This window comes from Copidosoma floridanum, unplaced genomic scaffold (assembly GCF_036245765.1).
Source record: "Copidosoma floridanum isolate Cflo_tuat_1 unplaced genomic scaffold, Cflo_Japanese_pri ptg000030l, whole genome shotgun sequence".
Lineage (NCBI taxonomy): Eukaryota > Metazoa > Arthropoda > Insecta > Hymenoptera > Encyrtidae > Copidosoma > Copidosoma floridanum.
Window position 1 is genome coordinate 28126591 of NW_028321907.1, and position 72089 is coordinate 28198679.

Below are 72089 nucleotides of genomic sequence, written 5' to 3' on the forward strand. Positions count from 1 at the left end.
ACCATATGGCATTACTTAGTAGTAATTTCTTTAATTACTACACATAACTTCACGTACATCTTACACCGTGCTCTCTTTACCAGAATGATAAAATCAGAGGCTGTAAAGTTACGTAGGTCGTGGTGGTAACGCCGCTTGGGGTGTTTGCCGCAATCGTCACCACCAAGTAATTTAAATTTGCACTCTAAGTTACTGTCAGGTCAGTTAGTCAACTACCTTGAATTAAACTGGGGCTATTTTTCGTAATCTGGCCAGTTAAAACAGCAAACGACGTGAAAGTCAAGAAAAAAGTGAAGATTTCATCGCTGTTGACTGTCGTCTGCTATTTTAACTGGCAAGATTACGGAACAGAGCGCCAGTTAATTCAAGGTAGTTGACTTACCGACCTGATGGTAGCGTAGAGCGCAGCCTTCAATTACTTGCTGGTGGCGATTGCGGAAAACACCCAACGTTGGATTAGACGGATTCAATATCGGAACTTTTTCCCTCGATCGTATATATAGCTGTACGATCCATGGAGAATGTTCCGTCGAGCAGACAGCACAGCAGTGAAGGGGCATTGCCAAAGTCGCGCGAAAATTAAAAATTGTAATATTATAACACAAGTGCCTATCACCCAATGACCTGGGGCGCTAACTGGTCTCTCTATTAAACAATAAAGTATTCATTATTAATACAAGCGCCTATCATCCAATGACCTGGGGCGCTAACTGACCTCTCTATTAAATAATAAAATATGAATTCACAGCACAAGCACCTATCACCTGATGACCGTTGTGCTATTAATTCAAAATATAAATCGTTTAATAAAGCGACCAGTAAGCGCCCTGGGTCACTAGGTGATAGGCGCTTGTGTAAATAATTAATACTTTATTATTTAACAGAGTGGCCAGTAAGCGCCCCGAGTCATTGGGTAATGGGCCCACATATTATTAATATTACAATTTTTAATTTCCGCGTGTCTTTGGCAATGCCCCTTCACTGCTGTGCTGTCTGCTCGACGGAACATTCTCCCTAGATTGTACAGCTATATATACGATCTAGGGAAAAAGTTCCGATATTGAATCTGCCTAACCCAACGCTGCGTACAAAGAACGCGCAGTCTATTCTTTTTATATCTATGCGCCGTACGGCGTACATGAGAACGAGCAGTCTAGTGCGTATATGTCTATGATTAAAACTTCTGAATCTGTGTTAGGGCCTATACAACATGCTGTAATTTGTAATGCACAACGCACCCGAATATCATGGGCTGATGTATCTATATACATGAGGCACCAATTAAGGTGCGTGCTTTCGTTTCAGGCGATATAGGTTTACCCACAGAGATATAAGGATATCTTTATATTCTTCCTCATATCTCTATGGATTTACCAGCCCCATGCTATTCTTGTACGCTGTGCGTTGCTGTGTAGGCCCTTACAGTGAAGTAATATAGTATGAAGTCGAAGGACTCTTGAGCTTTAAAGTAAATAAGTAATTTGAAAAGATTTTTTTTCTTTCAGAAAGATCGCGATCTTTATATACTATTCGAATGGCTTATTTATCGCAACCCGAACATGTACAGTACATGTGCAGCTGTGGATCTTTGAAGTCTATTGCAAAGATTTATTTTTGTAGACATTGTTTGAGTATTCGTTGTGGCGACTGTGTCTGTCATGAGGTAAGCCTGACTATTATTCATACTGCCTACCATACATGGAACTAGTAGAAGTCATGATACATGGTACATGGTGTACGTTTTTACAACGCTTCTTATCATTCTAAGAAGAAAAAAGGTTGCGTGTAACATTAAGATGTACGGAGCTCAAGGGTGGTAGTGTGTTCCTTTATTCCTACTTTGAATCTAAGTTGAGCATAATATAGGCAAAAATCAAAAAGAAGTTATGTCCATACCACAACTTCTGGGGTATGCTAATAAGTACAATTTTTATGTCGTACTTAATGCCATTTCTGACATCCTTTCGAGGGGCTACCCACATGATTTAAGCGATTTAAATCACTGTTCCGATGCTTTAAATCGCAGTTAAATCTTTAAATCATCTTTAAATCACGATGAAAAAAAAAATTTTTTTTAAACATAATTAAACGACCTAGATACTCTATATACATGAAATGTATAATTTTAAAGATAATCCAACCACAGTCCGTAATTCAAAGATAATCGGTAATGATTAGGCATGAATGTACGCACAGCACACAGTCATGTTAGCATGCGATTCACCCATACAAAACGCCTTATAATTCAAAATACTGTATGACTCCTTTCAAATGACACTATAATTTTTAGTTGCACTTTTGCCTAAATTGCAAATTATTCAACAATAAAACGGTGATTCATCACTAATGTAGATCACACTTTACTTGGTTACTTTACTATTTGAAAAAAATCAATATCTGCGAATTAAGTGTGGCTTTTTTCCACCATATTTGGCTGTTGATACCTAAAAAAATAGTAATGTATGTAATTTACGTTTTAAATCACACCTCACAGTCAGACTCCTTTTTAAGTAATACCAAATGGTAAGCCTTGACTCTTCCCAACACTAGTAAGCTTTAAAAGAAATACGAAATAATAAATTATATTCATTACGTCAAAAGTTGTAACAATTAAGAAAAAAATTCATTCCCACTTTCATGAAACTTGGCGAAAATTTATTTCGTTTACATTGTTCTTACTGCGATTTAAGGATGAGATACTGCGATCATTACAATTTAAGCGTAATAGGGACTAAAATTTTTGATTGATTATAATATTTTTAACTTATTTTTTCAAATAAAATAAACTTAAAAATTAATGGTAATTCCTAATTGTTCCTAACGTTAGGTAGTTTCGAGACACGTACTAAATGAGAAATTTTATTCATCGTGTCATAGAAATCAAATATTAAAAATGACATTTTTTTTCCTTTTACAACGCATAGCGAATTTTTTTTTGTGATTTATATGGTTTTACTGTGATTTAAGTGCGATTTAATGCGATTTAAACGTAATTAACGTTTTAAATCACGCCTCATCATCAGACTCCCTTATAAGTAATATCAATGGTAAGTCTTGATTCTTTCCAACACTAGAAATCTTCAAGAGATATACAAAATAATAAATTATATTAGAGTAAGAAAAAAATTTATTTCCACATACATAATACTTGGCTGAAATATTAGACAACCGTAACCATTTTTAATTGAAAATTTTAAGTTACCTCCAGTTTCACCATCCTTACAAAGTTGACACCCGGCGCTTGTTTTTGTAACATCATTCCCAGTTAGTCGAGAATTTTGTAATCCCAACAAATCATCTGTTGACAAGATTTTTTAATATACATGTATTATTCGTGCAACCGTTCTGCTACATACTAACTGTTATGAACGTAGGAAGTAGATAGTGTTTTAAATGAAAATACTTACAAAAATACATACCTTCATTTCGATTGATTGTGTGTGAATCTGTCTCATCTGTCAGTGAATTCGATTTATAACTTCCCTCTTTATTAGGTAGGTCTGATGTAAGAGCTTGTTTTCTTTTTCTTTTTTTGCCTGTTGAGTTTGACTCAAAGTCTGACTGGAGGTTTGACTCCTGAGAAGAGCTTTGATTTTGAAAGCAGTCATTTTCTAAATCCTTCAGTTGATTTTCATTTATTTTTTCACCTAGGTTTTTGCTGTCCCTTTTTTTACTTGCTTTTTTATTTGCCTTTTTGGTATCATTGGATTTTGGCAAATGGCTCCGAAAATGTCGAGTTACATTCCCTAACATCCAATAGCCCGCTGGCGTTTAAGCAACTAGGAGTTGTTTGTTGCAAGTAGGAGTTGTTTGTTGCAAGTAGGGCAATCAATATTTGCTTCGTAGTTGACGCTTTTGACATTGAATTCGATTTTCAACTTAAAAACGTTTGACAATTGATTTGCGTCATTACCCTGCGCTGTATTGATTGTATTGATGGCGTTCTTCAATTTTTCTTCGACTTCCTCGTAATTTTGTTTAATATTATCCATAATTGTCCCATTAGATATACTCGAACCCGCGCTTTCGTTAGCATTATCGGTGGTGCTAACGGTAATTTTTTTTTTTCGACGATTCAATAATTGATGATGCCTCAGTGCTTCTTTGGAAATTCTATCAACTATGACGCTGTATTCGGAAAAAAAATTTTTTTCGCTGATTATTTTTTGAATGGCGAGTTCAAGGGCATCTAGCTCGCCATCTTCGAAAGTAAAATTAGCTGGGTTCTGACAGTATTTTGGACCATAATATCGTATAATCTCCTCGGGACTCAAGCTCTGTACCAGCTCTGTTCTTACATACGTGATTATATATCCATCTTTCTCTAACATCTGTTTTGATACTTTTCGGATGGCTAATTGATTTGCTCTATACTTGTCCTTAAGTGCTCTTTTCAAAATTGCCATGGGAATATACCCACATTTTTTTTCGAAGTATTCCCAGAGAGCTTGGCTAATGGACTGTCTCCTGATGTCATCGGAATCCATATTGTAGACCTGCATTATACGGATAAAACAAATTCACATGACAAATTCTAAGCTTCTCTATTTTTAAATTAACATTAAAAAACATGCACTTCCACTTCTATAACATCAGCACACGGAATAAGCGTACACGAATTAAAGTTACATAGAAAAATTATATGAAAAGTACTTGTTCAATGTTCTAACATTAATGAAAATTGTATTCGCGGAAAATTTTTAGGGCCTGGCAGCCTTTCACAGCTTAAAAAACTAATAGAGATGATCAGTTGATATAACAGAGATATATTTCATTCGTTTTTTTGGTGGCACAAGAGCCTGAAAAAAAGTTATGATTTTTTTCCTGATATTTTTTCTATGCACTGATACGCGTATCCGCGGAAAACTCTCAATTTTTAAGGCCTGGCTGCTTTTCACGGCTTAAAAAATTCATTGAAGTCATCGATGCGAGAAGTACAACAAAATCTATAGTTTTCTGGCTGATGCAAGCTCATTAAAAAAATTTTAAACCCATGGAGCTGAAACTAGCCCCACGCCGGAGCAGCCTCACCAGGGACGAATCAGACCTAAGGGGCCCCGGGGCTAAAAATTTTTTTTTTGTCCTGATCCATTCAAAAAACGCTACATATAGTTGCGATTCTCCCATTCGCAATCCCTGCAACTTTTTAAAGCCGTCAAAAGTCGTCAGGCTGGGAAAACGAAAAGTTTTCCGTAGATACGTATATATGCGTATACGAAAAAATAGAATAAAAATTTATAACTTATTTTTCGGCTCTTGTGCCACCTTTCAAATTATTAAAATGTGTTTCTATCACTTCTATACACGATACCTACAAGTTTTCCAAGCCATGACAGGCCGCCAGGCTTGGAAAATAATGAGTTTTCCGCCGATACGCAAATACGCGTATACAAAAAAATTAGGAAAAAATTTATAACTTTTTTTTGGGCACTTTTGCCACCTTGGAAATTGATAGAATACGTTTCTATCACTACTATACACGATTACAATAAATTTGTCAAGCCTTGTAAGGCCACCAGGCTTGGAAAATGATGAGTTTTCCGCCGATACGCAAATACGCGTATACAAAAAAATGAGAAAAAAATTTATAACTTTTTGTTGGGCTCTTGTGCCACCTTGGAAATTAATAGAATGTGTTTCTTTTAGTTTTATACACGATACCTGCAAGTATAAGAAACTCGCACAAAAAAATAATATGAAAATAAATTAGATAGAAACTCATGGTAGACCAAACGTAAAAAATTCCATAATAATGTTATCATTTTTTCGCTGTACTCCTAGTGGTAGTGGCGAATGGCCCAAATAATCTGTGTTTCCCAAAGCAGAAAGGCGTAGGTGTATCTCGAAATTAATATAATTAGTTGACCATTCAATTCAAAATAAATAACACTCAAATTTTAAATGGTACAACGCTGTTGAAAAAAGGTGTAAGGAATTTTAATCGATTATCCGACGTATTCTTATTTGCGTTAAATGGAAAACTCTATATTTCCCAAGCCTAGCGGCCTTTCACGGCCCAAAAAATCCATAAAGATTTCGATGGGATATAATAGACCAGTTCTACTATTCATTTTTGTCGTGGCACAAGAGCCCCAAAAAAAGTTGTGATTTTTTTCTTAAATTTTTTATGTATACGCTAAAAACTCTTAATTTTCAAGGCCCGGCAGCCTTCCACAGCTTAAAAAACCCATAGAGACTATCAGTAGATATAAAAGCTAAGTATTTCATTTATTTTTATCGTAGCACAAGAGCTAAAAAAAAAATATCATTTTTTTCACGAATTTTTCCGTATACGCTAATGCGCGTATCAGCAGGAAACTTATAATTTTCAAGGCAGGGCGACCCTTCACGGCTTAAAAAACATATAGAGATAAGCAGTACGTATGATTGGAATGTACCTCATTTATTTCTATGGTGGCGCAAGAGCGCCGAAAAAAATTTGATTTTTTCCTTTATTTTTTACGTATACACTGATACGCGCATCCGCGGAAAGCTCATAATTTACTAAGCTTAGCGGTCTTGCACAGCTAAAAAAATCTTAAGAAATAATAAGTGTATATAATAGAAATATATTCTATTCATTTCCAAGGTGGCACAAAAGCCCCAACAAAGTTATGATTTTTTTCCTATTTTTTCTGTATATGCAGATACGCGTATCAGCGGAAAACACTAAACTTTTCATGACTGGCGGCCTTCTGTGGCTTTGAAAACCCATAGAAAGTGTATACCAGAGCAATGAAAACGTATTCTATTTATTTTTATCGTGAAAAGATAGCTCTAAAAAAAAGATATTAATTTTTTCCCCATTTTTTCCCTAAACGTGTACTTGCGTATTGGCGGAAAACTCTTAATTTTTCATGTTTGGCTACCTGTAAAGGCTCAGGAAACAAGTTAATATCGTGTATAAAGAAAAAAAAACATATTATATTAATTTTCTAGGTGGCACAAGAGCCCAAAAAAAAGTTATAAATTTTTTTCTGATTTTTTTGTATACGCGTATTGGCGTATCGGCAGAAAACTCACTGTTTTCCAAGCCTGGCGGCCTTTCACGGCTTAAAAAACTTGTAGGTATTGTGTATAAAAGTAATAGAATCATATTCTATCAATTTCCAAGGTGGCACAAGAGCTCAAAAATAAGTTATAAATTTTTTTCTGATTTTCTTGTGTACGCGTATTTGCGTATCGGCAGAAAACTTATCATTTTCCAAGCCTGGCGGCCTTACAAGGCTTGACAAATTTATTTTAATCGTTTGTAGTAGTAATAGAAACATATTCTATCAATTTCCAAGGAGGCACAAGTGCCCAACAAACAGTTATAAATTTTTTTCTGATTTTTTTGTTTAGGCGTATTTGCGTATCGGTGGAAAACTCATCATTTTCCAAGCCTGGCGGCCTTTTACTCGCTTTTACGGCTTAGAAAACTTGTAGGTATCGTGTATAGAAGTGATAGAAACATATTCTATCAATTTCCAAGGTGGCACAAGAGCTAAAAAATAAGTCATAAATTTTTTTTTGATTTTTTTGTATACGCGTATTTGCCTATGGGCGGAAAACTCACTGATTTCCAAGCCTGGTGGCCTTTCACGGTTTGAAAAACTTGTAGGTATCGTGTATAGAAGTGATAGAAACGTATTCTATCAATTTCGAAAGTGGCACAAGAGCCGAAAAATAAGTTATAAATTTTTCTCTGATTTATTGGTATACGCGTATTTGCACATCAGCGGAAAACTCACTGTTTTCCAAGCCTGGCGGCCTTTCACGGTTTGGAAAACTTGTAGGTATCGTGTATAGAAGTAATAGAAATACATTTTAATAATTTCAAAGGTGGCACAAGAGCCGAAAAATAAGTTATAAATTTTTATTTTATTTTTTCGTATACGCGTATATACGTATCTACGGAAAACTTTTCGTTTTCCCAGCCTGACGACTTTTGACAGCTTTAAAAAGTTGCAGTGATTGCGAATGGGAGAATTCTTCCTATCCAAATGCGCGAGTCCTAGCTAGCTTCCTTTTTCTTTGCCCCTTCCAGTGCTCGTGACCGAGTCGTGACGGGGCTAGGTAGTGTGGTGGGGATTAGCCGGTTCAAGCCGGACGAGTTTGTTTTGTGCTGTTTATTCCCTCTTTACGAAGTGAATCCCCGTATAACCTCGCGTGTAACCGAGCCTCAACCCCTAATTTTTAAACTACATTACTTAAAGCATAGTTAACAGTCATAAATTTTGTATTACGTACCTTGGAGTTGATGGAAATTTTTGACATTTCTTGGCAATCCTCTTTATAAGCTGTCACGAATATACAGAAACAAAGTCTCGAACAAAGCACACCTCGTTGAACACTCAGCACATGTAGTTCCGTGTAGCTCAGTACACAACACCCAGGTAGGACGGCCAGGTAGACAATTGCCTCACAAGTTTTCCCCGATATTAGGACGAACGAGTAGACGAGCGAATGACACAAAAAACGAATTAAAGAGCACTAGGCGCAAACAAATAATCGTATTATGCGACTGTGTTAACGGATAACACGGCGTCGGTGACGCTAATCTGGTTAACACTGACGTTAATGCAATTGCATTTTTGTCAAGTTTGAACCACGTTTCCAGAGTTATTCTGATCTCGATTCTGAGAAGCCGAGCATGCGCACTATTAGCCCACCGCACATTGGCCCGATCATTGGAGTCAACACCGTGGGGAATTTGAAAATTTTACGAAAGCAACGCGGCAACTTACTGCGCTGACATTCGATTATCGATGATGTATTACATCTGTAACGGTGCGTGAGGTTGAAGCCAATCATCACTTGCTACTACTGCGCGTAATCGGGTTTACAAGATCGAGTCTGAATAAATTTATTTACATTAAATTTGCGAGATTCCTGGAGGTAGAATGCAGAGTAAGCCATAATTTAAATGTAAATCACAATTGAACCGCATTAAAACACACTTACATACCAGGAGAAACCATGTAATCACAAAAAAAATTCGCCATGTATAAACAAATTTTTAAAAAATTTTATTTGGAATCGTTTAATTCTATGACGTAAAAAGCAAAATTTCTTATCAAGTACGTGTCTCAAAACTACCTAACGTTAGGAACAATTATGACTTACCATTAATTTTTGAGTTGATTTTATTTAAAAAAAAGTAAAAAATACTGTAAGTAATTAAAAATTATAGTCCCTATTACACTTAAACTATAATGATCGCAGTAGCTCATACTTTAAACACAGTGATAACAATTTTAAAAAAAGAAATTATTTTAGCCGGTTATTATGTGAGTGGAAATAAATTTTTTTCTTACTCTAATCCAATTTATTATTTTGTATATCTCTTAAAGCTTTCTAGTGTTGGAAAGAATCAAGAGTTACCATTGATATTACTTATAAGGGAGTCTGATGATGAGGCGTGATTTATAACGTAAATTACGTTTAGATCGCATTAAATCGCACTTAAATCACAGTAAAACCATGTAAATTACAAAAAAAATTTCGTTATGCGTTGTAAAAGGAAAAAAAATTGTCATTTCGAATATTTCAATTCTAAAACACAATGAATAAAATTTCTCATTTAGTACGTGTCTTGAAATTACCTGACGTTAGGAACAATTATGTCTTACCATTAATTTTTGATTTGATTTTATTTGAAAAATGAGATAAAAATGTTTTAAGTAATCAAATATTTTAGTCCCTTTTACGCTTAAATTGTAGTGATAGCAGTATCTCATCCTTAAATCGCAGTAAGAACAATATAAAAGAAATAAATTTACGCAAACTTTTATCAAAGTGGGATTGAATTTTTTTCTTACTCGTTCCAACTTTTGACGTAATGAATATAATTTATTACTTTGTATTTCTCTTAAAGCTTACTAGTGTTGGGAAGAGTCAAGGCTTACCATTTGGTATTACTTAAAAAGGAGTCTGATTGTGAGGTGTGATTTAAAACGTAAATTACGTTTAAATCGCATTAAATCGCACTTAAATCACAGTAAAACCATGTAAATTACAAAAAAAATTTCGTTATGCGTTGTAAAAGGAAAAAAAATTGTCATTTCGAATATTTCAATTTTAAAACACAATGAATAAAATTTCTCATTTAGTACGTGTCTTGAAATTACCTGACGTTAGGAACAATTATGTCTTACCATTAATTTTTGATTTGATTTTATTTGAGAAATAAGATAAAAATGTTTTAAGTAATCAAATATTTTAGTCCCTTTTACGCTTAAATTGTAATGATAGCAGTATCTCATCCTTAAATCGCAGTAAGAACAATATAAAAGAAATAAATTTACGCAAACTTTTATGAAAGTGGGATTGAATTTTTTTCATACTCGTTCCAATTTTTGACGTTATGAATTTTATTTATTATTTCGTATATCTCTTAAAGCTTACTAGTGTTAGGAAGAATCAAGGCTTACCATTTGGTATTACTTAAAAAGGAGTCTGATTGGAAAGTGTGATTTAAAACGTAAATTACGTTTAAATCGCATTAAATTGCACTTAAATCACAGTAAAACCATGTAAATCACAAAAAAAAAAATTTCGCTATGCGTTGTAAAAGGAAAAAAATTGTCTTATTTAATATTTCAATTTTATGACATAATGAATAAAATTTCTCACATAGTACGTGTCTCGAAACTACCTAACGTTAGGAACAATTATGACTTACCATTGAGTTTTGAGGTGATTTTATTTGAAAAATAAGTAAAAAATATTATAATTAATCAAAAATTTTAGTCCCTATTACGCTTAAATTGTAATGATCGCAGTATTTCATCCTTAAATCGCAGTAAGAACAATGTAAACGAAATAAATTTTCGCCAAGTTTTATAAAAGTGGGAATGAATTTTTTTCTTAATTGTTACAACTTTTGACGTAATGAATATAATTTATTATTTCGTATTTCTCTTAAAGCTTACTAGTGTTGGGAAGAGTCAAGGCTTACCATTTGGTATTACTTAAAAAGGAGTCTGATTGTGAGGTGTGATTTAAAACGTAAATTACGTTGAAATCGCATTAAATCGCACTTAAATCACAGTAAAATAATGTAAATTACAAAAAAAAATTCGTTATGCGTTGTAAAAGGAAAAAAAATTGTCATTTCGAATACTTCAATTCTAAAACACAATGAATAAAATTTCTCATTTAGTACGTGTCTTGAAATTACCTGACGTTAGGAACAATTATGTCTTACCATTAATTTTTGATTTGATTTTATTTGAAAAATAAGATAAAAATGTTTTAAGTAATCAAATATTTTAGTCCCTTTTACGCTTAAATTGTAATGATAGCAGTATCTCATCCTTAAATCGCAGTAAGAACAATATAAAAGAAATAAATTTACGCAAACTTTTATGAAAGTGGGATTGAATTTTTTTCATACTCGTTCCAATTTTTGACGTTATGAATTTTATTTATTATTTCGTATATCTCTTAAAGCTTACTAGTGTTAGGAAGAATCAAGGCTTACCATTTGGTATTACTTAAAAAGGAGTCTGATTGGAAAGTGTGATTTAAAACGTAAATTACGTTTAAATCGCATTAAATTGCACTTAAATCACAGTAAAACCATGTAAATCACAAAAAAAAAATTTCGCTATGCGTTGTAAAAGGAAAAAAATTGTCTTATTTAATATTTCAATTTTATGACATAATGAATAAAATTTCTCACATAGTACGTGTCTCGAAACTACCTAACGTTAGGAACAATTATGACTTACCATTGAGTTTTGAGTTGATTTTATTTGAAAAATAAGTAAAAAATATTATAATTAATCAAAAATTTTAGTCCCTATTACGCTTAAATTGTAATGATCGCAGTATTTCATCCTTAAATCGCAGTAAGAACAATGTAAACGAAATAAATTTTCGCCAAGTTTTATAAAAGTGGGAATGAATTTTTTCCTTATTGTTACAACTTTTGACGTAATGAATATAATTTATTATTTCGTATTTCTCTTAAAGCTTACTAGTGTTGGGAAGAGTCAAGGCTTACCATTTGGTATTACTTAAAAAGGAGTCTGATTGTGAGGTGTGATTTAAAACGTAAATTACGTTTAAATCGCATTAAATCGCACTTCAATCACAGTAAAACCATGTAAATCACAAAAAAAAATTCGCTATGCGTTGTAAAAGGGAAAAAAATTGTCATTTTTAATATTTCGATTCTATAACGCAATGAATAAAATTTCTCATTTAGTACGTGTCTTGAAACTACCTGACGTTAGGAACAATTATGACTTACCATTAATTTTTGAGTTGATTGTATTTGAAAAATAAGTTAAAAATACTGTGAGTAATTGAAAATTAGAGTCCCTGTTACACTTAAATTGTAATGATCGCAGTAGCTCATACTTCAAACGCAGTGATAACAATTTAAAAAAAAAAAAATAATTTAGCCAAGTATTATGTAAGTGGAAATAAATTCTTTTCTTACTCTAATATAATTTATTATTTGGTATATCTCTTGAAGCTTTCTAGTGTTGGAAAGAATCAAGACTTACCATTGATATTACTTACAAGGGAGTCTGATGATGAGGCGTGATTTAAAACGTAAATTACGTTTAAATCGCATTAAATCGCACTTAAATCACAGGAAAACCATGTAAATCACAAAAAAATTTTGCCAATGACAGGAAAAGTAATAGTTTTTCTTCTCAATATTTCGATCCTTAAACATAACGTGCCAAGTTTCTTGTTCAGTATGTTCGATTGAAGTCACTTATAATAACAAGAAGCAAGATAAACCATTCTGCATTCGAAAAGAGAGTTACGAAAAATGGACGTGTATACATTTTAGGGTATACCCAACTTTGAAAAATTAATGTTTGTCGAAAAGAATTCTTTTTTGAAACAATTTCGTTTTTTTTGGCACACTATTTGCCAATTTTTTTAGGTATCAACAGCAAAATATGGTGGAAAAAAGCCACACTTAATTCGCAGATATTGATTTTTTTCAAATAGTAAAGTAACCAAGTAAAGTGTGATCTACATTAGTAATGAATCACCGTTTTATTGTTGAATAATTTGCAATTTAGGTAAAAGTGCAACTAAAAATTATAGTTTCATTTGAAAGTAGTCATACAGTATTTTGAATTATAAGGCGTTTTGTATGGGTGAATCGCATGACTGTATGCTGTGCGTACATTCATGCCTAATCATTACCGATTATCTTTGAATTACGGACTGTGGTTGGATTTATCTTTAAAATTATATACATTTCGTGTATATAGAGTATCTAGGTCGTTTAATTATGTTTAAAAAAATTTTTTTCTTTCATCGTGATTTAAAGATGATTTAAAGATTTAACTGCGATTTAAAGCATCGGAACAGTGATTTAAATCGCTTAAATCACGTGGGTAGCCCCTCGCATCCTTTACACCACCTCTACATTCCTTATGCTTTTGATGACAGAGCACATTATGAACAGTCAAACATTGATTATACTTTGCGCATATTAAAAATATAATTCTATGTTACTGTACTCTGGGTGAAAAACCACATATGTTATTTTCAATATACATGAGTCTCTGGCATAACATGGGCTCCTTAATTAAAAAAAAGTTATCCAATACCATACTAACCCTACATCCTATGCCACGCATCTGAGTAAAAAATTAATAGCTTTAATTATACCTAAATAATAGCTATAATTATAGCTATAGTGCCCTACATCTATAGCTCTAATCAACTAGCGGATCTATAAATTATTATGAGTAGTAGCTGTAAAATGTAGGTGCTTGTTGCTAGTTAATTTTGCGCGAATTTTCAAGAAAAATTTTTTTCTATATCTGATTTTTTTTTTTTAGATACGACAGTCAGTTGTGGTGTTATCATCAACGTGATAACGACAACTGAAGGCTTCAACGACTGGAAAAAAAAAATGGTTATTAATGTAAATTTAAAAAAATAATGTTCGAAAATTCTCCAATCCCCCAGTTTTTAAGTTATCATCCACATTATAACATCTTTCATGTCTAATATAACTTTAAAAAAACATCAAATGTATAAACAATTTTTCTTACGAACTCGCTCAAAATGAATGGCTATGAACACCTAAATTGTACAGGTATTGTCCACAATAATTTATAGCTATTTCGTAGTTCATTACAGCGAGAAATGTAGGTCAGTATAGCTATTATTTATAGGTACTATTATAACTATAAATTTTTGTTTTTTTATTCATCATCGCCCGCAGACTCAGTCATGGCAATCTTCTACACAAGCATAGTGTTAATTAGCCATTGGTGCATGTGTGTAACGACCAGATTTAAATTTCTGACTTAAATGTACTGTGGGAACTGTGGCTTGTATCGCATAATCATAGAGATATAAGGATAGAGTGCGCTAACTATAATAATGTACGTAAGGGGGAGCGATACGGTAAAAGATAGAGATGGTCACCGAGTGTCCTCTCCATCTCTTTCTAGCTGAGCGCTGTGATTGGCTGAATGGCTGCTGCTCAAGGGGGTATTCTGGCCGTCAGCCGTCAGCGGCAGTTACTGACATAGGTTATTGCCTCTTGAGCATCAGCCAATCACAGTGCTCGGGTAGAAAGAGACAGAGAGGACACTCGGCAACCATCTCTTTCTTTTACCGTATCGCTGTATTCAGCCTCTAGCGCACTCTATCCTTATATCTCTATGCGCATAATAGACCAAGAGCTGAGGCCGGAGGGTGGTCAAAATTTTAATCGGCCGCCACTTTCACCAGAATTGAGGAACCTCATGATTCGTGGAGATCCGAAATATTTTTGTCATATTTCATTCTGGTGAAGAGTAATGTGGTAATTATGGTAGTGCTACATGATCTTTTTTATTAACTGGCTGCAACTTAGATCAATGAATAGAGAATGAAAAGTTGTCACTGCAAATGTCATTTGCGGTAAGATCGAAATGCATCTTGTACCCGAAAATCGACCTCCAAAAGAATAGATATTGTGTTCTGGTCTATAATGTTATCTACAATGCCTCATCTATTATCTTAGATGAGTGTTACGTCCACACTTCTATTAGGGAAGGGCGGAACTCGTAGATTCGTTCTACAAACAAATAAATTTTATTTTTGTTTGTTAGGAACCAGCCATCGGCTCCAAGGCCTCATTCGCTTTTACTTACAGTATACTTTTCTTTGAAATTGTTGACTCGGCGTTGTGGTATTAGGTTTCACCGAGCGATATGTATGGAGTGGTGTGCACTGAGCTGGCGTTGATTTACTATTAGAGTTTATGTCTTGTGTCTTACGGTAGTAGCGTATCTCATTCGTCTTTTTATTTCACGTCCTTGTAAACGTCTGAACCCAAGTCAACCCAAGTCCCTTCTATCTTCTTCCTCCTTAGTTCACTTTTTAGGCAAGTTTACAGTAGCCTGGTTTGCTCGAGCTTTTCTCACACAGCTTAGTCACCGAACACAGTCTTACATCCACTTAAAAAACGCAACAGAACTCACTCTCCAACCTTTATAATTACTTTGGAGCACTTGATGAAAGAGAAAAGGCGAATATTGTTACGTGCGAGGAGTTTTTTATACTCTTGCGTTTAAGGAGGATGTTTCAAGTTGGGGATCCGAATGACGAATCAGAGCTTAAGCTAATTACCCTCGACAGACACGAGCACAGTCGTGGTGCAATAATTTCACAGTAATTGATGGTTAAAGCTGCTGATCTCTGTCTGTGTTGACTACATTGCTAACTAATAAAACGTATTACGTATCACACAGTACACGGACTTGTGTTGAAGTAATACTTAAGCGCTTATAGTGCTTGTAGTACAAATTTTGTCTTTAGATATTCACATAGAATTGTACCACTTGAGACATTGTATTAATTCGTGATATAATAAACAAAGAACCTTTCGTGTATCTATAGAGGTGCTGTGTTCCTATAGGTATCAAGTACATGTCACGAATATTGCCTTCTGCTGTCAGTTGACAACTTTTTATTTTTTATCCATTGGTGTAAGTTGTGGCTGGTTAATTAAAAAGATTATGTGGCACTACTATAAGTACCATATATCGCTTCACCGTAATGAAATATGACTAAAATATTTCGGATTTCCACAACTCATGAAGTTTTTGAATGCTGATGAGAGTGGCGGCTGGTTAAGATTTTGACCCCTTCTGGTCTCAGCTCTTGGTCTCTGACTGAGGTAAAGGACCCAACACTCGACCACAGTATTTGTGTCCTCTGCACATGTGCAAAAGTAAAATTTTGAGAAGACTCAACTCGACCGACCCCAGCGCCGCCAAATAGTTCAACTTTCTTGACGGATATCGCCAGGCTCACTCGTCAGAAAAGCCGTTCCTAACTGGTTACAGAGCCGCAGACGGCCACCCAAGTAACCAGAATTTCAAGCAAACTTATGCTGATATTGACTGACCGACAGAAGGAATGAAAGCACGGGTATCAATAAAATATTAGAATAAATGCAATCTTTTATAACAGAAAATGCGAGAAAAATGTAAGAAGATGCACTATGATGCAACCACGCAAGTATGTAAACAACTAAGTTAACAAATGGATAAGTAATTTAGCTCAAGCTCTTGCCTATGCTCATAAACATATGGTAGATTAAGTTAGAACTAATATACTGGTGCGGTAGCACGATCGATAGCCGTTGTGCTTTTGGACTCGCAGGACTCTGGTTTAAACCAATTTTTTTTTTGTTTTCGTCCTATTGAATTGTTATAATACATAGTATTTTGTCAATATTTACGTAAATAAAAAAAAATTTTATAGGTCGAAACATGTTAAATCTTGATTTATCAATAAAACATCACAGCCATACAGTACGTATGTAACATATATATTTACATGTATTATTCTAAAGACAACTTTATGCACATTGGATAAAAGAAAAACGTATCTTTTTAATACAAACCTTAAAACTTGTATCCAACAGTTGTAACAATGTATCATAAAAAAAAGGAAAAAAAAAATTCTGGTATTTAAATAATTTTAGATATAAATATTCCAAATTAACATGCACACTTTACTTACACCTAGATTTTAATTTTGTCACAGCCTTTTTATGTTTAGAAGCAGTTTTTTTTTCGTTTTTATGTCATCACAATTCCGTTTTTCTTGAAAATTATTGTCTGGTGCGTAAAATAGCTTCGACAGTTTTCTCTTTTCTCTTGTTTTTTTCTTCTCTATATTATCATTCTTGTTTACCTGCTTTGTTATGAACAACATCCTCATTGAAATACAAAATGCGATGATGTTGTGCGTCATTGACAACTTGTGTTTTTCACAGCCAACAAAAGAAAGAGAACCTACACGGTCAATAGCTGATGTGATTTCAAGAATAGTATCGAAATGAATTTCACCATTGTTAACTACATCAAATATTGCATGTTCTAAGCTTGAAATAATGTTAAACAATGCAATTGATGGTTTAAATGAGTATCTTTTCGATTTCATCTCTATTAACTTATAAACATCAGATGTCGGTTGATCATCGCTTAAAATAAGTGAAGAAGAGCAGTCATGACACACATATTTTTTTGTTTGGTCTTTTATAACAGCAAATCTGGAACTTTTCCTGGCTACGTAAACAGCTACGTAAGCAAGCACGTATTCAGATGTAGAGCATTGAAAACAATTGTGCTCTTGTATTATTTTTGCAGCATCTGAAATTCGTTCTACGTACAGTCCTTTATCAAGGATTGTATCTAGTTGAGCGTTCCATTGTTTCAGTCTTTTATCGGTATCTTTGATATCTTTGATTTTTAGCAAAACATCTATGAAATCACTGCCTTGAACATTCGAGCCCTTTGGAGGTTTTATTAAAGAGTACGTGGACACTAATTTGTACAGTTGAATAAAAAGTGTTAAATCGGAGTGATCATTAGAGCCACAACAGTGTCGCATCATTCCAAAAAATCTCTGAAAAAAAATTTATTCAACTTAAAGTAAATCCCGTGATAGTTCAGTTTATTGTGACATACTTATTGTAACAAACAATTTCCAATTCAGTATTCATTTTTAAGTAAAAACAAAGCACAAATTTAGAGTACATTACGTCGCTAGGGCAGAAAATAATTTTGAGCATCCAAAGGGCGCGGTTGTGTTACTTTTGTACCCAAGTCTCGTATATTGTTTTTTTTACCGAGGACGCAAAGAGAAACTGTGGCTCTGAAGGATCGAAAAAACTTTTTTATCGGTGGGCGCAAAGTAATTTTAAGCGCCTAAATTGTAGCTCAAGGCTACAAAGGGCTTGTTGCACTTTGTGCCCAAGGTAAGAAAAATAATTTCAAATAGATTTCGTTGTATTATAATGAATTTTGTTACTACTGCTTTCGTTTGCTATAAATGTTATTATCGAAGGACCGCCATTTTTAAAAATATTTAATAGTAGTTTTCATCACAAATGTATATCTCTCCAAGGTGGTCCCTGGAAGATCTGCTCAACAACCATTAACATAGATAAGAACACATTTCTAACGCAGATCTTTGAGAGATTTTTAAACCATAACATGTTGAGTTAGTTATGAATTCAAAATTATTTGTCATAGCGTGATGCTCCCAATGTTCTAAATACTCAACGAAAGATTTTATTTCCTGCAGATGAAAAAATATATTTATAGAGTTTCAATGTACCCTAGCTATGTCGTCCCATTGTTAGAAAACAAATTGGTGCGTACGTTCAACTTGAAGCGTACGTCTGTTTAAGGATAATGTCTTAGACAGTTACATTCCGTCGATGAAAAGTATCCCTAAAAAGCAAAAAAATAATAGGCTTTCTATGTGCACGAAAGATTTGCTATATATATATATATATATATATGATTTCACGGAAACTTGAATATTTTTCAGTGCAAAATGTGATTTTAGAAATTTAACGATTATAATTTTTTCGTGATTTTTTGTACGTCATTAGAGGTCCAAGGTAGCTAAAAATTTGTGGTCCTACTCTAGTTGCATTGTTAAAAAACCATGATAATTTAAATGGGATTTTCAAAAAAACTTCAAAATAGAGTAAGGGTAATGATAGGTACACTGAGAAAAGTAGTGTTAGAAAAAGTGTTACAACTATAATAAAAATTACTATATTTTATAGGAAAGCTGAGACATACTCGCCATATTATAAAAATTTCTATGTTACATAGTAAAACCAGATCATATTAGAATTTTCTATTCAACATAGTAATTTTTGCTTTGTTCAGAAATAGTAAAAATATGTATATTTATTATATATATACTCAGGGACTGTACATGTAACTATCAGAAAATTGAAATATATATATATATATATATATATATATATGAAAGTTACATGTACATAGATATTTTTTCACAGAGTAAAAATTGATATTGATGTAATATAAAATTTTATTATTTTAAAGAAGATCTGCAGCGGCTAGGATTTGAACCTTCATCCTTTGAGCTCTCGAGTCAGGCTTCGCAACCACTAGACTACGGAACATGATGTCCACGCGCGTATGGATAAAGTACATGTGGGAACCTGTACTGTTTATCATACACACAATAAAGTTAAAAATCAAAGGGTTTCCTGTGGACCACAGTGTTGACAACGGATAATTAGTCGATTCAATATTGATTGTCTGCACGTATCAATTTTTTAACCTTATAAATCGAAAAATTTGATTTTCTTAATATTTTCATTCGTATAACCTCAAATTTGAACCATTCAATAGGTGTGTATACCTATAGACATCATACAACATTACTTTCGAACATAGTAATTTTTACTATACTGAATAGCAATTCAGTAGAATGAGAAATTTTACTATGTCACATAAAAAATTCTACTTCTGAATGTAGGACATTTTAAAACGATTCAAATAAAATTGACTATGTTTTATAGCAAAAATTATACTATCACAATTTTTACTATGTTAGACATAGTAATTTTTGTTATACTGTGGAATAATTTTTTGTAGAGCTACTACATAATAAAAATTGTTTAAAACATAATAAAAATTATTTTAAACGTAATAATTTGCGTCATCAGGTGAGCATGTCGAAGCTTTCCTGAAAAATATAGTAATTTTTAGTATACTCATAATACTTTTTTTTACACCTCTTTTCTCAGTGTATGTCATCGCCGCTATAGTACTGTTTTGACGGTTCTGAAGCCCCAAAAGGAAATGTTTTGAATGAAATTAATTTTTCTACATTCTCTTACCAGATGCCTGCAAACAATGTATTCAACTTATCAATAACTTATAATTTCTTCAAGATAATGTGCGTAACGGTAATGATCGCTTATTTTACTCAGCCAGATACTCCATATTCACAACGAAAAATTTTTTTTATTGTAAACCCCAAGAAACAATGCTTGAGAGCTCAAACTTTTGAGATGTGTCGCGAAAAAAAAATTGAAAATTCAACGCGTAAGCACCATGAGCCGCTAAAAATGAAATTTTTTAATTCTTTGCCTAACGGTAATGACATTTTGGCCCTTTTTTCATATTTTACAGCTACGAAAAATATTTTTTTTTTTTTTTTTTTACTCAAAATGAAAGCCGTGATTCTAATCGGCATATGAAGTATACAAGTTTTTGTAAAATCAGACACATTTATATGTATTTTTAAAATTTCTTATTTACCGTGTACATCCGATTCAGGAATTGCAGCAGTCTTTTTTTCAATAATCTAAAAATGTTATCGTCGAATCCATACGATCCTTTTATATGCTTCATGTATCGGCTCAAAGTGTTGATGGATGGAACTGACAGAATATTATGACTGCGCAAGTATTCGTAAGTTTTACGGCTTTTTATACGAAAAAGAATACATTCGTAAGTCCTCTGATTTGTAAACCTCATACCACGTTTATCTGTCACTCTTGATGCATTGAAACATGCTACTGTAACAGCTTCTCGTTGACTTTCCGGTTAAAAGAGCTTTCATTAAAACTTGTTTGTCGGAGTTAGCGCATTCTTTCAACAACCTTTCCATTTGTTGATTCATTATGTTGATCTGAGAGTTTAGTGCAATTGTAGATCAAAATTGACTCATTATCTTTGCCGGTAATAATATAATCGAGTATCAATTTGAAACTTTCCATCCTTGGTACGAAATAGTAGCTTTCGTCTCAAAAGGGCTATCGCCGACAGCTATCTTATGGCCCGAGGGACCGTAAGGTAGTCTAGGATGGATCGTACTCGTGTAACGAAGTGTGGTTTTTTACAGAGGGCATAGCAGCCTCTCATAAGCGCCCAATATAGGAAAACAAGTATTTTTGAACTGTGTATTGTATTACGTTACTTAGAAAAATTTATTAGTTACCTTACTTTTGAGTCGGTTACATCGTCGAACATTGTTGTGTTACGTCGGCGCAACGTATTATTTGAGCCTAAGCTTTCGCTCAATAGCTCGGGATTCACACTGGGCGCGTAGGTGGGACGCGGGGTTAAAAGAGTAATTCAGCTTAACGACGCGTTACTCAAAAAAGGGTTACTATTGCTTTCACGCGACTAAGACTGACTGCTGTGCAATATTCCGATGCACTTGCTCGCGGCTTTCTTTTGTCAAGAGCGGTGTATATCTCGTTCACGATCCGAAAACTGTTAACACCGTCACGAGTAAGGATATCGTACGTAATTTGACCTTGACACACTAATATCACGGTGGGTATTTGCCTTAATCCGATCGTTCATTGTTATTCTGATGGTATTATTACCGCGAAGAGCAACGGATTGTGCGTGGCTAATTTGCTATTACCGGTGACCAACGGGTGCCCATACTGTGGCGAGTAATGGCGTTCGCGAAAAACACTTTATACTTCCCTGGTGATCCACGGGTACCAATACTATAGCGAGTAATGGTGTTCGCGCAAACAAAACACTTTATAATTCCCGGTGATCCACGGGTCCTAATATGGCATTCGCGCAAACAAACACTTTATACTTCCTGGTGATCCACGGGTCCTAATACGGCGTTCGCGCAAACCAAAACACTTTATAATTCCCGGTGATCCACGGGTACGAATACGGCGTTCGCGCAAACAAAAACACTTTATGATTCCCGGTGATCCACGAGTCCTAATACGGCGTTCGCGCAAACAAGAACACTTTATACTTCCCGGTGATCCACGGGTACCAATACTATGGCGAGTAATGGTATTCGCGCAAACGGAAACACTTGATCAAAAGAAAGAATATGATATTTGGTCACTTACTTTTATTTAAACGTGAAAGTTGCTACAGGCGTTGAACCAGCGCGGATGTAAGCCGCGCTCGAAGAAGATCAAGTGGCAGTAGAGACGGACTCTGGTAACCAGTTGATCGTTCGAGGGTGGTAACGAAATTCGACTGTGTCCTCGCTTCGTAGTAGACTGGGTTGTAGCAGAGTCGGGCTCTCACTACTCAGTCTACTTTAAAGGGTATCGTCGAATTTCGCGTGCCGAACTGAATTGAATTTTTCTCTGGGCCTACGGGCCTTTTTATTGCGAGAAGCGGACCTCGGTCACGCGCTGGCTCGAAAAACGCAGGAAAACTTGCCGGGGGAAAATTTTGGAGGAAAGACAATAGCCGAAAATCTAATTGGCTAGAACTGCTCTAGTTTAGCCACTTAGAAATTGGCACATCCCACATCCGGCTTGTTCTCCTCTGTGCGTCAAGAGATGGGAAGGTGATTCACCTACTCATGCCCTTCCTTTCCCTTTTACATCAAAAGTTACAAGATTTTATCATAACTTAATATTAATGTTAAGACGTAGTATTAATAAGTATTAACTAATAGTAACCGTTGTTCACCCATTCAATCGAACCCAATGCAAAAAGAGCGGTGAAAATCGCTTAATATTCAGGTTTGATTGAATAAGTGTTCGGTACTTTATAATATTAATAATAGTCTTAGTAGTAGGAGATAATTGCATTAATTGCTAGCTTTTCTGCTGTACACGTGAGCATTGATCGGACTGATAAATTATCATGAATAATTATTTAACAGTAGCGGTTTCTTTGGTTAAAACACGGACATCTATAGAAACAGTAGTAGGGGCTGGTTGCGAACTATTATATTGTTAATTTACTTAAATTTACCAATAGTTTCCATTCATTAATAGTTGTAAATGTATTTCAAAATGTTAGTAGCATTTCATCAACTATGGGTTTTTCTGCTTGTCGTAGGAGAGGAAGTCGGGTCAGGGTGCCCTGGGGAATCGGGAATTCCGTTACCCGTGTTGGGGGCAAGAGTGCGGACTCTCTCTCGACATCTCTGCGTCAGGAAAAGGGGAAAGTGCCATGACTTTCCCGTTGTCCTTTACATTTGAAACAGTGACAGTTTTTAAGAAGATTACAATTTGGGCTATTGCAGTATGTTTATGAAATTGTTGACGTGATACAAAAGGGTTGTACAGTAAACCATGAGCCTGCGAACATGAATGGTAAAAATTGAATAATTCTTTGAAAGTCTATAAGATTGCTTTCGTAGGTTTATGTAATATTGTTGCTGGCTAATGGTGTGCAGGTTTAATGGAGCAGCGTGTACAGGTTGTATTAGCAATATGCAATAATTTTACCATTTGCTACTATCTTCGCTTAGCCTATGGGTTTTAACTCATATTATTCTAGTTTTTAACATTATATTAATATCTAATATTAAACTTCAGCGCAGCTGTTCCCAGTTGGATTATTGCATCAATTGATTTTCATAACTATTTCGTTTTTATTTTGCTCGTTGTTTCCGGTCAGCATAGGCCAGCGTGCATGTATGTGAGTCATGCATGGTCGTAGTACCTTAGCTAGGAGCATTCTTGCAAATGATTCATCTCTTTGCAGATGCACATTGGCCTCTGCATTTAGTATTCTAAAATCGGCGCGGAAAGTTTTGAAGCAAGAGGAAAAAAAAAATTAATGTGGATATACCGATGTTACAGTTGTAAAGCTTCAATCTAATAACGATTTTTCGATTTTGAAACATTATCGTTTTCCCGGTAAGAGTAGACTTTTTACTTTACTTCAATTTTTCCAATGAGCATCTCTCGCACCGAATGATTTTTCTACCTAGAGACGTAGTAACTGCGACGTAACCCAAACAATTCTGAGATCTACGAACGAAAAAAAAGTTATGCCTCACGCACGCTCATATCAAACACGATCATAATATATCGTAAATAATTTCAAATAATCGCAGGTTCGAACCCGAGGAGATTAATTTCGAATAATGTATTACGATAGTAAATGTTGAGTAATTTATGAAATAATATGTCAAAAGTATCTATTATAACAATTTTTTAATTGAAATAGTGAATTTGTAGTCAAATGATGTATGAACAATGCTATTTTTTGAGAAAAAACCAGTGAAGTCTGAGTAAACCATGCCTATAATTTTATAAAAAAAGTATAGTATATTGACATGTTAAAAGATTTAATACAAACATACAGATTTAATACAGATATACACATACAAGGCAGATATGACATGCCAAATCGAAATTACCGACTTCTAAATATTGTTACATCAAGAATTATTTCGTATGCATAAAGTATTGTGTTTATTGTGTTGTACTTACGTTTAGCGTTAGATCAGGGAATAAGACAATTCTTTTTAATATTCCTGTATAATTGTCTTTCCAACAAGTCCACATTATGCATTTTAAGTCGTTAAGTATAACTTGTGGTATCCAATTACTGGGCAACGTTATACTTTCTGGATTTTCTGATAATCCATTGCAAATGGTAACGAAATTTTCGTGCTTCGATGATTGATCAACACATGTGAAAGGTTCTTTCTCGATTTCAGTCAGAAATGCGTTCGGCGATTCTTCTCTACACTCATTATTTTTGTGCAGTGCTATCGTAGACTTTTCCTTTTTTTTGCAATTTGTTTGCATGTCAAGCATACTATTGTTTTCTTCCACTAATATATAAATTAATTGAAATTCTATACATATAAAATGTAATTACCTCGTTTCTTGTACAAATTCGATGATTTTTAAATAATATGTTTTATTTAAGTTTTTTTGTATACCCTCTTGTCGAAAATGCAATTCGCAAACAACACTTTTTTCAGTAAGAGATTCACCACCTGGAATTGTCGTCTTCCAAACGGCTTAAGTTTCATCCTAATTGGATGAAAAGTGTTACAATCATTATACACAAACACAGAAATAACTTATAATACTATTATACGCCCTAATATTACATTAGTTGCCCGGAAAAAGCTTCGTTTTGGTTCATCTTGATTTTTACTCTTTTTTTTTGTCGAATGACACCCAGAAACAAAACACGACATCTTATTTCAAGACAACTGTTACACTCCAACTGTCAAATACGTGACATTGCAATGCTTTGATGCGAACTACATGCATCCTTTGCACAGTACCAGTTGCAGACCTGTGCCGGTCTCGAAGTATTCTTGTTAAGACAGGAATTCGTTTATTGCAAGGATACGCGACAGAACCATTTTTTGTAATTTTCACTACTTATTTTCTCAATAAATATAATACTTACGCAATGTTTTTAACACATAGAATAATTTTAGTAAAAAACAATGATTCATTTTTTTTAAAGATAAAATTTTTTTAAAGACAAATAGATTTCATACCTATCTATACTACTCCCCGTGATTTCGATGTTATTAAAACATTAATACTATGTTATATAATGTTCATATAATGCTAATAAAATTCTTATTAATTATTAAGACTGATACATGTATGTTATATGTTATTATATATGTTACATACGTACTGTAAGGCTATGATGTTTTATTGATAAATCAAGATTTAACATGTTTCGACCTATTAAATTTTTCTTTATTTACGTAAATATTGACAAAATACTATGTATTATAACAATTCAATAGGACGAAAACAAAAACAAAATTGGTTCAAACCAGAGTCCTGCGAGTCCAAAAGCACAACAGCTATCGATCGTGCTACCGCACCAGTATATTAGTTCTAACTTAATCTACCATATGTTTATGAGCATAGGCAAGAGCTTGAGCTAAATTACTTATCCATTTGTTAACTTAGTTGTTTACATACTTGCGTGGTTGCATCATAGTGCATCTTCTTACATTTTTCTCGCATTTTCTGTTATAAAAGATTGCATTTATTCTAATATTTTTATTGATACCCGTGCTTTCATTCCTTCTGTCGGTCAGTCAATATCAGCATAAGTTTGCTTGAAATTCTGGTTACTTGGGTGGCCGTCTGCGGCTCTGTAACCAGTTAGGAACGGCTCTTCTGACGAGTGAGCCTGGCAATATCCGTCAAGAAAGTTGAATTATTCCCTGTATACGGAGTTAAGGGGGCTGCTACGACTACTGCTGAGGTCAAAGACAAACAAAAAATAAATTTTTGTTTTTCAATAAACAAATGTGTCTGAAAATCATTATGATATTTTTAATAACGTATGAAGTGGGAAAAATGATATTTATGTGTGTAGTTTAACTTTGTTCGAAAAATTAATTATTGTTTTGACCAGTCTAGTGCATACGAGGGTACAGTGGTACACCTCCTGTGTTGGTGTAGTATAGCGATGTAATATATAGGTACATGGTATATATATGTTGTGTTTGCATGCCTTTCTGCTAATACTCTACCTCTATAGTGTTTAGTATCTGTATGTCATTAACATCGTTTAATTGATAAACAATGGATGACGGTCCTTCTAATCCACCTAAAAAAAAAGAATACCACGCACATAGAGTCTCAAGAGGATGGAGGAAAGGCAAGTTCATGAAAAAAAGTATGTAACAAAATATGAGAAAAAAAAGGCACTCAAGAGGTTATGCCAGGTAGTCATTGCAAATAAATGTTTTCCAGGATTGTTAAAATAATATATAAAAATATTTAGAAGCGTTAAAATATACAAAAAGTTTATATTTATTTAATTCCATACTCCTTATTCGATAAAAATAATGCTAGGCACATACAAACTTTAAGCTATACGAATCTCAACTTTTTGAAAACTCGCGCGATTAGGTGAACACGTACGTCTGCTACCCACGTGACCTCCTGACCTCCCGGACACTATTTATTTATTTCCATCACAAATATCTCGCTAAAATGGTCCTTTATCCACAATTTTTAACACAGCATACTACAGAGGAAGACTTCATCTACAAAACGTATGTATTCAGTCTGCTGGGACATTTAATTTAGGTTTATTGTAAACGAAAACAAATTGTTTTTTACGCTGCCCCATAGGAACGCGTGCTAATAGTTACAACTTTGAGCTCGGATTTCTTAAAATTTTGACCCAGTCGAAATATAATTTAGACCACCATTAAATTCAGTAGACTTTTATTTACAAGAAATAATATATCTCTGTTTGGGGACTTTCGTGAAGGAGCCCCCTTAAGTCTCCTTATCTTTAGTACTCCCTGTATAGGTCTAACATGGCTCGATATCTGCGGGAAAAGGAGGTAGACCTTAATTCTGATGTGCAAACAATGGCTTGCGGAGACAATACAAGGGTCATGACAATTTATGCTAGATTTTTTATTGCAAACGACTTCGTTACATGAAACTCTAACGAGTAATGATGAACTTTTAAAAACTCTTCTTGGGAAAAAAAAACTTTTAAATAATGTATATATAGATTCCAATTTAACTTCTTCCTATTCGCCTTCCCTTCATGCCAGACTCACCTATTCTTCGCATCTCTCTTTCTCCCCTTACATAGCCAGACGAAGACCCTGACAAGAATGTGATCTAAAGGCTAAGAGCAGGGCCTGGTCACGCAAGCCTGGCATGGATGCCAGGGCCTGGGCAGGCTTAAATGTAGAGTGTATCACACGGTATAATAAGGTTGACTGCAGGCTATGACCAGAGCCTAGACAGGGTATGTGTATATATGTATAGGAACATATATCCACTGTACTAACAGTACTACAGTAAAGGTTATAGTATGTACATGTACATTCAAAGCTTTTAGATAGAAAACAACGATGAATAATTTTAGCAAATAATAAGGAAAAAACTTATAAGCAGATTATCGCTGCTTTATTAAATACTGTTTAGTGATATACAATGTTTAATTTTTAGAAACATACAAGAAAATGATGATTAAATTTTTACAAATATAATTTTTTTTATTTTTACATTGTTATCACCATAACTACGAACTCAGAAATACTGTCTTGATAAAATTGTTCGTAAGTAATTTACTTAAAAAGTCGTTTAACGTTGGTTATTTGTCTCTCTTGTATTCGAACTCGTAGTAATCATACTAAGTATATTAGGCTTAATTTTTTTTTTTTTTTCTAAAAATTGGCGCATTCTTCCAATTTTTTCTTTTAGTCATTCATTTTTCGTTTAATGTATAGATAGAAACGAATAAACAAGCATACACAAACAAACGATCAATTCATGGAATCATGTGTGGGTGTGTGTGTACATATACATGTGTATGTGTATGTAAGTGTCACGACACGTCTCGAGTCTCGATTCGACACTCTCGAAGGTCGAAGGTTAAATAGTATACCTAATTACGTATACCATCATCAGGGCCTGGTCATACCCTTTCGATAACCTCATTACAATACCGACCAGGGCCTACCCAGGCCGCCTGGCCAGGGCCTGGTGTTCAGCTACGGCCGTCTAGTGGTCATTTCTTGGCGGGACCAAACCAGAGGTTATAGAATATACTCTTCTTGCATAGAAGGCCAGATCGGCCGTCTAGTGGTCATACTGGTCATTTCTTGTCGGGACTGAACCAGAGAATATAGAATATACTCTTCTTGCATAGAAGGTCAGATCGGCCGTTTTCGTATCCGCAGCATTTTCTCTTGATATTTAAGTTATGCCCCCCATAATGCAGGCAGCGTTAGTGTCAAGGGACAACCGGATAACTTACCCATAGATGCCGATAACTATTACCTTCCGAGCAGCACGGAAAAATGCCTGTTCATTAGTATCCTATATATTACTTATATTTTATGCGAAACTACTAAAAAACACGTTAAAACTAAAATTAACTAATAAAATGTTGAAAATAAAACTATTAAAAAAAGTTGTACATTAACTTTTCTCAAAATGCATATCAAAAGCTTATGCAGGGGCACCTAAGCAAATTCCACAAAATCTCATGGAAAATCTGCACAGTCGTTGGTTCTGAGGTAAAACTTTTGCATTCAAGCCCAAAGCTCTTGGGTTCAATGCCCTTCTTTCATCTTTTTTTTATTTACTTCTGAATTTTTTTATGAAGCGTAAAACAATTATTTAAATCATTTTTTTGTCTAATATTCCTTAAATAATAAATGTAGTTAATATCTTACATTTATTTTCCATCGAAAAGAAACAAAAACTATTCATAGCACAGTTTAATAAACATTAGTGTGTATATTGCAAAACAATTTAAGACTTATAAATTTAGACATCAGCGCGCAAAAAATAATTACTTAGTAGAATTTCCTGCAAATTTAATTTATCAAATAGTTTTTCCCAAATAAAGTTTTCGAGTATTGTAATATATTTTTTATGAACACAATTTCGATGAAAAATAATATAGCCATATTAAAATGTCTTTTGATAATTCTTGTTTGCTAGAATATAGAATTAAATTCTAATACTCTATTAAGATTTATAACTGTAAAAATCCTTTGTCTGCTGAAAATTTCATGAAAATATTTTTTTCTCATTTACCATTTTATTGCGTTACCCATTAATCATAGAATTCGATCTCATACAGACCTGTGTCATATTAGTTTTTAAGGTATGTTCAGTGCATTTATGTAAAAACGTACTACGCATTTGTTGCTCAACTTTCTTTGATTGTACAATATACATTCTGTTACGTTTAACTTATTCATAATTAGAATTTTTAAATAAATGCATAAGCTTTCTTGCACTTTTCTGTGTATATAGTGGCTCTTTTGTTTGAATTTTGTAACCTTTAAATATTGTTTTTCATTTATTTAATACACAAGTTATTTTCTTTTTTTCATTAGTCGGGTTAGTTGTATTTAGTATGAAATTGTTCAAAACGTAATTAATATACAACTGTCTTTTTATTAACACTGCATATCGTACGTAACAATCCCATCCCAGTGGAAGAAACTGTCACTTTTTCGTTGTTTCATCGAATAACTTAAATATGAGAAAAAAATAATGTATTAAACAGTTTTGTCTCATGTTTTTATTAGTTGTACTGGTGTACAACTTCGAACTTATATTGATATAAACGGAGCAAAAAATTTTTTTTTTACGCTTCGTTAAAAAATTAAGTAGTAAATAATAAAAAAAAAAAAAAAAAAGAAGAAAGAAGTGCATTGAACCCAAGAGCTTTGAGCTTGAAAGCAAAAGTTTTACCTCAGAACCAACGACTATGCAGATCTTCTATGAAACTTTGTGGAATTTTCTTAAGAAATCAGTAATATATAAGATACTAATGAACAGGCATTTTTCCGTGCTGCTCGGAAGATAATAGTTATCGGCATCCATGGGTAAGTTATCCGGTTCTCCCTCGACACTAACGCCGCCAGCCTTATGGGGGTCATAACTTAAATATCAAGAGAAAATGCTGCGGACACGAAAACGGCCAATCTGGCCTTCTATGCAAGAAGAGTATATTTTATATTCTCTAACCGAACATCGGTCCGACACTTTGACCACTCTACCACTTTAAAGGTTTAACATACGGCTGAAACGACATGACCAGAAATCTGTTCTTTTTAAAATTCCAGCCTCCCAAGCACGTGACATGAAGAATTTCGTTCTAAAAACCTTAATTTATTATGTAATCTCACGGAAGAATCATGTAAAATTGCATTCTTCAAGAAAATGATCTGTTGGAAGCTCCCAACGTTTTGTATGATAGATTACTGTTATATAACCTTATAAAATTGTGAAATTAATCCTCAAGTTGTTTTTTAACTAAAATAAGAAGGAAAGGGTCAAGTATTCGTAAAAGCGCATATATAAGTACATCCAGATAAAAAAAATAATTGCTAGCGTTGCTACATAGTTGCGCTCCTCCTACCTCTCTAAACTTTTCCCCCGCTAACTGTGATGAACGTTTTTAGGGCGCTTCTCCCGAAAAATGAACTATTATATTTTTGCTTGAAACTTTGTTTATTGCTAGATGACGTATTAATACACATTTTCTGAGAATTTGAGCAAAATTGTACGTTTAGTTTTTGCGTAAAACAATTTCAAAGTTCGACAAATTCGTATGAATCTCTTTGTCTAACACACGGTGTCTTATGGCAACGGCTGTCGACTCACTGCTCTGTTTTGTAGATTACTCGGAAAATAAATTATTTGTCTTTGATTAAAAACCGTCACCACATAGTTGTAACTTCCAGAAATGTTTTAGTCAATTGAATAGAAACTTTGTACGTTTACTTCTATTAGTAATTTGAGTTTTAAAGTAGCAAGCAACGAAAATTAGAGGTTACTTTTGTCGCGAAATAATTTGGTGAAACGTAGTTGGCAACATGTATCTTCTGCACCACATTCAAATTGAATTACGCACATAGGTATGCAGAATACTTGCGCAAAATTTTTTTTCCAATAATAACGAATCAGATAAGGTAAATAATTATTATTATTTATCTCATTTCGCGAAATAAGTACATGATTGCCAACTTTGCACTCTAAATGATTTTCTAACTCATTTACCGACATGGTAACGCATATACAATTAACGCTAAATGGTGTACCTCTCGAGGGAGAAGCGCCTTAACTCAAAAAATTTACCTTAGTCTCGAATACAAAAATTATGAAAGAATAAAATGCAATAAAAATTAATTACTGTATTCATAAAACCTCCTAAGAATAAACCATTGATGAAAAAACGATGAAAAAAATGTAGGACTGTTGGAAAAAAGTTAGAAAACCTTGGAAAAAGTTGTAAAATTAATTATTAATTTATTTAAAAATTAATAAATGAATGAAAATTAAATAAATATTTATGTATGTATGGAAAAACTGCTGCTAAAAAAAAATATCATATTTAAGTTTGGAAAATAAGTATTCAATTAAAAAAAAAAAAAATAGTTAATCGAATAAATAATTTAATAATTAGTATAACATATTATCGAAACAAATTAAGTAATGATCAGTAAATAAATATTCAAATTAAAATTCAGTTACGAACCGCAGTAAAAGCAGCAGAAACTGAAATTCATACGTTGGGAGCGCTCGTAGCAGAGTGGGTAAGGTACCCGATTCGTATGCAAGAGGTTGAAGGTTCAAATCTCTTGAAAAGTGTTACGTGGCAAGGGGGGGAAATGAAATGAATTAGGAGAAAGAAACTTCTAGTAAGCGACTTCTGTTTCATGAAAATCTGTCGTTTTTAAAATTCCAGCCCCCCAAGCACGCGACATAAAGAACTTCGTTCTAAAAAAAAAAACCAGTGGACAGTGGGTGTTTGGGTACCCAAGTTAGAAGTTATACTGCTATAAAATTATATGGCAGATAATATAATTATAAATATAAATATACCTTCTATGAAACGACATTGTATGTACAAAGGTGGTGCAATTATCGTTGAAATAAGTATACCTACGTTAGTTGGGTGTAGTTTCAATAAATATTTTAATTTTTTATAGCTGAAACATTATAAACAACATATTATGGCACAATATAAACAATGTCCCTTCAGGAAGATCATCACACATGGGTTTTTTTGACAGATATTATTCAAGCATCAAAAGTATATTCTAAATACCATAAGAAATACCCAAAAAAAGTATGTATTTAAAGGAAATTAAATATGAAAAAAAAAGAAATGATGTATGAAAAAAAAGGAAATTGAATGAAATACAACTAAACAAGAAATGAAAACAAAAAATTGAATAAATGAATAAAATATAAAGGGAATTAAAACAACAAACCAGGGGGGATAAATGGGTCATGGGACCCACTGTAAGAACGAAGTTCTTTAAACATGACATGAGTCTAAAAACACAATTTCTCAGGTAACAAGGGGGTCGCCAGACCCATAGGAAGAACGAAGCTCTATAAACGTTAGTACTGCATTCATGTTGTTTACTAAAACAAAAACTTCAAAAACGAATAGAAAAAAAATTTTTTTTTAAATAGTTCAGTACTCACGATGGTTGAACTTCGTGAGTACTGTATTTATGCACGACGTTCTCACGAAGTTCAACCATCGTGAGTACTAAACTATTTTTTTTCTTATTTTTTTTTATTCGTTTTTCCAGTTTTTGTTTAGTGAACTACATGAATACTACTAACGTTTATAAAGCTTCGTTCTTCCTACGGGTCTGGCGACCCCCTTGTTACCTGAGAAATTGTGTTTTTAGACTCATGTCATGTTTAAAGAACTTCGTTCTTACCGTGGGTCCCATGACCCATTTATCCCCCCTAGTTTGTTGTTTTAATTCCCTTTATATTTTATTTATTTATTTAATTTTTTGTTTTTATTTCTTGTTTGATTGTATTTCATTCAATTTCCTTTTTTTTCATATATCATTTCTTTGTTTTTCATATTTAATTTCATTACTTTTTTTTTCATTCTTTTTGTATTTCCCTTATTTCATTTTTTTTTATTTTTATATTTATTTTCATTCTTTTGTATTTCCTTCATTATTATTATTATTTTTTTTAATTTTTTTATTATTTTTTTTTTTCAAAAAATTGTAAAAAAAAAAAGTTCAAAGTCTAATAAAAATTAAAATTTGTTTAAAAATTAATTGCTTGGGAGAGTGAGAGGGAATGGTGGGTAAAGGTGTGCAGAAGAGTCACAGGGCACGGTTAGCAGATGTACATATATAAAGGGGAGAAAGGAAGTGTGTAGAGAACAGTAGGTGAGGGGAACGGGGTAAGGGGGGAAACTTGAGAGGAAGAGACTTCGGGTAAACCACTTCCGTTTCAAAAAAAAATCTGTCGGTTTTAAAATTCCAGCCCTCCGAGTACGCGACATAAAGAACTTCGTTCTAAAAAAAATTCAGATTATTCAACTGTACCCTCTTTCACATGTTCAATTTAAAAAATTTGCAATTTAACATGTAACATTATGAAAAAATCACTAAAAAAGACATTTATAAGATCTGTTTAAACCCCCCAATTTTTGTTTGTATGAAAGATTTCTTTTAGATAAACTTGTTTCATTTTCAAATAGATCTATATTTTTTTTTTTCAATAACACACGAAAAAAGGAGTCAAGTATTCGTAAAAGCGTTTATGTAAGCTGATTCATACAAGAAAAATATTTTCCAGCGTTGCTGCATGTATTTGCGCTCCTTCCACCTCTCTAAATTTTGTAAAAGAAGAAAACGCAATAAAAATCAATTATTTTAATTATATAGAAAATTTTTTTTTGTAAATAGGAAATTTATGATTATATGTGAAAGATTTTATAAACAATTATTTACTTATTTAAAAATAAAAACAAATAAGTAATAAGTAAATAAATGTTTATTGATACACATGAAAGCTGCTCTTTTAATATATACTAATTTCCAAATTTTTGAAAAAATCGGGTAAAAAAAATGTATTTTATTAAATAAATTATTTACTTATATAATATATAATTAAACCAAAAGTTAATAACAATTTTCATTAAAAATATGTTACGAACTGTGTGATCAAATTAACTAATCGGTTCTTCTACGTCGGGCTCGCTCATAGCAGCGTATGGAGCTGAAACTAGCCCCACGCCGGAGCAGCCTCACCAGGGACGAATCAGACCTGAGGGGCCCCGGGGCTAAAAATTTTTTTTATTTGTCCTGATCCATTCGAAAAACGCTACATATAGTTGCGATTCTCTCATTCGCAATCCCTGCAACTTTTTGAAGCCGTCAAAAGTCGTCAGGCTGGGAAAACGAAAAGTTTTCCGTAGATACGTATATACGCGTATATGAAAAAATAGAATAAAAATTTATAACTTATTTTTCGGCTCTTGTGCCACCTTTAAAATTATTAAAATGTGTTTCTATCACTTCTATACACGATACCTACAAATTTTTCAAGCCGTGACAGGCCGCCAGGCTTGGAAAATAACGAGTTTTCCGCCGATACGCAAATACGCGTATACAAAAAAATCAGGAAAAAATTTATAACTTTTTTTTGGGCACTTGTGCCACTTCGAAAATTGATAGAATATGTTTCTATCACTTCTATACACGATACTTACCAGTTTTCCAAACCGTGAAAGGCCGCCAGGCTTGGAAAACAGTGAGTTTTCCGCCGATACGCAAATACGCGTATACGAAAAAATCAAAAAAAAATTTATAACTTATTTTTCGGCTCTTGTGCCACGTCGGAAATTGATCGAATATTTTTCTATCACTTCCATACACGATTCTTATTAAATTTCCAAGCCGCGACGGGCCGCCAGGCTTGGAAAAATGATGAGTTTTCCGCCTGTACTCAAATACGCGAATACAAAAAAATGAGAAAAGAATTTATAACTTATTTTTCGGCCCTTGTGCCACCTCGAAAATTGATAGAATATGTTTCTTTCACTTCTATACACGATACCTACAAGTTTTCCAAACCGTGAAAGGCCACCAGGCTTGGAAAACAGTGAGTTCTCCGCCTATACGCAAATACGCGTATACGAAAAAATCAGAAAAAAATTCATAACTTTTTGTTGGGCTCTTGTGCCACCTTGGATATTAATAGAATGTGTTTCTTTTAGTTTTATACACGATACCTGCAAGTATAAGAAACTCGTACAAAAAAATAATATGAAAATTAATTAGATATAAACTCACGGTAGACCAAACGTGAAAAATTCTATAATAATTTTATCATTTTTTTGCTGTACGCCTAGTGGTAGTGGCGAATGGCCCAAATAATCTGTGTTTCCCAAAGCAGAAAGGCGTAGGTGTATCTCGAAATTAATATAATTAGTTGACCATTAAATTTAAAATAAATAACACTCAAATTTTAAATGGTACAACGCTGTTAAAAAAAGGTGTAAGGAATTTTAATCGATTATCCGACGTATTCTTATTTGCGTTAAATGGAAAACTCTATATTTCCCAAGCCTAGCGGCCTTTTACGGCCCAAAAAATCCATAAAGATTTCGATGGGATATAATAGACCAGTTCTACTATTCATTTTTGTCGTGGCACAAGAGCCCAAAAAAAAGTTGTGATTTTTTTCTCAATTATTTTATGTATACACTGATACGCGTATCCGCGGAAAACTCATAATTTACTAAGCTTACCGGTCTTGCACAGCTTAAAAAATCTAAAGAAATAATAAGTGTATGTAATAGAAATATATTCTATCCATTTCCAAGGTGGCACAAAAGCCCCAACAAAAGTTATGAATATTTGCCTATTTTTTTCTGTATACGCAGATACGCGTATCAGCGGAAAACTCTTAACTTTTCATGACTGGCAGCCTTCTGTGGCTTTTAAAACTCATAGAAAGTGTATATCTGAGCAATGAAATCGTATTCTATTTATTTTTATCGTGAAAAGAAAGCTCTAAAGAAAAGATATTAATTTTTTCCCCTTTTTTTCCCTAAACGTGTACTTGCGTATTGGCGGAAAACTCTTAATTTTTCATGTTTGGCTACCTGTTAAGGCTCAGCAAACAAGTTAATAAAGTGTATAAAGAAAAAAAAAACATATTCTATTAATTTTCAAGGTGGCAAAATAGCCCAAAAAAAAGTTATAAATTTTTTTCTGATCTTTTTGTATAAGCGTATTGGCGTATCGGCAGAAAACTCACTGTTTTCCAAGCCTGGCGGCCTTTCGTGGCTTAGAAAACTTGTAGTTATCGTGTATAGGAGTGATAGAAAAATATTCTATCAATTTTTAAGGTGGCACAAGGGCCGAAAAATAAGTTATAAATTTTTTTTTGATTTTTTTGTATACGCGTATTTGCGTATAGGCGGAAAACTCTCTGTTTTCCAAGCCTGGCGGCCTTTCACGGTTTGGAAAACTTGTAGGTATCGTGTATAGAAATGATAGAAACAAATTCTATCAATTTTCAAGGTGGCACAAGGGCCGAAAAATAAGTTATAAATTTTTTTCTCATTTTTTTGTATACGCGTATTTGAGTATAGGCGGAAAACTCATCATTTTTCCAAGCCTGGTGGCCTGTCACGGCTTAGAAAACTTGCAGGTATCGTGTATCAAACTGATAGAAACGTATCCTATCAATTTTCATGGTGGCACAAGAGCCCAACAAAAAGTTATAAATTTTTTTCTGACTTTTTCGTATACGCGTATTTGCGTATAGGCGGAAAACTCATTATTTTTCAAGCCTGGTGGCCTGTAACGGCAGAGAAAACTTGTAGGTATCGTGTATAGAAGTGATAGAAACATATTCTATCAATTTTTAAGGTGGCACATGAGCTGAAAAATAAGTTATAAATTTTTTCCTGATTTTTTGTGTATACGCGTATTTGCGTATCGGCGGAAAACTCATTATTTTCCAAGCCTGGCGGCCTGTCACGGCTTGGTAAACTTGTAGGTATCGTGTATAGAAGTGATAAAACACATTTTAATAATTTTAAAGGTGGCACAAGAGCCGAAAAGTAAGTTATAAATTTTTATTCTATTTTTTCATATACGCGTATATACGTATCTACGGAAAACTTTTCGTTTTCTCAGCCTGACGACTTTTGACGGCTTTAAAAAGTTGCAGGGATTGCGAATGGGAGAATTGCAACTATATGTAGCGTTTTTCGAATGGATCAGGACAAAAAAAAAAAATTTTTAGCCCTGGGGCCCCTTAGGTCTGATTCGTCCCTGGTGAGGCTGCTCCAGCGTGGGGCTAGTTTCAGCTCCATAGCAGCTTGGGTATTGGTGAGCCTAGTGTGCGAGAAGAAGGGGATTTTAATCTGTTTAAAAAACTTTTTTTTTTTTTTTTTTTTTTTTTTTTTTTTTCTAATACAAAATAAAAATAAAAATGTTTACTGTAGTGAGGGTGGGGCTTTCATGTGGCGTTGTGTGGTGTATAGGGGACTGGAAGTACGTCATGAGGGGCAGGGTGAAGGGAGAGAATCAAAGCAAAATCCACTTCCGTTACACTTTTTCTCAAGGTCACCAATCTGAAATCGTTGATTTACTCTGTAGGGCAGAACGCGCCTACAGAAGTACAACTTCAAAAACATGCAGAAATTAAAAATTAGGTGATCGACTGTTGGGGTAAGAAAAGCACGTTTCTAAATTCTTAAAGGTGATTAAATTCTAGAAGGCAATTTTTATTTATTTGTATTAGTATAAATTTAAGTAATTTGTTTATGCAGTCCAACAATTACAGTGCTAAATTTTCATAATTATTTTTTTTTGTTTGGTCAATCAACCTAAATATTGTGCAGAGTGGTCGAGTATTGAGTCCTTTACCTTACCTATTTTGTTATTTATGCATGTGTCTGGCATTTAGTGATCGCAACTATAAGGTACTTGAGCTATCATGCTTGTCACAACCGTGCAAGATCTTTTGTTTTATGAAGTAGCATGTGCTTTGTATATGTACACCGAAACGTAGTGTCTCCTCGTCCATGTATGATAGGCAACTGAACACTGCCACATAATGTTTTAAATGGTTAATGCGTATAATTTTGCACATCGTTTTCTTACAATGTTTAGAACTGTGATTCACAATTTATCTAATTCTTGCAGGTGGATTCGTATTATTGTCCTAACTGTTTAGAAATTCTTCCACCCACAGAGGTTCGATTCAAGAAAAATAAGTAAGGAAATTATATAGTATATTACACACCTAGTGAGCGAGGTTAAGAATGTCGCAGATTTCACATGAATAAACGGATAACTTGAAATCTTGGGCACGGAAACCTCCGAACGTGGTGCGTATACTATCTTTTTGCATACCGCCGCCGAAAGTGCTTAATATCTGACCTGCTCCAAAACAGATAATCAGCTCTTTCGACAAGGGTATACAGAAATATAGTATTCGCTGTGTGCATAATATCGGAACAGCGCCCTCATCAGAACTAAACGATGGATTGTGTGTGATATTAGTATATCTATATATTTACCTGATGTATATAGTCGTACATTTATAGATGTACTAATACCACGCACAATCTATCATTTAGTTACGATGAGGGCGCTGTTCCAATGTTATGCACACCGCGAATACGCACCACGTTTGGAGGTTAATAAATGCCCTAGATTTCACGTTATCCGTTTATTCACGTGAAATCTGCGACATTCTTAACCTTGCTCACTAGGTGCATAATATACTAATTATATTCATTAAAACAGTTATAGTTTCATCCTCATTTTTATTAATTTTTTTCGAACATTTACACTTCCTTCCTTTTGCATATCATATACCTTAATTTATTAATATACTATTTTAAAAATTCAGAAATTTATATGAAAAAAAATTCTAGGTGTGCTAACTGTTTCGACTGCCCATGCTGCTCTCAAACATTGTCGATACGATCAGGCCAAGCAATTATGAAACCAGCACAGCTAATTGGCAGTGATGATTCTAAGCTAGTAACAAAAAAAGTATACTACTTAAGCTGTTCTTTGTGTAGATGGAGTTCTCGTGATACTGGCATGCCAGATCAAACTGTTGGTAAAATAGAACACTAACTTACTCGTGCAAATCAATGTAAATATTTCTTGTCATTTCAATTGAAATTTTTCGGGCTTAAGCAACCGGCAGTTGGCAAGAACAGGAAAATCCATACTCAAATAGAGTTACAAAACTCATCAACTTTTACAAAATACTAGCATCTGTTGAAAAGCAGCAAAAGGAGCGAAAAAAGTTTCAGGCAAAACCCATATTTTTACAGTTTGTATGTTAATTTTTATGATAACATACCTTACCTATTATAGCTTAATACAAATTAAACTATTCCAACCTATTCCTTGTTATTTGTTTGTGATGTCATGCGCTTATCTCTATAAATCCTCCTTTTCTTGATTCAATGTGATAGTTCAACTCATCGGCTATTACAAAATCATCAGTTGGTTTTATGAACTGTATTAGGGTGGTGAGCCATAAATGAGTTTGAAAAGATCCCCTAATATTCCCACCCATCAATAGTAAAATTAACTGATTATCTTATAACGGTCAATGAATACGTTTTCGTCATGGATTACTTTCCCAGCTAGAAAAAAAAATCGTAAAAGTTTTCGACACTTTACCCTAACTGACTAGTACATAAGTACCACATAGTCACAGAAGCCCTATATTTTCATGGTAACGAATTCGTTTAACCAATAAGAAAAATACGCTTTTCTCAATAATGTTTTTAGGAAAAATTTGGTATTACGTCAGTAATGGCTCGCAAACGTGCTAGCAAATCGCCTTTGACACAACCACCAAAGCAAACGACTGATCAACCCAAACCGTCAAAAGCTAGTGAAGAAATAGAAGAGCTCCCAGAAAATATCTTTACTAATTCTGTTGATATTACTAAAGGTTAAACCAATCAAAATACTTTTTATTGTATATGTGACATTTTTTTGACATTAAATTTATGTAAATTAACAGTTACCAACATTTGTCAGAGATTAATGCATCCTGAATTACAAGTTGAAAATACAAATGAGCTTAGACCTCAACGGAAGCAACTCATCGTTAAAAGATCACAACGTTGTAGAATTTGCGAACATAATGTTAGTAAACCAGACTTTTGTCCTACATCAACGAAATTCAAAATACAACTGGCGGCTTTGTATGATAATCCTGTATTAGGTTAAAACTTACTAGCTCTTTTCTGACAAGTATTTATTTATTCTTTACTTCATGTACAGCTATCATATACCAGAAATATGCATTGTTACATGTGAACCTTTGTGTCTTGGAAAATCTAGTGAATTACTTTTGAAGTTAAGTAATCCCACACAACATCAAACCCAAATAATACTTCTATCATTGGATAGCCCCATGACACCTACAACGTCTGTACAAGGAGTAAAAGAGGAAATAAGCCGAGAGAACCTACAAATGGTTTGTTTTCATTTTTCTATTTTATCAATGGTAGCAGCATAAACATTAAGATTTTAAAATTATAATTAACTTAAAAAATTTTTTTATAAATGTTAATGGATTAAGTACCTTACAAATTAAATAGGGTTGTGATTCACCTAATTTACTACCTTCTGCTGTACGTCAAGCAGCTGTTACTGAGGAACTGCGACCAGTCACCATAATTTCTAGTGGTGATGTCATATTGCCAGCCAGCTCTTTAACATTACCTGCTCGGGATGATGCTGCTGAGTACGACGATCTTAGCGATACTTACAATTTTCAAGATGATCCAAAGTATTTATATAACTTTCACTGTTACATCTAGTTTATCTCAATCATCATGATTGCATTTTTATTTTACAGACTGGTTATATGGAGGAAAGGTAACCAAGCTATTATTCGCTTACATGTTTTGCCTTGTATAAATAAAAGCATAGCTAAAGAAAACAAACTCGTAGTTATCGGTTTTGTTATGCAGTATGGCTATGTCAATACAATCGCAACCTTAGAACACAAGGCGCCTCAGAAATTAGATATGAAAGTTAAAATATTTTTAACTCTTGGAAATTTAGTTGGCTCAGTGTAAACTATTCAAAATATTTATTTAATTTGTTAAACATTAAGAACTATGTTTTTCTTAAAACACCGAAATCAACGAATTTTCTTATTTCTCCTCTATGAATCTAATACAAATGCAAAGTCATTCTCTCTGTACGTTCTTGTATTCACTAGCTTATTAACATGAGAAATAACAATTGTACTTTCAGTTTAATACAATGTACTCGCTTTCAACCAATTGGGATGTACCCTTAGATTTCCCATTTAAGTACGTTTATTGGCGTTCGTAAAAATTACATATAGCCATGTGTAATACATATATTGGATCTACATTAATTATTACCGAGTTAACGCTTAATTGACATTTGTCTTTTAACATCGCAGGTTTATGTAACGACAGTCTTACATTGAATATAGTTTTTTTCTTGTATCTGTAAGACATACTTACAGCCATGGATAATACGTAGAAGGTAGTTTACATTTCTTTTCTAAGGAATTAAATTCTTACCCCGAACTTATACTTAAATCAGCGGATTTTATAATATTTTTAACTATTTAAGATCAGAACAGTTATAATGTAGAGATACAGAAATACTTTATTAAAATTGATAACAGTATGTGTATGTATATATATATATTTTTTTTTTGCCGATTGGAAATTCTTAATTATTGATACCTTTACAAGTGAGTTTAAATTATGTTTTCTAAGTACATAACGTGATTTTGCTTTTATATTTTAATACTTGTGTCTATAATAAATCCATTAATAATATCTATGATATGCATGGATAGATTATAAATTAGTACATATGTACTGTATGGTCCTACAAGTTTAAGTTTATACAAATCGTTTTACATTTTTTGTCTTTGTTTTGAGTATTTGTTACCAACATAAAATATATGATTGGCTGTTTCTGAGCCTTCACCACATAGACACATGTCAGAGTCAATTATTTTAAATTTAAATAATGAGCTCTGAAGAGAGTTATGATTACATCTCAATCTAATAATACAAGTTATAGACGAATGAAGGTTTTTGAACCATGGTTTTTCACAGCTATTGTAATAGTTCTTGAAGTAGTAGAGTACCCTTAGAGCATACCACATAGCGCTTACGCTATCTGCGGGCGAGCTTGGAACTATGGAGAGAAGGCTTTTCGATGCCTCGTACGAAGACCAGCACAGTTCAAATTTTTCAATGTTATTTTAAATAGGAAAATCTAAACTGTGGTGGTCTTCGTACGAGGCATCGTTTTAATCATACTGTAAGGCTGCAGTCACGTGGAGCGCAAGGATAAAATTGTCCCCGTAGTATTGCGTGGCACAATCTTAGAGCATTTAGATACCTGGAGGGAGCATACAATGCTTCGGCCGCGAGACTAGCAAAGAGAGAGAGAGGGCCCGTAAAGCAGGATATGCTTTCTCTCTCTTACACTCCGATGATTGGCTAGCCCCTTTCCGTGTATATAGTTATAGTCGTCTCTAAGAGTAGAGCTGGTAGGAGAAAAGAGCATAGATATAGCTATACCTCGATACCCCTCTACCTCTTCAACCAATATATGTATAACTCAAGCTCTGGTGACATACAATTTATATATTACATCTATTGCAGTTCTAGAAGTCAATGATATTAATGCTGCGTTTTCAAGCTCACGCCTTTCCCCATGCGCCTCAAATAACAAACACTATCTCCTCCATGGACATATAAGAAATAGAGACTGCTCGTTCTTATGTACGACGCTGAAGCACAAGTAAAAGGAGACACGACATCGAACGTGGGTGTCTGGCACTCGCACATTGCCAAAAGTGGGAATGGGCGAGAGAGACAGACATTCAATACTTCAATTTCAGTCTGATGAAAAATTTTCTCTCTGTAGTGTCGAGCTTGCCCGTAGATAGCGTGAGCGCTATATGGTACGTCCCATCCAGCGTTGGGTGAAGAGGATTCCCGCAGTGAAAATTACGGTCAGTAACATGAAAGTTACTGTCACTAACATACCAATCTATAGAGTGTTGGAGAAGCGAATGGGCAGAGAAGGAAGGGGCATTCCAGAGGCTCTCACCGGTAGTCCCAAATGTGACTGGCAAACATGTGAGGAATAATACAAGCGCCAATCCCCACACAACCCGGAGCGTTTGCTGATCGCTTACTTATTTTATAATTAATAAAGTACTAAGACAAGCGCCAATCCCCACACAACCCAGGGCGCTTACTGGTCGCTTTAATTATTCATAATAAATATAATAATAAGACAAGTGCCAATCCCCACACAACCCGGAGCGTTTACTGGTCGCTTTTATTATTTATCATGAGCGCCAATCCCCACACAACCCGGAGCGTCTACTGGTTGCTAAAATAATTAATAAAATTTATTAAGTGACAACGCGAGTGCTCATCACGACTATCCAGAATACTCTCAGCTCTCTACTGGCTGCGCTTAATTTGCGCTTAAATTGTTATTTATTGCTTTTTAATAATAATTAATGCTACCAGTAAGCGCCCCAAATTGCCTAGTGATTGTCGCTTGCCTTATTACTTTATTTATTTTAAAATGAGTAAGCGACCAGTAATCGCTCGCGGTTGTGTGGGGATTCGCGCCTTTCTTATTACTTTATTTGTTGTAAAATAAGTATGCGAGCAGTAAGAGCCCTGGGTTGTGTAGGAATTGGCGCTTGTCTTATTATTATATTCATTATAAGTAATTGAAGCGACCAGTAACTGCCCCAAATTGCCTGGTGATAGTCGCTTGCCTTATTACTTTATTTATTTTAAACACGTAAGCGATCAGTAAACGCTCCTGGTTGTGCGGGGATTGGCGCTTGTCTCATTATTTTATTTACTGTAAAATAAGTAAGCGACCAGTAAGCGCCCTGGGTTGTGTGGGGATTGGCGCTTGTGTTATTTCTCACATGGTTGCCAGTCACATTTGGGAGCACCGGTGAGAACCTCTGGAATACGCCCTCCTTCTGCGCCTATTCGCTTCTCCAACACTCTGTAGAATGGTATGTTAGTGGCAGTAACTTTTATGTTACCTACCGTAATTTTCACTGTGGGAAGACTTACAGTATTTTAGACGTATCTCACAGTGCGATTACAACAATGGAAACCATTAGATTCGTTGAAGTCTGAAGCTGGTTGGTTCTAGGTATATTTCTATCCATCATTGAGATGACCAAATTCTCGTTGATGGCTACGCTTCCCTCTGTTCCTCCAATGTAATTTATGAAAATTATTTAGGAGTGACTTAAAAAAAAAAATGTACGAGACTATTATCGAGTTGATTTCATTGCAAGCCACAAATGTGTTTGTTTATAAAAAATGGTTGCATTTTAATATCATGAATTATAAAAAATAATGTAATAACAAGTAATGTAAGTAACATGAAGTAATTTTATAGAATAAATAACGCAACCTAAGTCATACTTTTTTGATAGACGTGGTAATAACTTAAAAACAGTGCCTATTTTTTTTGTTTTTGTTTTAGTAGCTAACTACGTTATCGACGTCAAGTCGATGGCTGGCAACCTTGAATAATAATTGTAATATATATATAGATTATCTACATTCAAAGTTGTCTGCTTCTGCTCTCAGCTTAGTGTCTCGTGTACCTACATATATGTACATATAAATGTGATGTTTTTATGTTTTTACCATGCCTAAACAAAAATGTCACTAGAAAAGTAGGTATATGTTTCGAAAAGTAGGTACTTCATGGAATCAGACACACCCTTTGACTTTTTAAAAATACCGCCTAGTGACACTACAGCTCCGAGTTGTAGCTTCTGCTGCTAGCTGTAGATGCAACGTTGCCACATAATTTTGATTTATGTTATTTTTATTATTCTGTCACAAATATTTTCGTAATATCAATTATAACAACAGTTGAAACTTTGCACAATTATTTGTCTCACTTAATTCTCTCTACACCTCAAATTTTGTCGTCCTGTGGGATTTCCATCACTCTTTTTAATCAAAAGTTTACAGCTGTCTCAGAAGAGCACGTGTTAACCATTACATTTTCATTGTCGTTACTTTTCAATCCGCTATGTGTAACCACCTGTGGTGCTGCCCTTGCGGCCACCTGTAAAAATGACCTCATGCATGTAAACAAAATCAAATCGTATTGCAGAGGTAGAAGTAAAATCATTCAAATCAAATCAATTATTATTTATCAATATTAGAACGATGAAATTAATATTTCAGTAAAGGGAAACGTATGTTAAATAAAATAGAAGTATAATTTTGCTCAATCGTGTCTTATAGTTAAGATAAGAATAGAATTTTTTTTTTTTTTTTTTGAGGTTGTATGCTTTCAGAGCTAATAAGTCACCTAAGCTGAATGAGATGAAGATTACCATAATGATGTAAGAAATATCAAGAGATGCCTCCCTGCATGTGTATACATACCTTTTTTACATCATTTAGGTAATCTACATCTTATGTGGCTAAGATTTGAAATCATACAAACTCAAAAAAAAAGAAAATTTTATTTTTATCTCAATGATAAGACACGATTACGCAAGATTATACTTCTGTTTTATTGAACATACGTTTCCTTTTATATAAATATCAATTTTATCGTTTAAATATTGATAAATAATAATCAATTTGTAGTTATGTTACTCTGATGCTTGTCGGTAAATTACAAATTAATACGACCAATTGTATACAAGCGAATGTTGATACATCTAAATCATTGTATCAAGAGGTGCATATGCATAGATGGCGGCACTTTCAATACAAGCACACTAAATTCTCTGTACATGCCCTTTTCTCAATATCCAATTAACTTAAGACTCATAATACGAAACAACATAGTTTCATTTTCAAGAAAATTCCTTAAAAAATAAATAAGAATAAGGAAAATACCCTCCCCCGGATGCGGCTCGAACACACAACCTCCTGTTTACTAGACAGTTGCTCTACTACTTGAGCTATCGAGGAGCTGTACATTCACTCGCACCGTAAGTTCAGAGAAGTTTATTATTCTTAATTTTCAGAACTGTCTTTTACCTAAGCTCGGTATAGTAGTTTTGCGACTCTAATGCTTGTCGGTAAACTAGAAATTAATACGACCAATAGTATACAAGCGAATGTTGATACATCCCAATCATTGTATCAAGAGGTGCATATGCATAGGTGGCGGCACTTTCAATACAAGCACACTTTTCTTACATTTCTTGAAAAAAAACTATGTGGCTTAGTATTATGAAGCTTAAGAAGATTGATTATTGAGAAAAGGGCATGTATAGAGGATATAGTGTGCTTGTATTGAAAGTGTCGCCATCTATGCATATGCACCTCTTGATACAATGATTTATATATATCAACATTCGCTAGTATACTATTGGTCGTATCAATTTCTTATTAATAATCAGTTTGATTTAAATGATTTTGCTCCTACCTCTGCATTACAATTTGGCTTCGTTTACATACATTAGGTCATTTCCGTAGGTGGCCACGAGGGCGGTGTAGCACAGGTGGTTATACATAGCGGATAATAATAAGTATTATAACGTAAGTTTAAAGTAAATGTGTGTACTCTCGACGCTCTTAATATTCATATACTCGATTTTCATGGTTTTCTAGCTGTGATTATTTTCAATAAGTAGGCAACGTCCTTCAAATGATCATAATATTTTTGACAACTTTTTTGATGCACACAACATGAAACATTACAACTTTCGTAAATAAGTTATTTTCTTCCAACACGTCAATTAAGTAATGTAATGAAAAAGCATATCATGGAGTCAGTAGGCAGATCTTGAAGTTCTAAAATTTTAACTTGCATCTCTTCTTTGGGTTCAAAATAACGCATCACTCAGAAAAAAATTTCGCGTGTACTTAACCGTGATTTAAAGCATCGGTTAAAATCGTTAAGTATAACCAATGAGATTTATCTAGATCATTGGCTTTTAGTTGTTCTATTTTTGCTCGTAAATTAGCCAGACCATTTAGAATGATACGCACTTAAAGAAAAATGAAAGTGTCAGACTTCAAACTTTGTGGCAGTAAATATCCTTGAGGGAATAGAAATATTGTACTACAATGTTTGACAACGTCTCGTTTAATATTAATAACATAAACTGTGAAATGAAGTGTTAAGACAAGTATCAAAACTATACTAAAAATTATTTTGTTTTACAGGAAAGCTTAGACATACTCACCTGATGACGCAAATTGTTACGTTTAGAATAATTTTAATTATATGTTGAATAATTATTATGTATTTGTACGGCAGCCCTACCGCAATTATTACTCGGCATATTAAAAATTGGTATGTGTAACATAGTAAAAGTTGTGATAGTACAATTTTTGCTACACAACATAGTAAATTTTATTGTAATCGTTTTAAAATGTACCACATTCTAAAGTAGAATTTGCTATGTGACATAGTTAAATTTCTCATTCAACTGCATTGCTATTCACTATGTTCGAAAGTAATTTTGTATGACGTCTATAGGTATATACATACCTATTAAGTCTTAAATTTGAAGTTATACTAATGTAATCATGACGAGAAACATATTTTTCGGTTTATTAGGGTTAAAAATTAATAAGTACTGACAATGGATATACTTCCGAATACCGTCTACCACCGATTGAGCTGCACATCAGTATACTTATTTCAAGGTGCTTGATCACGAATTTGGCGATCTTCGTGACCGCAGATGACCATAACGCCATTAGAACCGTAAAAATAACATCAACATACGGCACGAATAAAATGTCTAGGACTGTTTTAAATATCTTCGATTTCTATATAAAAAGACTAGATAAAGTCATATTCTTCATTGGTGTAAAAATAATGAAAAATTTATTGTATTTTATTTTATTAGCGCTTCCTAACCAATTGACACAGATCGAAGTATATAATCAATTCTTATCAGCTTGGTAGCTAATACGCTATTTATGTAAGAGGTGTTACACATCAAAAATCGCTGGAAAAATAAATTTTTACGTATGTTAAGTTATTTTGTTTGTTAAACGACAGTTTTTGATGTTTTTTTATTGCCCCTGGATTCCTTTATTTTTTAATCAGATATCACCAGCGTATGGTTACAAAAAATACAACTAGCACGAAAAAAATAGCATTTAATAAAATTTTAATTGATACAATTGTATTGGTTGTAATTTCATCTCAAGTATTAGGAAACTGGATACACAAATATAAATACAAGAGTAAATACGCTAGGCTGGTTCTGGATTAAACCCCCCCTGGAAGGTAGGGGAATGGGAAGCTCGTGCTTTTGTACGAGTGCTTGAGCACTATTTTGACCGTGATGATGGGGGAGAGGGATAGTGCGACAGCTCGCGTAGTTGTACTTGTTGTAAGAAGGCTCTAGGACACGGTGAAGGGGGAAACCCCGTGAACAAGTTCATTTTGCCCTCTCGCTCCGATGTAAGATTTGTGGATGGGGACACTACGTGCATAAATTCTCCTTGCTCTTACCTTAGGCAGCATATATCTTACTAATATATAAAGCAAAGTCGCTAAAACCGTTGTAATCGCTAACCGCGAAAACTACAGAACCGATTTTGCTGAAATTTTGCACACTGATTCATGATACTTCCTAGATGGTTTAAGTATAGTTTTTATCTTAAAAAATTAAATAACAATAGCAATAAATGAGCTTAAAGTTTTGCAAAAATACGCCAGCTTTTCACTTTAGTTCAGTAAAATCCGCTAGGTAACGTCGTCATAAAATCTAAGCTACCTGCAACATAATTAAATAAGTGTGGTTATAATAGGCCGGAGCGTCTCGATAGTAATGTAGTCGGGCTTCGGCAGTTCAACGAGCTGTATAGAGAATGCTGATGATAGTCTTGCAGCTGGGTATCCCGGTTACGGACGACACTCTTATCTAAGAGGTAAGGGACCTAGGTGTCCATTCACCCTAAATCTCGACGAGTGCGATCAAAAAAAAATTCATTCCAACCGATGACGTCTCTGGCATAATACCAGGAGACAAATCTAGCCAGAGCACAGTCTGCACGAACTCTTCAGAGTTGTGTGGCAGTCCCACTATCCCACCTGGTGCAGTTAGAGAATTTGTGGCTACAAATGTAAGCAAGGGAAAACAGCTGAGGGGCACGGGCAGCCACAACGGCTACCTTCTTGGTCGTCGCGTCCCCAACGCGCTTACCCACATGTTCCCGTATAACGATGAGTGGTTGGTTACCCGGGGAACGACCCGAGACGAGATATTCTTTGGTCAGCGGCGTACCTCCCTCCATCACAGTCTCCGTACATCGAAACACCCAGGGTAAGAATCAAGCAACCCGTAGCCACCTTTTCATCATCAGGAATAATAATAAAGAAATAGCCTGGAAGTTTCACCACTGGCGCTTTTGAGGGCCATTACAAGTATTTACGTTCCCTACTTAACCATCTATTTCATCGGTTCTTTTTAGGATCCACCTAAGCGTAAACTACCTTGCCAACAAATACATTTTATTACCATTTCCGAAAGCGATTCGTCGACTAAAAGACTATATTAACTAACGACGGGCACTATTAAACCAAGTCAGCCATTCACTAGCAGACGTCACCTACGGAGTTGTTCTTCGCAAGACTGGAAAACCCGGTGACCGACGACCCTATATTACCCTCTCGACTATAAGCATTCAACCAGGAATCACTGATCCACTCCAAGGTCTGCGCTGGGCAAACCTATAACAGCTGTGAAGGAGAAAAAACTTGAGCCAACGGGACAGCCTCCACTGGACGAGTATTACTAACCAATATCCCCGTCTAAGATCACCAAAACAACTGAATCTGCAAATAAAAAAGGTGTTTTAGACACCAGCATCTTCGACGTTATACCGGGAGACGTTAGGAAAGAGCACTACAACTCGCCCCAAAGCTTCGGACTTTGTAATTTTTCTCCCAATCAGTCTGGGTCTTCAACAGCAAGCCAGAGAAGATCACCCTGAGGTATCCAGGCAGTCACAATTGCTGTTAACTGCAGTCAAGAAAGAGTTAACTTAAGAAGCTCACCGATCTTTTTTAGGGCCATCGGACGTCGAACTACCTTGCCAACAAATACATTAGAACTTAACAAAGTTGACAGAAAACAGCCTTTCGGGGTCACACAAATTTTAAGCATGCCAAAAGTCGCAAGAGGGTGAATTGGAAGAAAAACTTCAAGTGTATCTAATAAATACAATTTTACTTAGGCGTCAAGAAACTGACGCAGAAAATTTAATGAGATTGAAACAGCAGCGTCAAAATCGACAAATAAAGAGCCCATTACGTGAGAGATCAGCTTTTTATTGTACCCTCACAGCAATCTCTGAAATCTTTAAAGATCCTACTTCAGATTTTTTGATGAGTAGAAAATGTATTTGTGTTTTTGTGGCAGTAAAAATGTAGGGTTTAAGGTCCAGGACTTTGTTGCTCTGGTAATAAAGTTGTGAGATATGAGAAAAAAAATTTTTTTTTAATATAAATTTTTTTGGGGGTTTAAAATCTTAACAGCTTTAAAAAATAGCTGTTTTCGTGAATTACACGGGAGAAACTGTAAATCAACGCCTTCGTATGGCCACCGATTATTTTATGGCATAAAGAACGCACGGTACTTTTTAGCATAATTATTTTTTTGAATTTTTACACATTATTTGCCCAAATAAACTATATGGATTCCGAAAAAATATGTTCTTAATAAGAAGATTTTTGTTCTGAGATGTGTCAGGAATATGTGCAAAATTTCTGACTGAAAATGTATCGCATTACATGTCAACACACTACGGTGTTTTTTTTAGTAAGTCTCGGGCCAAGTCGAGATGGGGAGCTGCTAGTACATATATATATATTTCTCCGCAAAGTGCTCTCATCTCTTTCATCCTCCTGCCGTAAGACAAGGGCTCAATCACTCTATGTAGTTGTATTTATGTACATTTGTTCGACCTCTCATGCACATTCCTATGTAGTAACGTGCATGCTTCTACGTTACTCTTGCACAAGAACATGCGTACATTCGCGAGCTTACGCATACATGCGATCGTACGCGTGCACCACGCGCGAGCGTACGCATATAATTATGCAGAGAGCAACATAGCTTAGAGTTCAAAAAATTTGCCTATGTACATGCCGTTGTTGCGGAACGTAGATTTTATTCGAGCTCTGTAATATGCAAATCCTTGATAAAGTTTTTTTCAAACACTTTCATAGATATATGGCATCCGGTTGGTACCGGAAGCAAGGCCTAAAGCCTATTTTTCGCAGATGTCACGTGACTGGAAAGGCAGGGGATTCAAACCAATAACCCAATAACCCAAGAATTTGGAAATCATGGCACCAGGTTTCGCGCGTAAATTAAGTATAATTATTAACATTGCATGGCTGGTAACTATAATTTTTCTTTTGCATACGTCACGTGACCCTGTGAGCCAATAACACAACAAGCGGTGTGCAGAAAATACCCTGCGAGATATCCTGCGTAACTTAAATTTAATTACTAACGTTGCTTAGCTAGTAGCAAATTTTTTGTTGTTTTTTTTTTTTTTTTTTCAATATTATTATGAAGGTAATAGTAGTGGGTAGTAAGCAAAATTTTTTCAATAAAAACTATTTAAAGTTCATTCAATACATGTATTGTACAAAAAACACACACTATAAGCTTACATATAATAGCATATACATTTTAAAAATAGACAAAAAAATGCCTGAGAAAAGTTTTTGCATATAAAAAATGAACAAAATAATACTGGCGCATCTAAATTTAAAGAATGTGCTATATCTACTTCTTAGTTCACTTATTTTACTAAAAAAAATCACATTTTACACAGATTTTTATAAAATATAACAAGTTCACCATCTACGGTGAAACACTCTTGAGTTACATTTGTTTCACAATTCACTTCGAATATACGCTAGGCAGCGTTGGGTTAATAAAAGTTTCCCGCAGTAAAAATTACGGTCAGTAACATAAAAGTTACTGTCAAAAACATACCAATCTATAGAGTGTTGGAGAAGCGAATAGGCAGAGAAGGAGGGGGCGTTCCAGAGGCTCTCACCGGTAGTCCCAAATGTGACTGGCAAACATGTGAGAAATAACACAAGCGCCAATCCCCACACAACCCAGAGCGTTTACTGGTCGTTTACTTACTTTACAATAAATAAAGTAAGAAGACAAGCGCCAATCCCCGCACAACCAGAAGCGTTTACTAATCGCTTACGTATTTTAAAATAAATAAAGTAATAAGGCAAGAGACTATCACCAGGCAATTTGAGGCGCTTACTGGTCGCTTCAATTACTTATAATGAAAATAATAATCAGACAAGCGCCAATCCCCACACAACCCAAGGCGCTTACTGGTCGCTTACTTATTTTACAATAAGCAAAATAATGAGACAAGCGCCAATCCCCGCACAACCAGGAGCGTTTACTGATCACTTACGTGTTTAAAATAAATAAAGTAATAAGGCAAGCGACTATCACCAGGGAATTCAAGCCACTTGATGGTTGCTTTAAATATTTATGATAAACACAATGATATAAGCGCCAATCCCCGCACAACCCGGGGTGCTTGCTGGTCGCTTTAATTATTTGTAATAATTATAATAATAAGACAAGCACCAATCCCCACACAACCCGTGGCACTTACTGGTCGCTTTAATTATTCATAATAAATATAATAATAAGACAAGTGCCAATTCCCACACAACCCGGAGCGCTTACTGAATGCTTACTTATTTTACAATAAATAAAGTAATAAGGCAAGCGACAATCACCTGGCAAATCGGGGCGCTTGATGGTCGCTTTAATTATTTATAATAAATATAATAATGAGACAAGCACCACTTCCTACACAACCCGTGGCACTTACTGGTCGCTTTAATCGTTTAGAACAAATATAATAATAAGATAAGCACCAATCCCCACACAACCCGTGGCACTTACTGGTCGCTTTAATTATTTATCACAAATATAATAATAAGACAAGCGCCAATTCCCACACAACCCGGAGCGCTTACTGAATGCTTACTTATTTTACAATAAATAAAGTAATAAGGCAAGCGACAATCACCTGGCAACTCAAGGCGCTTGATGGTCGCTTCAAATATTAATGATAAAGAAAATAATATCATAAGCGCCAATGCCTGCACAACCCGGGGCTCTTCCTGGTCAGAGAGTTATTTTACAATAAATGAAGTTATAAAGCAAGCGCCAATCCCCACACAACCTGGAGCGCTTACTGGTCGCTTACTTATTTTACAACAAATAAAGTAATTAGGCATGCGACAATTACCACATAAGCCAGAGCGCTTACTGGTAGTATCAATTATTATTAAAAAAGTATCAAATAATAATTCCAGCACAAATTAAGCGCAACCAGTAGTGACCATTGAGTATCCTGGATAGTTAGGTGATGAGCACTCGAGTTGTTACTTAATAAATTTTATTAATTATTACAGCGACCAGTAAGCTTCCCGGGTTGTGTGGGAATTGGCGCTTGTCTTATTACTTTATTTATTGTAAAATAAGTAAACGCTTTAGGTTGTGTGGGGATTGGCGCTTGTTTTATTACTTTATTTATTTTTACATTAGTAAGCGACCAGTGTGCGCTCTGGGTTCTGTGGGGATGGGTGCTTGTCTTATTATTGTATTTATTATAAATTATTGGAGTGACCAGTAGCGCTCTGGGTTGTGTGGGGATTGTCGCTTGCCTTATTACTTTATTTATTGTAAAATAACTAACTGACCAGTAAGCGCACTGGGTTGTGCGGAGATCGGCGCTTATGACAATTATTTATTTATCATAAATATTTAAAGCGACCATTAAGTGCCCCGAGTCGCCAGGTGTTTGTCACTTGTCTTATTACTTTATTTATTGTAAAATAACTAAACGATCAGTAAGCACCCTGGTTTGTGTGGGAATTGGCGCTTGTCTTGTTATTATATTGTTTATAAATAATTAAAGTGACCAGTAAGCGTCCCGGGTTATGTGGTGATTGGCGCTTGTGTTATTTCTCACATGTTTGCCAGTCACATTTGGGAGCACCGGTGAGAACCTCTGGAATGCCCCCTTCTTCTTTATCTATTCGCTTCTCCAACATTCTATAGATTGGTATGTTAGAGACAGTAACTTTCATGTTACTGACCGCAATTTTTACTGAGGGAATCATCTTAACCCAACGCTGACGCTAGGTAACCAGCGCTTACAACGCCAGCTGCTGGCAGTCAATTTGAAATGCGGTGTCGCACAAGCAAGTACGCTTATGCATGGCCACGCTAAATAGACCGTTGTGTCCTTAAGTTTAGTAATGAATTAGGTATTTATAAGGTAAGAAGTGTACTTTTTATACAAAAGTGGACGCTTAGGAAGGGGGGCTACACAATTTAAGGAGAAAAATCTAGTTTTAACTATTTGGATGTACTATTATTTCGTACACTGTTTCCGCTATTTCTCGTGAAAGAAAGTGCCAAGGAGAAAAGTCTGTCGTCTGCATCACAAATGATTCTGCTGTTGTAACAGCATCAAAATATCGATGGACATAATGTTTTATAACAAAACAAAAAGATCAGATGAATGATAGTTACTGTTGTGTGTTGTTGGTTGTACAAATTCAAGAATTTCTCTTTTTGAATAAGTTTTTTAATTCACAGCCTTTCTAATACTTCTGCAACTGTTGATCTGATGGCCTATTCCAAATCATTGGCTTTCTAGTTTTTGAATGATTACGTTTTAAATTTACCTAAATGCATATTGCTTCGAAACGTTGTTACAGACTCAATTCTGCTTTGCAATTGCATCAAGAATTTTTTGTAGTCCGGTCTTCATGTAGCTAGCAAAGTATGATAATATAAAATTAAATGGTTAGTGAAACAACGATTAAAACATATTTTATAAATTTGTCAGAAAAGTTGTACTAATAATATAAATGAAAAAAATTTATGTAAACAAAATATTTATACAACCTAGTTTTGTATACCTCTATTTAAACATTATAATAATTTATACGACTTTTTGCTTGCAGCTCCAAGGGTTTCTTTTAAAATCCGTTCTTTTAAACAACGAGTCTGATCGTCTCAAATTTCTAACACATGAAAACTTTCAGCAAGCTAACAATCTCTTGAGAGGGTTTTTTCACGATAAACGTTGGGTTTTATTTTTTGAATGCCTGATTTTAAAATAACAACTATATTTTTAGCTCTTAATTCTATATTTTATTTAAAATTTACAAATTAAAAACGTTATTTGCTAGTCGCTTTGCTCGGACACATACATTTTGACGCCACCGCTATTCAAACAAACATCCAGGAGATGGCGTTACTGGTTCGCGCCAAAGATAATTACCTAGCAAACATTCCCGTTATGAAGAAGAAAGTGGTGACTCTGAAACTTCAAAGTAGCCTCCCGAACTGTATGTCCAACATCGATTGTTAATCTGAACACATTATATGAAAACTGTTTCCGTAACATAAGTTCAAAAAAGGCTGCAATACCTTTATGTCTTGCCGTAAATCCTCCTGTAATCTCGACAATATTACAAAGGTGGTACTTTTTACACATTTTTCCTTTCAATTGTCTATGTTTAAGACCCAGTTTGTAGAACGTCACGAGGTTGTTACACTGTACTGTTGATCGGGATTCCACATAACATCACAAAAATTGCCAAAAACACTTTCCTAAACTTACTTTTGTTACTTACTAGCAGCCCCCCGTCTCGGCTTCGCCCGAGACTTACTATATGGAACACCGTAGTGTGTTGACATGTAATGTGAAATGTTTTTAGTTGGAAATTTTACATTTATTCCTGACACTTCTCAAAATAAAGATCTTCTTATTAAAAACATATTTTTTCGGAATCCACACAGTTTATTTGGTTAAATAATAAGCTGTGAAAATTAAAAAAATTATATTATTATGCAGAAAAGTGTAGCGTGCGTTCCTTATGCCATAAAATAACCGTTGGCCATAATGGGGCCGTTAATTTGCAGTTTTCCCCGTATAATTTACAGAAAGGACTTGAAGCTGTTGAGATTTAAAATTCCAAAAAAAATAGATATTAAAAAAAAAAAATTTTTCTCTTATTTCACCACTTAATTACCAGAGCAAAAAAGTTCTAGAGCTTAATCTCATCATTTTTTATAGCCAAAAAAATAAAAATACATTTTCTACTTATTTAAAAATCTGGAAGATATAAGAGATTACTGTGAGGGTACTGATTAAAAAGCTGATCTCTCTCTCTCAATGGATTCTTTAGTAAGGTAAAATGCCCAATACTTGGACAGATTTTTTAAAACTAATTTTCACGCTTATATTTCAAAGTTAATGAGCAATGCTTCCATATTTCTTGATTATTAACTTGTAATAAGGATGCCTTAGAGTTATATAACATACATAATATGTTGTAAAACAGCTCTTAAATAATAGTTGTCGTACATTTTAAAACATGTCAACTTATCGGAGTAGTTGGACAATCATTCTCGACTGTCGTAGTAGTTGGACAACCTTGAAAACCAAAAGTTGGACAATGCTGCAATACTTGGACAAGTTCGAAAGTAGTACTTAGACAATACTAACTGAAACGATTTAACAGTTGTATAAATCATGATAAGGTGCAAGTACTTATTAAAACTAAAGTATATATTTAGATAAATACCGTATAGCAAAAAAAAGTTAACGAAGGTGATAAATAATAACAAATTTATTACTTGAGATTCGTAAATAAAATTTTTAATCTTTTTTTCAAAAATAATTGATTAAATACAAGATAAATCCTTCAGGGTGCATTTTGATTTTCAACATTTTTATTTGTGTAGAATCACACTTCTTCTTAATTTAAATTTTCTTTTGCAGAAACTGCATTTCTTCAATTGCAAAAGAATTATCCAACTCAATTAAGTTCTCACCTCGGTTCTCACTCAGTTTTTTTTTAATTGTTCTATCAGTGAGATAGTGTGAAACCAATTTTCCTGATTTTTTTAGTTAAGTTATTGCAGATTAATTTTTAAGATCACAAGTTTTCTTACTTCTCTTTTTTGTTTTTGTTGAATGACCTCTACTTTTGTTCTTTTTCGTTCTTTTACTCTTTTTTAAAAACATTTTTCCTCTTTTCAGAACCCATACTTCGTTTTCTGTATTTACAGTGAATTGGAGGTTAACTTTTCAAAATGTTTGTTGGCGACGGACGCGCATAGCGGAAGCGGCACCCGAGTTACCATATACGTACGACGCGAAGTCGAGCCTTGAGCGTAGGAGAAGACTCGAGGGCTAGTGTTGTAAAGGGAGAAACGCTGAACACGCCGTCGCGCGGGGGAGCAGGACTCACTCTGACACAAGAGTTGCTTTTGTGGTCGTCAAGCCAATGTTGTCATAGACCTCGTGGAGCCCTCTCCTGTAGTGAAGGTCGCCAGAGAGCCTGGGCCTATGTTGGAGGTCCCGAGCCGTCAGGCTGCGACACTGCTCCTTGTTGGCGCGCGAGCGCGGATGTGTAGCGTTTCTGCCTACATCGAGTTATTATGTATGGAACCGAACATGTCCTGTACGCGAGACCACGTTTGGTACGAGAGAGACTTCAAAGAGAAATTCATTGTTATTATCCAAATGCCGTGAATGTCGGCTATAGTGTCAATTGAAATCTCCCTCGTGACGAACGGATCTCCAATTAGTATGTAGAGTGAAATAATCGGAATGCTCCGGAAGAGTCGCGACATACACGGAGACATTTATTGTACGCAACTAGAACTTAAAAAGTAGAAGGGGAAACCGGAACCGTAAGCGCAGGGGGTGCGACGGCGTAGAGGCAGTTGCGAATCGACTATTGAGCAATAAGGTTCGTAGACATCAATCTTAGCGTTAAGTACTTTGTAACCCTTTAAAATAGAATACAACCATTAATCTCAATATCGTCTTTGTTTTCTTATCCTTTCATTGTCCTTTTCAATTTTTTCATGTTAAAAAAACCATTTTCTTAAAGTGGTGCACCCCTTAACCCTGATTTGTACAGTGTTCTTTTTCTTCAAAATACTGCACTTTTTATACACTTTTCTTTAAAAAATTTGCGTAAAAGATTAACTACGTTAAAAGGTAAACAACTTTGATTGTATGCCCATGTACTGGCTACGACGTTTTTGTGCCTATGACCTGAAGTTGGACAAGAGCTCCACGTTTGTCCAACTACTACGAAATCGTGAGGCGTACTCGGACAGCTAATTTTATATTGTAAAAAATTTTTTGTTCACGGTTACATTAGAAATATTGTTAATTAATGTAAAAGTTGTAAAATAATACCATACAGCATGCATACAAATGCATTGGGTTAATTTTAACGAGCATTACTTATTATCAAAATCTTAGAAAACGGAGAAAAATTATGGCTCTCTTATGGCGCCAAAGGTAAAATTTAGAAATATTTGCTTGTAATAAATTTTGCTAAAATTTATTAAAAAATTCAAGTATATAATCAATAATAATCATAGCGCTACTAATCTATTACGTTTTTTGAAATATCTCTTTTTTACTTGCTAAAATGATTGATTTTTCACTGTCCAAGCATCCATCTGAATTTTAGTTGAGTCAAAGTACTAGGCATTTTACCTTAGTCAATTTTGACGCTGCTGTTCCAACCTCGACAAATGTTCTGCGTCAGCTCTTGACGCCTAAAATTGTATTCATTAGATACATTTGAAGTTTTCTTTCCAATTCACTCTTTTGTGACTTTTGGCATTCTTAAGACTTTTGTGACCCCTAAAGGCTGTTTTTTATCAACTTTGTTTAGTTTTAATATATTTGTTGGCAAGGTAGTTCGACGCCCGATGACCCTAGAAAAAACCGGTGAACTTCTTAAGTCAACTTTTTCTTGACTGAAGTTAACAGCAATTGTGACTGCCTGGATACCTCAGGCTGATCTTCTCTGGCTTGCTATCGAAGCCGTAGACTGATCAGGAGAAAAAAAACAAAGTCCCAAGCTTTGGAGGTAGTTGAAGAGATCTTTCCCAACGACTCCTAGTATAACGTCGAAGACTTTGATGTCTAAAGCATCTTTTTTTTTGCAGACTCAGTTGTTTTGGTGATCTAAAGTGGGGAGATTGGTTCGTGATGCTTGCCCGTTGAAGACTGCTCCGTTAGCTCAAGTTTTTTTCCTTTATAACTGTTAGATTCACCCAGCGCAGACGTTAGAAAAGATCGGTGATTCCTGGTTGAATGCTTAGAGTCAAGAGGGTAATATAGGGTCGTCGGTCACCGGAGTTCCCAGCCTTGCAACGAACAACTCCGCTCGTGACGACTGCCAGTGAAAGACTGACGTGGTTTAATAGTGGCCGTCTTTAGTTAGCATAGTCTTTTAGTCGACGAATCGTTTCCAGAAATAGTAGTAAAAATGTATATGTTGTCAAGGTAATTTAAACTAAGGTGGCCCTTAATAGAACTGATGTAATACATGGTTAAGTAGGGAACATAAATACTTATAATGGCCCTGAAAAGGGCCAATGGTAAAATTTCCAGATATTCCTTATTATTATTCTTGATGATGGAGAGCCAGCTGCGGATTACTTGACTTTTATCCTTAGAGTCTCTGTGTATGGAGACCGTACAGGAGAGAAGTACGCTGCTGACCGAAGAATATCTCGTCTTTAGGTCGTTCCCCCGATAACAAACCACTCATCGTTGGTCGGGAAAGTGGGCCTAAAGAATACCTTCTCCATGGGTATGCCGTTGGAACGACTACTGAGAAGAAAGCCGTTGGGGCTATCCGTGCTCCTCAGGGCTGCCTTCCCTGGCTTACATTAACTGTATAAATTCTTTCACGGCATCAGGCCGGATAGTGGAACGGCCACATAACTCTAAAGAAGCAGGTTGTTCTCTGGCTAGACACGTCTCCTGGTATTCCGCCGGAGACGTAATCGGTTTGAATATATTTTTATTGGTAGAACTCGTCTATCGTGGAGGATCAGGGTGGAAGTAGACCTAGGTCACTTGCCCATTGGAGAAGAGCGTCGTTGGTAACCGGGATACCCAGCTGCACGACTATCATCTATATATTCTCGATGCAGCTCGACAAACTGACAGTAGACGACTGCAAAAATTCTTGAGACACTCCGGCGTAATTTAACCACACTTATTTAATTATGTTGCAGGTAGCTTCGATTTTATGTCGACGCCACCTAGTGGATCCCACTGTACTGAAGTGAAAAGCTGGCGTATTTTTACAAAACTTTGAGCTTATTTGTTGCTATTGTTATTAAATTTTTCAAAACAAAAACTATACTAAAACTATCTAGGAAGTGTCCAGAATCGGTTTGCAAAATTTTAGCAAAATCGGTTTAGTAGTTTTCGCGGTTAGCGATTACAACGGTTTCAGCGACTTCGCTTTATATATTAGTCAGATAAAATTATTACACTTCTTCTTCCAAATCCTTTTTTCTGCAGGCATGCGTTTATGTAAAATGACATTCTCTACGTTTTTGTGTTTAAAACATTTGTCTAATAGACGATTACAAACCTTCATTATTCCGATTAAAAAACTTATAAAATATAAATACATATAATATGTATGTAGATACATTTTTCGTATAACTGAACACTGACAAGGTCGAAATTAGACTAAACTGTAGTGTCAAGGAAGCAGAGTTGAAGAAAATGAAATTTGATTATTGAATTCCTCCACATTTTGAGAAACAGTTTATTACTCATAAGGCTTCTAGGGTTATGGAGGTGGATAAACCACTAAGCTAAAAACGTATGTGAAAATTAAGGAGTCTTATAATACACTTTCTAACAATATTTGTAAGTCTTAAAAGTGATGTAAAAATTTTGAAAATAGTTTGCAAAACTATATCGCAAACAAACAATATTTTGAAGCGAAACGTCTGTTACGTCCAAACTTCTAGTAGTGAAGGGCAGAACTTGTAGATTCGTTCTACAATCGAATAAATTTAAATTTTGTTCGTCAAGAACCAGCCATCAGCCCAAAGGCCTTATTTGCTTTTACTTACAGTATACTTTTTGTTGAAATCGGTGACTCGGCGTTGTGGTGTTAGGTTTCACCGAGCGATATGTATAGAGTGGTGTACACTGACCTGGCGTTGACTTACTGTTGGAGTTTATGTCTTGTGTCTTATGTCATACGATAGTAGCGTATCTTATTCGTCTTTTTATCTCTCGTCATTGTAAAGGTCTTTGTCATACAGTGTCTATTTTAATTTTTCTTGATATTCAATTTATTCATTAAGGTAAGAATTGTGCGTAAATTAATTAGAATTATAAGATCTTAAAATGTTTCATATATTTTAGCAATTGGAATTTTTCTAAATTAAGAAAATTAATTTAATCAACAACCAAGTTATGTCTTATCTAATGATTTTATAAATTTAGAAAAGCCAGAAATAGTTAATTTTATAAGTAGTATAAATAATAAGGTTTCAGATTCACATTTACAATGTTATACAATTTATAGTTTCCTTAACTTAACTTACTTCTATGATCGTGGGTTAGCCGCTGCTTGCGCGCACGCAGTTGCAAGATCTTACAAGGTTGACCACAACGATGTTCTTAATCCTACACGAGAGCACTCGTGGCAATGACAATAATAAGGCTTCTGCTTCTAATGTTGGGATCCAAGTCGATGGTCCTTTCTTTCTCGTTTCTCCTTGATTCACATTTTAGGTGAGTTTACAGTAGCCTGGTTTGTTCGAGCTTTTCTCACACAGCTTAGTCACCGAACTAAGTCTTACGTCTGCTTAAAAGACGCAACAGAACTCACTCTTCAACCTTTATAATTACTTTGGAGCACTTGATGAAAGAGAAAAGGCGAATATTGTTATGTGCGAGGAGTTTTTATACTCTTTCGTTTAAGGAGGACGTGTCAAGTTTAGGATCCGAATGACCAATCAGAGCTTAAGCTAATTACCCTCGACAGACACGAGCACAGTCGTGGTGCAATAATTTCACAGTAATTGATGGTTAAAACTGCTGATCTCTCGGGTTTTACATTAAGTACAAGTTGCTGTTGAAATTGTGTATTATATTTCTTGTGTACATCCGCAGTAAAGAATGTTGAAATTGTTGATTAATCACATTATTTGGTGTACTGATGCGAATTGATTTTGTAAGATAAGCGTTTCATAAGATTGCTTGAGATTGCACGCGTAGTTCGAGTTTTGCGACGGTAGTTTGTTTCAAAAGAAGCAAGTTATGTGTCTCGCGATTGCAGAAGCAGGTATACCGCTCGATGGCTTAAGATCGCTGAGCTTTTGTTTTTTATAATTTAAAACAAAACTCTGTGTTTTGAAGTAATAAATATTAAGTATACGACATGGGATGCTACACGTCAAACAAAATGTTAATATCCTCCTATATTATTTGTTGTGATCAATTAAAAATTTATGTCATTTGAAAGTATTTCTAAGCAGTACGTAGACAACTCCAAAAATACCATGACAAAATTTTGCTTTTAAAAGAAATTATCAATTGCAGAGTAAAAATTTTCTTTAACATTTTTCCGTAGAGTTAAGTTATGTTTTTTAATCAGCTTTTCTAAATTTGATACACTGGTTTTATTCACTAGAGTTATACTTTCAAATAATACAGTTTACTCATTCACTGTAAATTCCTTGCACTTATTAACTAGCTTTGCTGTACATTAGATATGGCGTAGTTAGAGATTAGTAGAGAGATTGCTGACGGCAATGCTACGGCCGTCGTTCCCTTTTTTTTACCACTGTATTGAGCACCCCGTCGTGGTCAAGTGGCTAAACCAGGCTCACATATTTTTTTTTTTTTTTTTTGAGAAGTGAGAAAGGGGTATGCCAAGTGTGTGCCTACGGTTTCACGCGAAAATAGGCATGTAGGTACATACTTTAGAGACACGTGGATGAGGTATACTGAATATGTGCCTATGAAGACAGGAGTGGAAATTCCGTCTACAGCTATATAGCTATATGACCGCATGTATCATAGTGAAAGCAAGCGACAAGTCTTTCTCGCTGTACTTACTTCTTAAATAAGATCGTATAAATTAAGGGGAAATAGAGAAAAAAAAGATTCGACATCTAATATTTATAAAATAAAAAACCTATTCTATCATTTTACAATTCTCTACAACATATAAAGTATAAGGACGTTCATCATAGCATTTTCTGTACGGTCTTCCTATAATTTCAACAGTATGCTCGTAATGATGTGAGAAAGTTACATGTAAAATATGATATCGTTTCACAACACCGTTTTTTTAAATATTGAATGTTGAAAAAACTTCATTTTAACACGTAACCTTATAGAGGAGTCACATAAAAATGAAATTTATAAGAAAATGGTGTGTAAAATTTTTTCAATTTTTTTGCATGACGCAATACCATAATACTGGTCTTATTCTCAGTTTTCAGAGAGATCGACAAGTTACTTTTGCAGCCAAATAAAAAAAACAGTGTCAGACGCCTATATGTACGTATACAAATGCATTCAAAACAGTTGCCGGCGCTGCCGCATGCTCACTCTCCCTCCTCACTGCACTTTCTACATTTCCCCTCTAACTGTGAAAAACGTCCTTAAGAGATCAGACTAGCGATATATTTTTTGAAAATTAAATCATACAAATAAATGCTTATTTAATTGTAAGCTCAGTTTTGCAAGGTATTTATTTTTTAATTTTTCCTGTACTTTGGATTTTTTTATAGTACGGTGTATCAAAGAAAGTACGTTGAAAAAATATTTAGCTTAAAACATTTTTTGAGGTTGACAGTATGACTGTAAGCGCCTTAAATATAAATTACTATTTTTACTTATCATAATCGCTATAAACTGTAGGCCAAGCTCCGGAGGATATCAATGAACGTATGTGACTTCGGATTATACGATGACCGAAGTTTGAATAGCTGAGATGGCTACGACTTATGCCACTGATGACATAGTTCTGCAATTTAAGGTTCACTTTCAATTGCCGTCAGATTTTTTTTTTTTTTTTTATACTATTCATTATTTTGTTTGAATTTCTTATTTTTAAATTTTGTTTCAATTTATTAATGTTGTTAACACTTTTTTTTAGGGAATGTCAAAAAAATTATATTTTTAGTACTGAGTCTATTAAATAATTCATTACGTTAATAGTTCTAGTTTGCAAGGCTATTTCAAAATTTTATAATACTAAACACATGATTTTTAAGGATATGAATAAAACTTGAACGTTTTAAAACTTTGAAGAAATTATGAACATCCAGTTTACGAGAGAAAGTAGCCAAAGGCCCAAAAAATTTAATTTCGTTTCACTTTTATAATTAACAATTGTTACTAGCAAATTTTGAGAATAGTATTTTTTTCAATTTTTAAAAATTGGTGCTTAATATTTTCATGCTGTCAGCACATAGATATTAAAATTATATCAAAATCCTACAATTTAAATTGCACTTTCAGTTCTGGCAACCTTTTGATTAGTAATAGTGCCTGTTATGTAATACACAATGCTTAGCATAAATTCATCTAGTTGTTTGTATGTGATAGAATTCATCATCAAAATGCAATACAGTTGAGTCTCTACATGATTTTATTTAATACAGCACGAAATGCTTCATTTCTATTTTTCGTCATTGCATAAGGTTTTTAGATCTTTTTTTTTTTTTTTTTTTTTTTTTTTTTCATTAAATAATAATTTTATTTTAATAAGATAAATATTATGCTTTTCTTAACAGATTTTACTAGTCTAAATAAGGTTTTAACTTATATGTACTTTAAAACGCTTATCACAGCAAAATAAATAAATGTAGTTTGGTTTGTTTTAAAAGAACTTCTACGATTGTTTGATGATAAATGTTAGATAAATGTTAGATTGCAATTAGTGTCTATTTCTTTATTGCATTTCTACATAATTTAATGATTTTAAAGGATTTTTTTCACAGCTGAGGGAGCAGTAAAATTTTTCACGGTAGCTATATTTTAAGTATTAGATAATTGTGCGGATTTTTTTAAGATTTTGTACTGTAATTTTGTTTATTAGTAACATTCTACCTTCTAATACAAGCAATTGTGTAAAAAAAATAAGCTTCGACTCTTTTTTTTTTTTTAATATAGAAAATGGTACAAAAAATAAAAAATTTTGATTCACAAGTTATTGAATGTTTTGAAAAGTTTTTGAGAAATAAAAGATTTTTTGAAATAGCGTAATATTTTATTATTAAAAAAAAATAACGTTATAACTTTTGAGGATGATAATAATGCTCAAAAAGGGTACATTTTATTAATAACTAATTCTAAAAAACAGTCCTGTTGCTAATCGCCGATGCTTGTTCAGATTAAGCGTAGGTAATGAGTATATAAGGTGTACGTAGAGGACCAACAGAAAAATGAGTGTACTTTAGAGTAAACCAAGTGAATTTTACGTGTGGACTATCAGTGTACTGGCAGTGAGTTACCTCTCGATTTGGCTGAATGTATGTGTTTATATGTGTGCAACAAACAATATGGTTAATTTTATTTTTCAAGTATTACAGTGTATCTAACACGATTATTAAATAGAAAGTTGAAGTACTCTGAAAGATGTAGATGTAATATAATAATCCCTTATTATCATAATTATCATACTAGACCTGTGAACAGTCATTTTTACCTCTATTTTTTACGTTAATTCTTACAACGAACTAAAAAAACATTTTTTACTATAATTTTATAGGCAAGCATGCGCCAGCGATAGTAGTCTAACTGTGTTTTACTTTTGATAGTACTTAAGTTATCTCTTAGGCGAGTAAACGCCAAAAATAAGTAGCCTAACTGGTTTTAATTTTGTATTAGAAGCGAATGAATATTTAGGCAGGTACTTAAGGATGTTCTTGAGTATCATTCAAAGGGACGAGGAAGGGGGAGTCCCCTCTGCCCGCGCAGCTTGGCCCCATTTACCGCGCACCCCCTCTTGCACCCCCACAAACTCAATATTTTCTTTACGTTTAACGTTTGCATTGTTTAAAATGTACTATAACATTCCTCTAAATTTTGCTCACCAAATAATTAAACAATAATTAACTCGTAGGTAGATTTTTTTTAATACCTTTGCATTTTTCAAAAAGTATTGTCCATTTAAGCGAGACAAAGAGGTTACTTTCCATAAGAGCCTATGTTAGTCACATGACTTTAGTTTGTATAATTCTTTTAAAAATGACCTGTAACAAATATTGAAAAAGTTCATGTAAGTTCTACCTATTTTAGACTATCAAAAAAACTCTACATTATTGTGATCTCTGCATTTTATTATTACTCCCGAACCTCCGTAAGCGCCAGACATACATACCCTAACTGTTTTCTAGTTTTGTATATTAATTAAATTATTTCTTGGTCGAGTAGATGCCAGCAGTAAGTGGCCTAACTATTTTACTTTTTTGTATGAAAAGTAAACTATTTTGTAGGCAAGTAAGCGCCAGGGATAAGTAGCCCAACTAGTTTTTTGTTTCATAAAATAAATAAATTAATTTATAGGTAAGCAAGCGCCGGCAATGTGTAGCTTATTCATATTTAATACTGCATTTATTAATTTAACTTTTTTCCCCTGAGAAAGCAAATCTAGTTCTGATGTTTTACGGTTATAGAAAAAACCAAGCATAAACTTGCGAAGGCAAATAATTAGTGAAGATGACGCCCAAGAATTGATTTGATTATTATAGCAAACAAAAAAATAGTTAGGTTCTTTATCTCTTACTCTTACTGCCGTAAAAATTAATTAAACTATCATAAATACAACAATAAAAAATAGGCCAATCATTTCTGGCGCTCACTAGACTAAAAATAATTGATTATCATACAAAATTAAAAAATAGTTAAATTACTCGTCTCTGGCGCTTACTTGCCTACGAAATAATTTATTGTTCATACAAAAAAGTAAAACAGTTAGGCCACTTACCGCTGGTGCCTACTCGACCAAGAAATAATTTAATTAATATATAAAACTAGAAAACAGTTGGGCTATATATGTCTGGTGCTTAAGTACCAGCCTAAATATTCATTCGCTTTTAATACAAAATTAAAAAGCAGTTAGGCTACTTATCTCTGGCAAATGCTCGCCTATATAATTTTAGTAAAAAATGTTTTTTTATTCTTCGTATGAATTAACGTAAAAAACATATGTTAAAAAGACAGGTACAGTTCTAGTATAATAACTTAGTTAATAAGGAGTTATTATATTACATCTACGAATTTCAGAGTACTTCAACTTTCTATTAGATAATCGTGTTAGATACACTATGACACTTGAGAAATAAAACTAACAATATTATATGTTACATATAAATAAAATACGTGTATGCAGCTAAACCTCATTTGTTGAAAACAGTGAAATGATCCTTTTTTATTTATTTCCTTTCTTCATGGGTTTATACCTCATATTAATTTTTTATTTATTAACTAGTTCATTTCGTAGCATCAGGCGTTTTTAACTTAAATACTCATTACTCTAATATCTAACCCAATGCACAGAAAGTTTTGTTTAATAATTCAATAAGAATTCAAAAAGAATTCATTTTTCCCAAAAGTAAGAAAAAAAAAATACTTATTAACTTTTTTAAGTAATCGCGAATATCTACTATATTAAAATTCTTAAAGAATTCTTTTTGTTTCATGAAAAAAACTGTATCGGGCGTAGAAAATTTTTTTTCTGTTGTGATAAGATTACTTTGATAGTTTTATAAGAAAAGCATTAAATTTCATTCTTTCCAGAAAGACGTTAAAAAAAATTTTTTTTACTGATTTAAATAGTTGCGAGAAACTAAATTTCTTAAGAATCTTATTATTAAATTATCAAAAGCCCTTGACTTAAAATGATTTAAAATATCTGCAGTAACGGGGAATTGAACTTGGATTATTTGGAGTGGTTGGCTAACATTTCAACGATTGAGCCAAAACCGAATTAGATAGATAGGGAAATTGTAATAATTATATACTTATAGACAAATTTCAATTAGTTTCATGGAACTCAAGTTTACTTTTATTAATGACAACTGCATTTGATTTTATTTTTATGTATATGTTAAATGAAATAACTGTTTTTAATATGTGCCAGTGTGGTTCATAAACAAGTTGACTTCACTAGTTCAAAGAGGTATAAAAGTCAATCGACTAGTATAGTCAGAAGTGGCATGGAACTTGCAACAGTTCTTATGAATAATTTTGAACTAGCTCAGTTAAAAATTATAAGCTATTATTTTACCTGTAAGTTATATCTATATTTGCAATTATAATCACCTATAATAATAGTTATACTTGACTACTTAGTACATGATTATAGCTACTTAAGTACTAATAAGTACTAATATTTACTAATAAATACTATAAAAAGTAGCTGCTTACAACTATAAACTTCACGCGACTATTAAACAACAAAATTTAGCTATCACTGTAGCCAATTACAGCTATAATTCATAGGTAAAATAATAGCTGATGATTTTGGACTTGGAGGGGATAATAAATTTTTCATGTAAATTTTCTGGCATTAGATAGTTACCGGAGATCTTAAGTCGATCTTACCTGATGGTCACAGACAAGGAATATTTTGATAAGAATATTTCCTTATGACTCAATCATTATCTCATTAAAAATATTTTATAATGACGTACATTCATAAAACAAAGACGTTAAAACGGATTCTTGGCACCCAAAAAAATACATATTTTTTTTACCGTCAAAAATACAATAAAGTGTCAAGTAAGATTCCTATCATTGCACTTGTTGAATGTTTTCTCACAACATAAGAATTTTGTAAGTGTACTTTTCGTTAAAAAGTTCACTATAACATTCATACTACCGTATGACGTAAGATTGCTTCAAGAATACCTAAAAAATACTTCGTTTACTTTAATAAGAATTCTTTTAGTGTTCTTTATTAATTATATAAGAATTTAAAAAGAATTTTATTATTAGGGACATTCGCGTGTTCTTACAGAATTCTTTTACAGTGAAAATCTGTGTATTGGGCAGGCATCGGTGATTAGAAGCCCAACAGCTTTTAAGTAATAATTATTAATGAAATGTGCCCACATTTTATTTATAAATAACGCTAAGAACCTGTTGGGTTTCTGATTGCCAGCGCTTGCTTGACTAACAGCACATTGTATTTCTTGATTACATAAAATATCTGTTACACTACCAGTCCGTCCTGATGACGCAAAATTATTACGTTTAAAATAATTTTTGTTATACAGTAGCCCAACAAAAAATTTTTCATGACATAATAAAAATTACTACATCTAACATAGTTAAAGTTGTGATAATACAATTTTTGCTACACAACATAGTAAATTTTGTTGTAATCGTTTTAAAATATACCACATTCTAAAGTAGAATTTGCTATGTGACATAGTAAAGTTTCTCATTTCACTGCATTGCTATTCAGTATAGTAAAAATTGCTTTCGTACGATGTCTATAGGTATACACGCCCATTGAGTTTCAAATTTGAGGTTATACGAATGTAAATATTAAGAGAAACATATTATTTTATTCATCAGGGTTAAAAATTAATAAGTGCTGACAATTAATTCTGAATTGACTAATTATCTGTTGCTAACACCTCGGTCTACTGAAAACCCTTTGATTTTCAACTTTATTGTGTATATAATAAATAGTGCACGTTCCCACATGTACTTTATTCGTACTCGTGTGGACATCATGTCCCGTGGTCTAGTGGTTGCGAAGCCTGACTCGAGAGCTCAAGAATGAAGGTTCAAATCCCAGCTGCTGCAGATCTTTTTTAAAATAAAAATATGTTTTAAATTTATCAGTATCTATATACTACAAGAAAAAAAAATCTACAGTCATATTAATAATTTTCTGTTTAATATATACACATATATTCTCTGGACAATGTGTACGTATTTATATTTTGTTCTTCTTTTACGTACTAATATAAAAATTCTTTCTGAGCAAAGTAAAAATTACTATGTCGAATAGCAAATTTTACAATAATAGTAAAGTACCTAGTTACCGCAGGCTAAAACGTGAACCTGGCCTAAAGCGTAAATTTAAATTTTTTAATCTTTAAAAAAATTAATTATTATCCCTTTTAATCGATAGTAGGTACCTTCAGGTACTTAAAATAATTTTTTAAATGTTTTAAATACAACAGTAGTTTTATAAAACGAATTCAGAATATAAAAGTCAGATGCATCAGTTACCGTGGGGTTTGATCTAGTTACCGCGACTTCGTGACCCAATTACCGTGGCTAAAATACTTAGATAAAATAAAAGCACAGTATGACTGTAAAGTGAGAATCTATAAGTAATGTAAAAGTATTTCCAATTAAGCAAACATATGAAACGTTGGAAAATTGATAGGTAAGCAGTCAAATAATTATCATGCATGTATTAAATTTCTTTTCCTGTATTATATTGCTCTTGCTTAAGTTAGTTGATTTTTTTAGCAAATTTTTCCTTTTTCACTTTGCTTTTCTACTTACTTTTTTATTTACTTTTTCCTTTCATGTAATTTTTTATATTTTTTAGTTACTTTTGCAGAACTTTGGCGTGATACGTATTTATGACTGTTTTTGTGGTTAGGTCGTCTGGTGTCACAAAAGCCCGCGGTAATTAAAAAATATTTTGATAGATGGGTCTAGTTACCGCTTTTCAATTTAAACAATGAGCTGGTAATATTTTATCAAAATTTTTTGTTTTTTCTTAAAAAATAATCATTCATTTGTATAGAAAAAACGATACAATCATAATTTTTGTTTTTTATTATAAAATATAAGTCTCTCGCCGATTTAGTTCTCAATTCAGGGATCTACAATATTAATGCAGAATTTGTGATTTTTTTCAACGGTCAGACACAACTATTTCATTTTATAAATACTGTTAATTTTATGAAACCATTTTTTTTCTCAAGTTATCATTAAATATAGCAGTAGATAAAAAAATTTTTTTTCAACTTATTTTAAGACATATTATTTTATTTGGATATATTACTGACGCCCCGCGGTAACAGAACAGACAGCGGTAACTAGATACTTTACCCGGTTTCACTATGTAGCATAGTAGTTTTTGTACTATGGCGAGTATGTCTCAGCTTTCCTATAAAATATAGTAATATTTATTATAGTTGTAACACTTTTTCTAACACAACTTTTCTCAGTGTAGCGGACAACAGAGTTCAGTACTAAAATGTTAATAAGAGTACATAAATCTTATTAATATCCTATAAGTGATGACTCATTTAAAGCGCATGCGGCCAATCAACATATTTAATATACAAGACACATCTTAAGAAATAATTATAAAATAACAAACACCAAAAAACTAATTAAAGTACGTTTTAGTGTATTTGAATAAACTATTACTGACACTAAGAAAAAAAAAAAAAAATTACTGTAAGTCTCAAACCCGGTTCTGTCCGATCTAAAACCGTCAGCGCTACCATCTGAATTACAGTGAAAAATATATACTCATTGTAGTATGAAACTTATACTTATCATATATACGTGAGCTCATCCGTCACACCTTTTTATATTTTTTAGGGTTAAATTTTGTTTTAATTTTAACATTAATAAAGTTGTACTTAGTTATTTAAAAAGTTTTTTCTAGTTTCATAAGGAATTTTGAGATTTAAAAATTTATATAAGTAATACAGGAAAAAAAAACAATGGATTTAAATTATTTCTAACCCCTTTAGTACAACGGTTATAAAAAAATACTTTGTTTATAATGAAATTTATAATATAACGGAAAATTGTGATTTTCTCGAAGAAAATCGATTTTAAAAAGCCTCAGAATAATAATGTATTAAGGAATAAAATATAAAAATAATAGTTTAT

At 33.8% G+C, this 72089-nt stretch overlaps 1 protein-coding gene across 4 annotated transcripts; it reads left to right on the forward strand.

Moving 5' to 3' along the window:
• The first annotated feature begins 1159 nt into the window (after positions 1-1159).
• On the forward strand, positions 1160-41766 carry DCTN4-p62 (dynactin subunit 4). 4 transcript variants are annotated; one of them, XM_089596418.1, is made up of 11 exons: positions 1160-1212; positions 1401-1429; positions 1506-1663; positions 38473-38543; positions 39210-39400; positions 39481-39623; positions 40087-40252; positions 40325-40508; positions 40588-40783; positions 40908-41098; positions 41168-41766. In XM_089596418.1, the coding sequence occupies exons 3-11, from the start codon at positions 1535-1537 to the stop codon at positions 41388-41390; spliced, it is 1494 nt and encodes a 497-aa protein (XP_089452544.1). In that variant the 5' UTR covers positions 1160-1212; positions 1401-1429; positions 1506-1534; the 3' UTR covers positions 41391-41766. The 4 variants fall into 4 exon arrangements, with proteins under 4 accessions (XP_089452544.1, XP_014207925.2, XP_089452546.1 ...); XM_014352439.2 differs by lacking the exon at positions 1160-1212 and having other exon boundaries at positions 1383-1429; XM_089596420.1 differs by lacking the exon at positions 1160-1212 and having other exon boundaries at positions 1390-1429; positions 1510-1663.
• Positions 41767-72089: the final 30323 nt, after the last annotated feature.

What these genes read in the sequence shown, in the direction of transcription:
- DCTN4-p62 (XM_089596418.1), top strand. Translation starts at nt 1,535, where the DNA reads ATGGCTTATTTATCGCAACCCGAACATGTACAGTACATGTGCAGCTGT. An exon ending in TTCTGTTGATATTACTAAAG is followed by an intron (nt 40,253 to 40,324) that starts GTTAAACCAATC and finishes GTAAATTAACAG; the next exon opens with TTACCAACATTTGTCAGAGA. An exon ending in AAAATACAACTGGCGGCTTT is followed by an intron (nt 40,509 to 40,587) that starts GTATGATAATCC and finishes CTTCATGTACAG; the next exon opens with CTATCATATACCAGAAATAT.